Source organism: Felis catus, chromosome C1, assembly GCF_018350175.1.
Source record: "Felis catus isolate Fca126 chromosome C1, F.catus_Fca126_mat1.0, whole genome shotgun sequence".
Classification (NCBI taxonomy): domain Eukaryota; kingdom Metazoa; phylum Chordata; class Mammalia; order Carnivora; family Felidae; genus Felis; species Felis catus.
In genome coordinates, this window is record NC_058375.1 from 107053786 (window position 1) to 107125874 (window position 72089).

Consider the following 72089-nt stretch of genomic DNA (forward strand, 5'->3'; position numbering starts at 1 on the left):
TTGGAGCAGACACACAGGACTTTGCAGGTAGGGACTGATTTTCTTGGTGTGCATCCAGTGTGCTATGGTCTCAATATTTATGTCTCCCCCTGCTGGAAGCCCAGCTATCCCAGCCCGAGTGGCAGGACCCGGGCTTTAGACGGTTTGGTGACTGCAGGGCGGCGGCCCACTGACAGTGAAGCTTCTTGTACTCCCACTTTTAGGTAATTTGGCCTTATTAAAGTACCTGGGGTATTGTCTGTTGGGGAATTGCCCTCGGCAGGCCCCCTGGGAAAAGAACCATTAGGGAAGAAAATAAGTTTCCGCAAGAAATTGTGCAGCCTTACGTTTAGCCCTTGCCATCCCCTAAGGAGACTCCACTTGCAGGAAGGATAGCCTTATACATTTGCCAGCAAAGAGGGCCTGTAAAGGAGAGACATAAGGATTTTGAAAGCCTCACTCCCGGCAACTAAGAAGTGTATCTCTGGGCACAGGTGACTTCAACCCCTAGGCCCACCTGGCCCCCGGAGGCATTCCAGATGATGACTGAACCTAGTTAGTTCAGTCTACCTAGTTAAGGTACAGAATGTTTCATTAGTTCCTAGGTGCCTTGTCTCTCTGAGAATGTATGAGGCATGAGTTTCTAAGGTTTTTTCAGCCCCTTTCTGGCACCTCGGACCAAGGCAAACACATTGTTCTTCTGGCCTCATGTGGTTAGGAGGTCATGTCCCTGTAACTGTTCCACTTGAGGTGTTAGGAAATGGAGGGCCTTTCACAAGAACAGCAAAGCAAATGCTTTGTAGATTATAGATAAACACAGATGCATAATGGAATAATGTAAGAAATTGATCTATAATCAAAGGGTATGCAGGAAAGTTAGGGGAAAATCACCATGTTATTTCTTAAAGGTTGTTTATAAATAGGAACATTTTCAAAATTAGGTAATGTTAGAAAAACATAGATGACATATGCTACAAGGAAATCACTAGCATATATAATGCCACGTTTACTGGAATAAATCGGCCAGTTCAACACACTGCTGTTGTCTGTGTCCATTTTTATTTTTTGCTTTTATTTTAGCTTTTTATTTTAGTTTTTATTTTAGTTTTTTATTTTAGTTTTGTTTTATTTTCACTTTTTCGCTGATGCTGTTCATCCTTCGGGAACCCTGGACCTGCTGGAGCTGAACTCCAGCATCCCCTAAATTCATATTTTGAAGTCCTAACCCCAAGGGTGATGGTGTTAGGTGGTGGGGCATTTGGGAGGTGATGAAGTCCCATGGGATTAGTGCCCTTATAAAAGAGACCCCATATCTTCATCCATGTGAGGTTGCAGAAAAAAATGGCCATCTAGAAAGTGGGTGCCCACCAGACAGTCTGTTGGTGCCTTGGCCTTGCACTTCCCAGCCTCAAGAACTATGAGAAACCAATTTCTGTTGCTAGCATTTTGTTACAGTTGGCCAAATGGACAAGCTGGATTCTCATCTGGTGTGTGCTGGGCACCAGCATAGGTGGGATAAACTCAGCCTTGGCAAAATCTGAGGCATGAAGATGTTGAATTCTGTGGGAGTTAACAAGGGCATCTAGTGACAATGGGCCCCTCAGCAGAGCCAACAATAGTAGAGGGAGAAAGACAAGTCATTAATGGAAAAAGTTTAGTGGGGGCCCTGCCTACTATTGTTGCATCACAAACCACCTCAAACTTTAGTGGTGTGAAACAACTACTGCAGTTTTCTAACAGTTTTGTGGGTCAAGAATTCAGGAAGGGGTCAGCTGGGCAATTCTTTTTTGAGTCTTTCAAGTATTTATAGTTAGATATCGACTGGAACTGTGGCCACCTGAAGGTTTGACTGGGCTGGACACCCAAGAAGGCTCACTCAGATGGCTGGCTATTGATTCTGGCTGTCAGCTGGGGGATCTACAGCTGGCACCTATACATGGCCTCTCTGACATTATAGGGTTGTCCTGAGACTTCTTACAAGATACCTGGTGTCCCCCAGGGACACCTCCCAGGGAGAGCCTTCCAAGAGCACCAGATGAGATCTGCATGACCTTTTGTCATGCAGAAGTCACATGGCATCATTTCTACCATATTTGGTAGGTTAAAGCAATCACAAGCCTGCTTAGATTCAAAAGGGGAGAATACAGTCCCCATCTCTCAATGAGATACATGTCAAAGAATTTTGGGAAAAGTTAAAAAAAACTATCATATGGGGGTATTGAACACTATCCTTCTTCATCCTCTCTCCAGTTCACATTACTTATTACTGGAGCCCCAGTGTAAACTTGTGTTCCCACAGTGTTTTTAAATGACTCAGCTTTGGCCATGGTTGTAATATATTCAAGCTTTGAAGAGGATGGCTGGTCCTGTAGCTCTGATGTACCTAGAATGTCCAGAATCATTATTGCAATCATAACGTCTTGTCAAAGATATCAAAGGTTTTTACCTATGTCACATTAAATTATTATTTCATCCTAGGAAACTAAAATAAAGTACAGTGAGAAAATATTACAAAACTAATATATATCTACCAGAAACACTAGTAAAATATCAGCCACTTCTATTACCAATCACATCATTATTATTTCCACCAATTGTTATTCAAATCTCGTCTTCCTTTTCCCCCAAAGCTTTCTGGCCAATAGGACATGAGCATCCCTATCTCTGACCCACTCCCATGACTCTTTGATCAATAGCACAAACAACATAGTTAGATTTGTGAGTCTTGTCACTTTGGCAAGTGTAGACTGCTAATCTCTGGCTCTGCTTTTAATTCCAACATCTCTGGTTCATTTTGCCTGTAGTCGTGGTTTTAGCTTTTTTTTTTTTTCCTCAGATGTTTCTAGCTTTATCTTCCTATTTAAAAGAGAAGAGGAAGGATGGGATTTTTTACTCCAATGTCTATGTTCTTAGTTAGCACATTGTCCTGCCTCCCATTATCTTAGTTTCCTCCCCTTTCAGATTCAACTTCCCTCAGATGGCAGCTTTATTTCCTCCTTCTTCCAAGAAACTTCCTGCCCAGGCATTCCTGGCTCTTGGGTCCCCTGTGTCCTTTTAAACAACCTTAACGGGACTACCACAGGACATCTCAGCTTCTGCCTCCTACTCAAAAGCCATTTTGAAGGCCAAAGACCTCACCCACCACCCACAAGTGAGACCAGTTACAACGTCTGGACACCTCACTCCTGTCAGGGCAACGGGAAATTGATACCAAAGGCTATGACATAAGTCCTCTGGAATTCCTACACACTTACATTATAGCAGGTATCATTCTAGCTCATAATAACTTTGTTACTCATCACTCTGCACTATGCCTGCTGCACTGTAAGATTCTCAAGAATGGGAACTGTTGTATACATTTCTGAAATGTGCACTCAATTCATGTTTGAATGAATGAATGAATGAAAAACTAGCCTTCAAAAGTCCTGAGGGTCAGGGCCAGATATTTTTGGGCCATGGAGGGACTTCCCTGCTATCAGAAAAACATCTGGCCATCTAATGAGGAAATGTTGAAGGCCTGGACCTAAAGATCTGCTACTCAGATTATAACTTATCACTGTCACCACTCTCCATGTCTCAGCACCTTTTTTCCTGCCTAAATCAAAGGAGTAAGGAAGAAAATTTTGGGATTGATCAGTAATCATCTTGAGCCAGTTCATTTCTGCCTGAGACCCTTTCTATTTCCCTGCTGCCTGTAGATGACCTAAACTGTGGGCTGAGGGTCATAGGGTCCGGATCTGCAATAGTGGTAAAGGGGCAACAGGACAGGGTTTATAGTGATTTTTACATTTATACTCCTGTATCAATGTGAGGTAATGGATTACTTTATTCTTTATTTCCTCCAGTATTACTGGACTGAGAAGTCCTGTCAGGATAAATCAATAGCAGTGTCAGCCTGTCCCAACTGCCTAACCTCAAATATCCTTTAGAAGTCTGGCTCTACCTCTCTTTCTGATTCCAGTTCTAGGGGAAGCTGCTCCCTGAGCCACTATGAGACCCACAAATGCTAGTGGCAGTACCATAAGAGCATTGTGGAGGCCACAGCTGCTGCTGTGGCCCTGCAGGGGGAGGGGCTATTCTCCTGGGTCATGAGGACCACAGAGCATCAGAGTTGGAGGAAACAAGGAAGCACATGCCTGTCCCAGTCTGGAGCTTCTCTTCCTCTTCCTCTCTGCCACATCTGGGGTTGAGCTTTCACAATGGCATCCTTAAGGGTCTGAACTGGCCCATGAAGCTCATTCCTTTTGCTCTCCAGAGGTCTGTGTTGTTATCCCAACTTATGCCACTGTCTCAGGCCTTGTGGAATCATAAAGATTCTCCACTTGAGCACTATCTGACTGTGGACTGCATTTGTACCTGTCCACTACCCACCTTCCCCTTCCCAGACAACCTGGGTTTTTCCCTTCTCTTCTGCTGCCCAGAGAACAGCCCTATGCTGCATGTGATGGGGACCATAGGACCAGAGGAGGGTGAAGAAGTAGGTTTTCCTCCATTCAAAGGGAGTCTTTGGAAACTGAGTCAGGAATCAGGAATCATCATGGAATCATCAGGAATCATCATGGAAGTAGGCCTTGTGTGTTTTGACCCTGATATGAGCAGGACCCTGCAGTCATGGGACATCTTTGCTGCCCCCACTTCCTCCTCTTCTTCACAGTGCTCCTCCCCATCGACCCAGGCTCTCCATCATGCATCTGCCAGGCCCACACCCTTAGAACCCCTCCCTTGGCAGGCTTTTCCCCTGTCCTCCATTTCAAATTCTTCACTTTTTATACACTGCAACCTCTCCTTTCTTGGTCTTCATTTGATGGGTGGCTTAATGCTCTCCTCCACCATCCACTTTGGTCTTATTCTTCTTTGCCCACTTCTGATTCCCTGTCCCTCTCACCCCATCATTCAGTCAGGGACCTCAGAACCATGTTCTTATAGGAACTCGGTGAGCAGACCCTGGGCCTCCCAACATCACATTAGATCTCACCTCATTTCACACAGGAAAACTCCAGGCTTTCACCAATCTGTCTTCACCAATACCTCTGCCTAACCCCCTTCTATGTAATGCACAAACCCCCAAAGGTTCTTGTGAGCTGGGGAGATGGGTATGAATGGCTATGTTTCTGTTCCTGAGACAGGAGGAGGCCTGTTGGGGCAACGACTTGGACATGTTAGACAAAGGTTGCAATGCTAATGAGAAGCTTTGTTTTTTCACAGGGACATAAAGGAGAGGGGAAGCTTTGACCTCCTGGAGACCTCCCTCTGGAGGTCTGGAGATACACCCTCTGGGGGAATACTCTGAAATCCAAGGAGTATCTCAGCCAGAGAGAGGGGACAGGAAGAAGATGCACCCCCTCAGGTGGCTTTCAGTCATTTTGGAATTTTTTCCCCCCAAATGCTTTTACTTAATCTCATGACCAGGGTCAGCAGCCGCCCCCAGAGCCATGGCCACACCCGGAACCCCCGGACTGCAGCCCACCGCCACAGGAGTCACAGGAGTCGGAGCTGTGGCGCCGGCATCCGCGGGATCCGTGGCGCTTGCGGTGACCCAGGCAGCAGCCACCTCTGGAGCTGCTGGCCACAGCCGCCCTCGGAGACTGGAGCACAGTTGGCGGGGGCTGGGGGCGAGCACTGTGCTGGGCTTTTCGGGGGGCACTTGGGAGGGGGCCGGCACTGCTGCTGGCTCTGCCCGCAGGACATTGCGGCGGGAGGGCAGGGAGCCTGAGCAAACCACAACCCAAACCAAGTGTGTGTCAGTGCAGAGGCTTCGGGCCTTGTTTCCTCGTTCATCTGTGGATCCTTCTTCTCTGGTCCACTATTCCCCAAGCCGAGAGCAGGCGGGCACCGGAAACTCTCTGGAGTAGCGCGGGGGGCTGGGGTATGCTGTCCTGCCCCATGCTCTGTGCAGGAGTCTCCCCGACCTGCACATCCTCTCTCCCCCACGACGCCCCCAAAAAGGGCCTGTCCCGCAGACTCAGTGAACAGCGCCCCCCTGTGGGCATTCGGTGCGCACTGCAACACTGCCCGTCCTCTCTGCACCTGTCTGAGGGTGTAAACCACCCAGGGGTGAGCAGGCGGGGAGGAAGCGTCTGGAAAGACAAGGAAGGAGAGGCCCTGAGGTCAAATGAGTCACAGAGCCCCTCTCAGGGTTTGTGGACGCTTCCTTCTCATAAGCCCGGTTCCCATCAGCTGCCCGCCGTGGGTCTCTTCGCCCACCTCCATCCTGTCTTCCGGCTCCCCTCTCTTTGCTGAAGCACAGACACATCTGCTCAACCCCATCAGCTCAGGCTGCCCCCAGCTGGACATTTACTGATTCTGTGGAAACAGAAGAAGGCTCCGCCTCAGGCAGTTGTGGACCAAGGAGCCCAGGACTTGAGCCCTCCTATGCTGAGCGTTATGACCAGCGGCACAAGTGTATGTGTCCTTCTTCTGAACCCAGGACTAAGCTTTCCACATTTTCCACGGATTTTGAGGAATGACAAAAAGGAAGCAGGAAATCTCGGTAACAGTCCAGTTACCCTTGGCTTAGTCCCACTAGCTGCCATTCTGCTTTTATTTATACATTCGGCTCACATGGCCTGCCCTCAGGATATATCCTTGTGGGCACTGGTAATATGGAGACAAACAGAGCTGCCCTTGGCTAGCTCAGTGTCTCAGAAAGACAGAATGGACCACTGGACAATTATGTAGAGCTTATGTTCTCACTGACATAGCACAGGTGTGTGCAAAGGCATCAGGCCCAGGGCCACTTTGGGGGTCAATCCCCCACTGCTCTGTAGAGTCCCTCAGAGGGTGAACTTTTAGGGGTGTTAATTAAGCTGAACTTACTGGATCTTGGGGAGCAAGTTGGTAAGAAGTGGAAGAATGGAGCTGGGACCATGGCTTTTGACACAGAGACTTTAAGAGAACCTGTGGCATCTGGAATGCAGTGGGGGAGAGGGGGGATGTGGGGGTGGGGGAGAGTGGAAGAGAAGCAGTGCAGGGTAAGTCTCCTTGCAGGAGCAAGATGATGTAAAAATGTGACCTTCATCTGTGGGGCTAACGGAAATCACAATTAATGGAAAACACAAAGGACATCTGTTTGCAGCTATCTGTGGGATGTGTGAGGCTGAATCTAATTCTACGTGTTATATTGGTAATCGATGAAGATTTTGTTAAATTAGTTGATAATGATGAGGTCGATGGAGCTGTATGCATTTTACTTAATGAATAGCTTTGGTAATCCTTGAGGTTTGTATATGGTGAATTCATGTAAACTGAATTTTATTTTCCATTTGGTTTAAATTAAATTAATATTTGTGATAACTTCATATTGAATCTTTCTGTAATAATATAATAAAATATGTTATAGCTTCCCAAGGAAAACCACTGTCATGAATCAAAAAGAACTATTTATTATACTAGACGTTTTCAAAGAAAATCATCACAATTAAGATGGTGTTAAATTTCTAATAATCATGAGCTTAAATTATACTGTGATCTTAAACATAACATTATTTTGGTCAGAGTAAATGGAAGACCGTAGAATAACATACTTCTCCTTTGGCACAAAATACAACTAAGAGGATGTTAGTTCCTTCTTCCCGTTTGCCTCTTGCTCTCTTTTGAACAATTGCCATACTATGCGTTCATTCAAATATTCTGTGGAATTGAAAACAGGGAATTGGGATTCAGATGGGGAGCTGGTGAGAGGCTGGGGCAAGCAAGCACGTTTTGAGGAACACACTCCTGCCTGCAGAATGGGGTCCCCAGGGTACTAGGTCCTGATTTACCCTCAGAGCTAGGTTGGAAGCAACACTACCTTTATATTATTAAGAGCTCACACCCACTCATTCCATCCTCCCATGGAGATACTATCATGAAAAGAGACAATTACAAAGGATGAAAATAAGCCCTTGTGGAATGCCAGACTAAGTGATGTGGCTCAGGAGAGGAGGGAGTGGAAGGAAACTTAGCTCTATTTGTACCACCACCCTCACTTTCCCAGTGGAGCTGGACATGAGAATATGGCAGAGGGAGGAGGGCAGCCTGAGGAAAAGGGTACCATTAGGGAACCCTGGGCCTTCTGCCAGCCCAGTTCTGTTTCCCTGTCTTCCATTACACAAGACTGAGATTTGACCTGAGCCATCACCTGCTTTCTGTTCTGGAATTCTTTCTCACTCATTCATCCCCATGCTTCTTTATTGAAAAACCACTTGTTGGGCATCAGCTGTAGGCCAGTCACTACACTCAGCATCAAAGATCCACCAGTGAAAGAGAGAGATACAGCCTCTGCCCTCAGAGAGCTTGGTAGCTAACCAATAGGACAGGCATCAAACACAACAGTGATGAATGTTCCTAAAGGGAAAATTCAGCTCTTTTTTGGGGAAAAGGGGTCAACTTAATCTAGAGCTCAGAGAACTCCAGGAGTTGACATTGACTTTTTTTCATCACCTGTGTTTTTTAGGAACAAGCATTTTTGGTCCAAACTTAGGTGATCTTGTGTCCTTGCCAGGCAAGAATCAGGGTGTGATACAAATCACAGGAATTGGTCAAGAGCTAAAACATCTTAGAGACACTAGGTGGAGTTCTTATGAAATGCAATGGATTTTTTTTCTTTTCTTTTCTTCCAAGATTTTATTTAAATTCAAGTTAGTTGATCACTTCTTTGGCTAAGATCAAGTATAAATTCAAGTTAGTTGACATATAGCAAGTATTGGTTTCAGGAGTAGAATTTAGTGATTCATCACGTACATATAACACTCAGTGCTCATCACAAGTACCCTCCTTAATGTCCAAGACCCATTTAGCCTCCCCCCCGACCCAACTCCCCTCCATGAACCCTCAATTTGTTCTTGATAGTTAAAAGTCTCTTATGGTTTGCCTCCCTCTATGTTTTTATGTTATTTTTCCTTCCCTTCCCCTATGTTCATTTGCTTTATTTCTAAAATTGCACATATGAGTGAAATCATATGGTATTTTTTTCTCTGACTGACTTACTTCACTGAGAATAATACCCTCTAGTTCAATCCATGTCAGTGAAAATGGAAAGATTTCATTATTTTTAATGTTTATTTATTTTTGAGAGAGAGAGAGAGAGAGAGAGAGAGAGAGAGAGAGAGAGAGAGAGCACAAACAGGGCAGGGGCAGAGAGAAGGGACAGAGGATCCAAATCAGGCTCTGTGCTGACAGCAGCTAACTTGATGTGGGGCTCAAACTCATGAACCGTGACATTATGACCTGAGCTGAAGTTGGATGCTCAACTGACTGAGCCACCCAGGTGCCCCAAGATTTCATCATTTTTGATGACTAATACTTCTTTGCATATATATATTTGTATATATGTATACATATATACATATATGTGTGTATGTATATGTGTGTGTGTGTGTGTGTGTGTGTGTGTGTGTGTGTATGTATATATATATATAATTCCACATTCTTTACCCATTCATCAGTCAGTGGACTTCTGGGCTCTTTCCATAATTTGGCTATTGTTGGTATAAACATCGGGGTGCATATGTCCCTTTGAATCAGCATTTTTTTTTAATTTTTTTTTCAACGTTTATTTATTTTTGGGACAGAGAGAGACAGAGCATGAACGGGGGAGGGGCAGAGAGAGAGGGAGACACAGAATCGGAAACAGGCTCCAGGCTCTGAGCCATCAGCCCAGAGCCCGACGCGGGGCTCGAACTCACGGACCACAAGATCGTGACCTGGCTGAAGTCGGACGCTTAACCGACTGCGCCACCCAGGCGCCCCTGAATCAGCATTTTTGTAGCCTTTGGATAAATACCTAGTAGTGCAATTGCTGGGTCATAGGGTAGTTCTATTTTTAACTTTTTGAAGAACCCCCATACTGTTCTCCAGAGTGGCTGTACCAGTTTGCATTCTCTCCAACAGCGCAAGAGGCTTCCGCTTTCTCCACATCCTCGCCAACATCTGTTGTTTCCTGACTTGTTAATTTTACCCATTCTGACAGGTGTAAGGTGATATCTTATCATAGTTTTGATTTGTATTTCCCTGATGATGAGTGATGTTGAGAATAGTTTCATGTGTTTGTTAACCTTCTGGATGTCTTCTTTGGTGAAATGCAATGGATTTCTTTCTTTTAAAAAATGTTTATCTATATTGCGAGACAGTGAAAGAGCGAGTGGGGGAGAGGGGCAGAGAGAAGAGAGAGAATCCCAAGCAGGCCCCTTGCTGTCAGCACAGAGTCCCACCTGGGGCTTTATCTCATGGACCATGAGATCATGACCAGAATGGAAACCAAGAGTCTGACACTTAACCGACGGAACCGCCCAAGTGCAACCACATGGATTTCTGAGTTGCTTTCTAAATCCTGCCATTGGCTCCCTACATTAATGCTTTTATGACAGTTGCCTTAAATCTCTTCATTCTGGTGCAGAGGAGTCATAATCCCCACTTTAGAGCTCAGAGAGGCAGATGGTCAGACACAGAGAGGCAGATGTCCTGGGCTGACAGAAGAGTGACTCCTCAACTCCAGCATGAAAGCAACTCAGGTGCAAATCATGTAGTGGAGCATTCATCCCTAGTCGTCCTAACACTCTGGAGTCCTATGGGTTGAACCTGGGTTAGCTGATTGAAACTTTGGAAAATTTCATCATCTGGTTCTGCCACGTGGTGTAATAGGAAAATGCAGGACAGAGTTGCAGACTTTTTATGCTCCTTCCAGACACCAAGTTGTCTTTATTAAAAGGAATATTGAATTACAGGTAAAGAGCAAGCCATCATAGATTTAATTCCAGGAAGTGCACCTTGACCAAAACGGGTCAATGACAAACTGATCAACCAACCAAGGACTGCACATACTATCATATGTGAAACATTTTTTCTTTAGTCAATCAGTTAATCCCTTCCTAGTTCAAGTCTACCCCATCACCAAGACCGACTGTATCCTGTGAAATGCAGTTAGATCATTTATAGAGAAGATGGAATGAGGGAGCCTTGAAATGCTGTCTTGACTTCCAATTTGTGCATGCTTTTCCCTGGGTTCCTCTCTGGGTCCTAATTAGCCCCTTTGGTAGATAAGGACTGGCCCTTTCCTACTGAATATGCTGCTGATTCATTCTGACAAGCTCTAACAGGGTTTTGAAGGCACAGATACTATTTTATGAAGATCTTGGTTAGATCCCCAAAGATGAAAACAACAGGAACCACAATGCCTCTCCTTCCACAGACACCAGTACAGGCAGAGCCCCACGGGACTCACAGTGCAGTGGTAGGACTGGCCCTGCCACCCTCACTGCCTCCCCTCCCGCCCCAACATTCTAACATATATAAAGGGGAGACTAGGAATAAGGGAAAACTGTCACATAGAAGCTCATCATCTTGGGAGAAAGGTCTGTGGCATTTTTCTTCTCCTCCCTATGGGGTATGGGAGGAGGATGCTCTCCACATACAGCCACGCAAAGAGGCTCCAAAAGGACCATTCACTGTGGTTAGAGATGTCTGCAAGAAAGAGATGAACATCTTAATCCTTCTTTAGGCTATCACGTTGTATCTGTTGCCTGTTCCTATGGTGCTGGGATGAAAGGATTGGACAGTTTAGAGACAATTGGCAGCTGAGGCCAGCCTATATATTTACTGTTTGATGGGGCAGGTGGACATAGGGGGTGGCAGCCAGGATTGAGCTGTGCTCTGCTCAGGAGGGTTGTCTAAGGACAAAGGGATGCCTGCAACAGATCAACACAGAACCCATGCCATCATGCTGTTGGGAGATCCCAGCAGGTCACATGCCTCCTACGAGGTGTTGTTTGGTGGCACGACCAGTTAACAGGGCATATTTCACCCTCTCCCTACTCTCAACCCTTTGTCTGCCTTTACATAATTTATATGGGAAGAGACAAACCTATGCAGACCTGGAGGGGAGGATCTTAAAGTTTAAAATTGTGTTAAATTGGACTGGGCTGGGCTCTTTGTTTTGTTTTGTTTTGTTTTGTTTTGTTTTGTTTAATGTATACTTACAAGTGAATGGAATGGCATGGAATGAGCCTCCCAGTGATTGGAAAGGATGATTCATTTTAGCAGGGGAGAAGGCAGCATTTGAGAAAAAGTAAAGATGTTTCATGTTTGTGTAGCACTGAGCTCAGACCCTTCACTTTTGTATCAAGCATTTCTGGGGTCCTCCTCCACATCAAAAGATGAAGGATACATTGCTTAACCAGGACCATGTCTCCCAAGAATTGGTGCTGTGAAATCAATGTGTGTCTGTGTGTTTGTGTGTGTGTGTGTGTGTGTGTGTGTGTGTGTGTGGTGTGCACATGAGTGCAGGCACACATGTGTTTTTATCAAGAAGGTTGGGAAATGTTACACATATCAATGAAAACTTTGTGTTCCCAAATGTTCCCCTTCCCCCTACCTTCTCAATTCCTAGAGGCCACTAATGAATGAAGTAGAGTCAGATTTTCATGTTTTTCTGGTCTTGAACTGGCTTCCATACTTAGAAAATGGCAGAGCCATTTCTGCAGTGGTGAAGGTGTGGAAAGTACCCTTGAATACGGTGAGTGGAGATGTAAGAACCTAAGAGGCAAGGCATACCCAGAAAAAGAAGTTTTGTAATTTCACATATTCATATGTAGCCTCTGAATGGGGTCTGGGAAGCAGGGATTGAGCAGTTCTAAGGTACAGAGAAAATGATATATTTTGGAAGATCAGAGTAGGTGAGACTTTTGGCGATAAACAGATGTCTTCCCCATGAGCAATGCAATCTGCTCAGCCCTGAAAAGTTGAGGAGGATGGGTGGGGGAAAGCTTCAGGCAAGGCAAGTCACTTGCCTCTTGACTTTGGGTTCATCTAATGCTGTTCCTCTAAGTCATCAGGTCCCAGATTAGCAGTAGTCCCTGGACCCGTGGCAGCAGCCAGAGTCCTCAGCTACTGACCACTGCACTGCCACGGAAATAGGAGTTCTGGTGGCTATGGTAGGATTGCAGGTAGGTCCACTCAAGCAGATGCCACACCCAGAGCTGGAGCTATGGCAGGAAGATGCTACAGATAAGGTGTTTGAAGGGCATTTGGGAGCACTTGGAGGTGTTCAGTACAGCCAGCAGTTTCACTGGCAGCATATCTCAGCAGGACTAATTCAGATGCATCAGATAATAATCAAGCTTTTTTTTTTATGAAGTTTAACCACATTATGTGGTTAACATATGGATAAAATAAACAAGAATATGAAAGAAAACTCTACCCAGGGTACCTTCTTTAAGAAGATTCCTTCTTTTTTTTTAATTGTTTTTTACATTTATTTATTTTTTGAGAGACATAGAGAGACAGAGCACAAGTTGGGGAGGGGCAGAGAGAGAAGGAGACACAGAATCTGAAGCAGGTTCCAGGCTCTGAGCTGTTAGCACAGAACCTGACATGGGACTCAAACTCACAAACCGTGAGATCATGACCTGAGCCGAAGTCAGATGCTTAACCGACTGAGCCACCCAGGCGCCCCAGAAGATCTCTTCTCTAGGCAAATACAGATAGATGTGAATGTGTGTATATATATAAATAAATCTCCATAGATCTATACAGCCTCAGTTAGACTCCCAGCTCCTTGCAGAAACTCAGCCATTAGATGTTTAAGAGTGTCTGGGATGCTTCAAGGGTTTCATTCCAAGGCTGGTGCCTTTCTGTTTGAACTTCACTCTAATGCCCATTCTTTCCCCTTTTGTCTTGCTCCTTCATTCCCACCTCTTCTTCTTAGGCTTGTGAGTCCTGCTACAGAAAGGCTTCCCTGGTTTCAGATAAGACCTCCTTCCTGTGAAGTCAGATCAGAGGAAGAGCTTGCGACAAGGGCACTTTTCCTGGGATATCTGAGCTCTGAGGTGTGGTGTGGCTCTCAGAGGTGCAGGTGGGTGCTCTTACACAAGCAGGGAGGGGGAGAGCCATTCCTGGCATTCTCCTACCTCCTCACTCATCCTTCCCAAGGTGGCTGCATGGGAGCTCCCAAGTGGCCTTTCCAGTGCCTGTGGATGAGGAAAAGGTTCATCAGGGCACATCCTTTACTGAGGCTGGGTCCCCACTGGAGCCTGGGGATCCCCATGGAGCCAATCATTGGATTAGAAATTTGGGGGCTCCAGGTCTCAGTGTGTCTGTCCTTTCTTAGGAAATATCTAGTCATACCCTCTCCTTTAACCCATTTGAAAGAGGGCAGGAGAAAGGAAGATCAGTTGGTGGCAGTGGGCCTGAGAGAGCAGAGTATATTAAGAGAGACTTTGTAGAAGGTACATGTAAAACTTAGTGACTCACTGCCTGTGAAAGGTGAAGAATGTGAGTTAATCAGGAATGATGCCATCCGTGACCAGTCTGATGGCTGGGGTAACAGAATTATCATGAGTGAGATCAAGAAGGAAGGTGGAGAGCTCATTTTACAGATTTTTGAGCTTGAGATCACAGTAGGATTCTGAGGTAGATATATGCCCAGGATGTTTGGAGAGATGAGCCTGGAATCTGGCAACTTTCTAGGCAAGAGAGACTAGAGGGAAACTTCTGAAATGTACTCTATTTTCTTCCTCCTCTCCCCCTTCCCCCTTCACCTCTGCCATCTTTAAAAAAAATTTTAATGTTTATTTATTTTTTTAGAGACAGAGAGACATAGAGCACAACTAGGCAAAGAGCAGAGAGAGAAACACACACATAATTTGAAGCAGGCTCTAGGTTCTGAGCTGTCAGGACAGAGCCTGACGCAGAGCTCAGACCCACAAATCGTGAGATCATGAGCCAAAGTCAGATGCTTAACAGACTGAGCCACCCAGGCGCCACTTCCTCTGTCATCTTCTTTTTCCTTTCTCTTTCTTTTCTCTTTCTTTCTTTCTTTCTTTCTTTCTTTCTTTCTTTCTTTCTTTCTTTCCTTCTTTTGTTTCATTGCCCTACTCACCAAGAACATATTTGATCCCATATTTGATCCCATGGCTCTGTTAGAGTCAGTAGATAGCACCCATATTTCTATTGTCACAAGATCTCCAATTAGCTAGAAGTGGTGGGTGGGCACAAAAAATATATATAATTATAAACCACTGATGTCAAAATCCATGGACGATGTGTCCACTGTATTAACAGCACAATGTTCTTAGTGGTTCCCAGCTTGTGGTACAACTGTGAGTATCCCTGGACATGATGTACTAGAGACTTTTAATTTCCCTTTCTGAGCACATATACCCCCTACACATCCTCCACATATACACCCCCACATACTAACCCCTCTGTTATTCTGCTACAAATGCTTCTGTAACACAGTGAAGACACCATGGATGACATCACCAAGGCTATTTCCAGTGTCCCAACAACCTCACTGGAAAGTGACTCAGAGCTGTTCAGTCTTCAAACCCATGCACAGGTTGTGTATGTGTGTTATAAGATAGTTTTCAAAAATCCACAGAACTAGGAACAACTTAGGGGCAGGGGACATGTTATCTATCACCTTTGAATTCCTAAGCAATGATGGACTGATCATATGAACATGTTTAATTAACCTTTGCTAAATTAAACTAAAAGATCTGAGAGACAGGGATCATGTCTGAGAACACATTCAATGAGAAGTTGAAAACCAGAAAGATAGATCCAGAGAAGCCAAGGGTTTTGGCTAGGTGCTGGAGTTCCTATGAGTACTCCTACCCTTCTCATGTGCTCTGCTATGCTTCTATTTCCTGTATTTCCATCATGTCCACATAGCACTTGAGTCTCATCAGATATTTTGGCCTCAGGACTGAAGATGCTCTCTTGACCTTGGAAGAGCTTCCGCCTTACCCTGTGCCTAGAATAGAATCAGGGATCTAGCAGGGAATATCCTGTTCTAGCTACAGGCATGGGGCCAGGAAGCAGCATCTGAAGTAATCATGGGGATATTCATGGGGTCTCAGTAGCAGTCAGAGTGCAAGGAGACTGAAATCTAATTTAGGACTCTGGGAAAGGAGCAGGGAGGCAATATAGTACCAGAACCCCTCAGAAAAGGGGCAGATTCTTGGAAATGTCCAGTCCCCACTTCTTCAGGATTCCCTCACATAAACACAAGTGCTTTGTCCTTTGTTCCCAGTCCTTTGTTCAGATCTCTTGGAAAGACTTCTTAAGGATTATATTCAATGAGAAGATAAGTGTTAGAGAAAAAGTTTGAATTTTGCTGACTGAATGTTCTTTCAGTCACTGAATGTTTTCAGTCACTGAATGTTCTTAAACCATGTGAAAGAGTCTATGGGATGGAATCACACTTATGAGAACATCAGGGATCTGCAACTGATGTTCGTAGTGGTTGAGCCAGTTTCAGATAATGGCACAGGGAGGTGAAGGTGGGCAAGAGTAGCAGAGATGAAAGATGGGGCCAAGAGCTGAGTGGGATCTGGGGCAAACATGAAAGAAGTCTCTGTGAGTTTCTGCAACTGACTTCCAGCAGATTGCCTAACTTCTTTGTGCCTCAGTTTCCTTATCAGTAAAATGGGGGTCAAACTGGTAGTGTGGAATATAAGTGCTTTATAATGATAAAATAAACAAGGCAGTGAGATGGGTTCCAAAATGTACATTTGGATCATAGACTCTGAAGAAGTACTGCTTGATGTCCATGGGTTCCATGCTCTCAAGGATCAGTGGAGAGTCATCCCAGAGTAAGTCTTCATCTTACCTGAGCTCCCAGGAAAACGTCAGTATGAACAGATGGACCTGAGCTTATATATCTTAGACTGGCTTCACTCTCTTTGCTCTTGACTGGTTACTTAATCCCAGAGATGTCCAGCAAAGCAGTGTTACTTTCCTCTCCAGTACAAATTAAGTCTAGCAACAGAAATACAGTTATGGAAAAGAGTCATTTGTTACAGAAGCAATTTCCAATTGGAGAGAAGTTATGAAAATATTCCATAATGCATAAAAAATATTAGGTACTTCAGAAATCATTGAAGTTTGAAGTCAATATAAGTTACATGGCAAAACTGTCATTTGTAAACTTACCTAACTTATAAATTTATTCACTCAAAACCTATTGTAGATAAAAGAAAATATATAAAATTTATTTTTATTTTATTTTTTTATTTTATTCATTTATTTTGAGAGGGGGGAAGGGGCAGAGAGAGGGAGAGAGAGAATCCCGAGCAGGCTCTTAATTGTCCATGCAGATCTTGATGCAGGACTCAAACTCATAAACCATGAGATCACGACCTGAATAAATTTAAAGTTTATTTAAGTAAAAAAAACAAACAAATGCCAGGAGGGAGGCAGACCCACCGGAGGGATGGATCCACAGAAGCACAGCGTTGGGTGTTTGCGTGGTGCAAGCATGTTCTGTGACAGGAACTGGTTCCCTTTGGGATTTCGGCTGGGGGATGGGAGAGGGAGATAGCGCTTGCCAGCTCCTTTGTTCCCCCTCCGAGCTGAGCTCTGTCTTCCAGTGCTGAAAAACTCTCCCTCCCCGTGTCCTCTCACCCTCCCCGCTCTCCGAGAGCAGAGCTGTTCACCTTTAACATTCCAGACGTTAAGTCCCGCTGGTGGCTGCCAGAACTCCTGCAGTCCAGCCCCTCCGCTTTTGCAAGCCAGACTTGGGGCTCTGCCTTGCTGCGCGGGCTGTCCTTCCACCGCCCGGCTCCCTCCCGCCAGTCCGTGTAGCGTGCACCGCGTCTCTGCCCTTCCTACCCTCTTCTGTGGGCCTCTTGTCTATGCTTGGCTCTGGAGAGTCCGTTGTGCTAGTTTTCTGGCGGCTTTCTGGGTTATTTAGGCAGGTGTGGCTGGATCTAAGTGATCAGCAGGACGAGGTAAGCCCAACGCCCTCCTATTCCACCATCTTCCCTGAATTTCTCCACGATATATTTCTCTATTTACTTAAATCTTCAGTGCCTTTCAAATTTTATTAAAAAATATCTTGCAAGTCTTCAAATTTTGAGGTTAGATTTATTTTAAAATACTTGATATTTTTAACAATAACATAACAGGAACTTTAAAAAAGTTTCCCTGCTTATTGTCGGATTTTTATATATTCATTTTATGTACAGACAATAAATTCTATCTTAATAGTATATCTATGTATTTGCTTGATTTTTCTACATACACAATAAGATCATCTAAAGTAATGAAAGTTGTGTTTTGTTGTTTCTAATCCTTATGTGTTTTATTTTTTCCCCTAACTTTAATGCTTAGTTTGAATTGAAAAACAGAATAAAAACAGAAAAAAGAATAAAGAAAAAAAAGAAAACAGAATGAAGAAAAACAGAATAAAGAAAACTTCATTTACTAGATTAAAAAAATTATTTAGAGTTTTTAATAATTAGAACTGTTTGATAGTGCCATAAAAACAAATACCAGACCAATGCATCAGTGAAACAAAATATAGCATGAGAGCAGACCCACGAATATACGGGAAGTTAATATATGACAAAGTTGGTATTTGAAAATGGAAGCCCTTAGTAGTCACCAAAAGAGATTTTAGATACTTTAAACACCTAAATGAAAAATCAAAACTGAAAGTTTATGGAATAAAACATCCAAGAATACCTTTACAACCTTGGAGTAATGTGGGCTATTAAAAACAAGACACAAAAGAAAACACTATTAAGTAAAAGGCTAATAAATGTACCTACATTCAAAATTTTTCTCTGCTTTCAACTATTTTTTAAAAGGCTGAAACATCAGCAATACATTAAAAGAAAATATTTCTAGCACACATTGTAATCAAAGAAATAAATTCAGAATATAGAAATAACTCATATAAGTTAATATAAAAATTATCCTAAGAAAACTAGACAAGTGTATGGGTGAGACTTTTACAAAAGAGGAAAATCATGTAGCAAATATATGTGTAAAATGACATGCCAAACCTCTTAGGTATTTGGAGGACTACAAGTTAAATAAATAGCTTGATATCATTTTTGCCCTTCATTTTGGCAAATATTAGAAACAATGGTTTTATGATATTAAACACCGAGCCTGAGAAAGAGCTATCTGTATAGACCATGGTGGGAGTGTTGTTAATTAACAGGAATGTCATATAGTCACAGATAAATTTTCCATAACTATTCCAACAAAAAAAATGACATATTCTCTATCTCAACAGTTTTAAATTTTGATGTCTTAACTACTCAAACACTTGTGTATGCACATGAGGACACTTATGAGATGTCGGTCTATGGCAGCATTTGTAGTTAAGGAAAAATCAGGAACAGTCTAAATGTCTGACATGAAGAGAAGAGATACACAAACACTGACATAGTATTCAAGGATTCGGAGGTGAGGGCAGGAGAAAGACTGGGTGTCATTGCAGTTATGACCTTCAATGAACATGCCCTTCTCCACCACCAGGTGGCAGCATCTGTGGAAGTAAGAGCAGGTTTGGCTGACTAAGATTTTGTCACTGCTGTTACCAACATCACCATCATCATCACCATCAGTAGCTATAGCATCAACAAACTTGTAAGTTAATATCTAATTTGCATAACTTGCTACCCTGTAATCACTATAAAAATTCTTTCATTCCACTGTTATTTATCTGTTAAACAAGTATGCACTGGGTACCTCCTATGAGACAGGCATTGTGATTGAATATGAAGCTTTTAGACCAGTGGGGAAGACAGCACGTCAACAATTCCAATACAAATCATGTACATGAGCACTTTATGAGGAATTCTAAGTAGTCTGAGGTCATAGAAGGTCTAACAGGAGCTGGACACCCAGGTCCACTTACAGCGACTTCTCTGGAGTGAGAACAGACTGCTTTTTTGCCCCAGTGTTACTTAGGTTTTCTTGAGATGCTTTTGTGATGAGAGCTCCTTTATTTATCTGTCTCTTGCACATATGTATGGTATAAGCTCTGGCATGTCTGCATTTGTAGTGTACTCTGTTTTTATGTTTGTATATAGGTCTGTGCTAAAAATTTAGTTTGGCTTCTAGTAACAGAAACCTGAAAATCGCAGTGCTTACATAAACTAAAGGATTAATTTTATTTCACATGCTGAACATCTAGAGAGATGTAGTCCAGAGATGTTTGGTAGCTCCATGGTGTCATCAGAGCTCTGGGTTCCTTTTCCTTTCCTCCTTCCTCCTCCATCTTTAGTTCTGGCTTCTATCTGTAAAATTGCTAGAGCACCAGTGTGATGGGGCTCCACCTGTGATGTCTGGGCTAAGACTCAGGCAGGAAGAAGAAAAGAGGCATGGCAAAGGGTGTCCACCAGCTTGATGAATCCTTTTACTGAATTTTCTTAAAGTTCTACCTTTGGACATTTTCATATTTTTTGTCAATTATAGATACGGCCAAATCAGTAGTTTTCCCCTTCAAAAGTGTCCCACAACACCCCCAAAATGCAATGCATGCCCCTTTCAAAGCCACATCCTTAGAAACTCCTAAGGCGATTGCTAAATCGACTTTTCTACCCTTACCCTAGGACACTGGCATGTCCTCATGTCTGGATTCATGGAGGCATCATAGGTATGAGTTTCCTCACTTTTTGTGATGAAGGTCACAGGTGTTACTCTGTCAGATGCAGTGCAGCGCACCCAGAATACTGCTTCTAAATGTCCAGTTGTCCCACTGTTTTTACTAGAAAGTCATACCATGATCAAAACTATTTAGTTGCCTCCAATATTCATTTTCTCCTCTTCCTTAATTTTAGAACCTCTATATTATCAAAAAGAACCACGAGCCTGGTGTAGGGAGGAGGCAAACTCTGAACAAGGAGTGGTCAGCATCACTGTTTCCTCCTCTCTCTTCCTTCACCATCCTGATTACCAGGCACAGACCACTGGCAGCCTTCAGAAATTGCAGAAGGGAGTAGACTCTTAGAGCCCCAGAAGATGGTCAAGCAGAGCAAGTAGAGTGGGGACCATAGAGGAGCTGAGAGATAGAACAGCCTAGAAACTGTGGAGTCCCAAAGCATATACTGAACTGGGTCCTTTGGCAGAGACATTTTTCCTAGAAGCAAGATAAGGGACCAGGACACCTCTGATTTCTTAGCATAAAAATAATCTGAGAAAAAAGCTCCTGATTCTAGGCTCTAGGAATCTCCTGAGCGCTCTATGGAACTCTGACCTGAGGAAACAGTGTGACTTTCTAGAATTCAACGTACAATGCTGATTTGAAGAATTCTGACATCTCCACAGCACTTTCGAATGTCAGAAGGCATTCTATCTACAAGATAGGGACAAAGTGTGAATCAAGGAATTTATAGATTCAGAACAGCCATCCTTCAACTAGAAAGACAACATAACTCTGCTATGTTGCAAGACTGCAGTGATTTTGGCTTGATGAGCTCTTCCTGAGGAAGTAACTAGATGACCTCTAGCCTGTTAAGTGATGTCAGAGGAAGCTCCAGAAAATATACTGAGGAAGAGTTGTCAGATCAAAGACACAATAAAAAATGGGGGTAATAAAATTTCATAAAATAATGTGCCTGACTTAGGACCAATATGTCACCATTTTGTAAGAATACATGCAAGCAAATTCGCCTGGAAAAAAATTTTTTAATTTATATTGGCTCAAAAAGAAAAATTCAGCTCTTTGCTCTATTCAAGAAATGCATCTAAAACCAAGTAATTCAGAAAGTGGAAAATAAAGGGCCAGAAGAATGTACATGAGGTAAATGTAAACAGTAAGAAAGTAACAGTTGTCATCTTGATGGGATTTTGGAGTGGTGGTAAGGGTCCTAAGCTGACAGCCAAGAAAAAAAAATTCTTGAGACATTTTTGGTGCAAAAAGGTGATTTTTTTAAAGCATGGGGACAGGACCCATGGGCAGGAAGAGCTGTGCTGGGATTGTGAAGAAAGACTGGTTATATACTTTGGAGTTATAGACAAAAGAGAGGTCTCCAGAGGGACTTTGATGTGCTAACGACAACTCCTAAAATACCTGAGGCCTGCTATTGTCAAGCTAAGGTGGTTTTCTTCTAGTAAGGTATTAACATTAGGACTGTGGGGGGGGGCGGTTCCTAGAGAAATGTTATACTCTGTATTTGCAAGTATTTGTCAGTGGGCCGCAGGTTATAAGGAAATTTAACTATACCTACTGATGAGGGAGAATAAGGCAAGCTGAGGATAAAATACAAGCTAGCACCCCCTCCCCCATGTGGGATGTGTGTGATATTCCTCAGGCACTCCTGGCTGCCCAAGGACAAAGGAAAGGAAAGGAAACAATTGGTTAACTGATAGAGATCACAGCCATACAGGACATGGGTCTCCATCAGTTTACAAATATCTTAGTAAATGATAAGAAAAAGGCAATCTTATCAGAAGCTTAATCTCCAGAAATCTACAGACTCAGTTTCCTGGAGCCCCTAATATCACCCTCCCCTCCATAGTGATGTGGGGAACAAAGACAAGAAGGAAATGGCAGGTAAAAGTAAATTTCTTTATAACCTGCAGCCCATTGACAGATACTTGAAGCAACATTTCTCCAGGAACCCCCTACTGTCATACTGTTAATACGTTATTAGAGGGAAATCAACCTTAGGTTGACCATAGCAAGGCCTCAGGTATCTTAGGAGTCCTCTTTAGCACATCAAAGTCCCTCTGGAGGCCTCCCTTCTGGCTTTACCTCTCCCAACTCTAGTATATAACCAGTCTTTCTTCACAACCCTAGTGCAGCTCTTTCTGCCCACGGGTCCTGTTGCTGTACTTTAATGAAATCACCTTTTTGCACAAATAAACGTCTCAAGAATTTTTTCCTTGGCTGTCAGCTATGGACCAATGAAAGGGCGGGCCTACGCCAGCCGACTCCATCTTGTTCTGTGTCCTTCACCTTGACCACACCTCCTCCCCTTGACTCCATCTTGTTCTGTGTCCTTCACCTTGGCCACACCTCCTCCCCTTGACTCCATCTTGTTCTGTGTCCTTCACCTTGACCACACCTCCTCCCTTGACTCCATCTTGTTCTGTGTCCTTCACCTTGACCACACCTCCTCCCCTCGAGTAAACCCTCCCTCACCTGCCGGACCCTTCCCCAGGACCCCTCCCCAGCCAATCGGCTGAGGCCATAGCCATTACCTCACCAACTGCCCCCAGGCCCCAATAAAACCTTTGTCCTTTTGAAACTCGCTCTCTTTCCCTGGTATCTCACCGCTGCGTCGGTGCAGGTAGGGGATTGAGCTCGAGCTAGCTCGAATAAAGGCTCTTTGCTTTTGCATCGGACTCGGCTCCCTAGTGGTCTTTGGGGATCACGAATTCTGGGCATAACACCACCACCACTCCAAAACCTCATCACTAAGATATATGTGAACTGATGGAGACTTCTGTCCTGCACGACTGTGATCTCTATCAGTTAACCATTTGTTTCCCCCTTTCCTTTGTCCTTGGGCAGCCAGAAGAGCCTGAGGAATGTCACACACATCCCTTGGGGGTGGACGTGTTGTAGCTTGTGCTTTGTCCTCAGCTTTTCTTCTACTCCCTCATCAATCTATTTGATGATGTAAAATTCCAGTTTCAAAGTGTTTTAAAGACATTTTGTTTTGCTAAGGGAAATTATTAACATTGAAAATATTATAACTATATACACCAATTACTATACAGAACCTTGTATGGGACAGAAATTACAGGGTACATGAGGAATAAAGAGCACCCACTAAAGAAAGATAGAAAGAATCTAAACTTACACTCAATAAGGCAGATCTAATAAATGTACTGAACACTTGACCTGACAGTTGAGAATGCAGCTAATCTTCAAATGTCCACAAAGCTTTCATGCAAAAAAGACTGTTGTAAGTCTGCGAAGATCATCTTTAGAAAATCCCGTATTATAAAGAATACAGATACTGTTCTCTGACTACAATGAAATAAATCAGTGAATATTTAGAAAATAAGAACACTAGGGGCGCCTGGGTGACTCAGTCGGTTAAGCGTCTGACTTCAACTCAGGTCACGATCTCGCGGTCCGTGAATTCGAGCCCCGCGTCAGGCTCTGGGCTGATGACTCGGAGCCTGGAGCCTGCTTCGGATTCTGTGTCTCCCTCTCTCTCTGCCTCTCCCCCGTTCATGCTCTGTCTCTCTCTGTCTCAAAAATAAATAAACATTAAAAAAAAATAAAAAAAAAAGAAAATAAGAAAACTAAGAGACACTTACACTTGTAAGTTAAAAAAAAATCATGCCTTAAATACATATAATTCAGGCCAAAATCCAGAATGGAACTGGGGAAAATCTAGAAATTCCTACATTAGATTCAGAAAAAAATATGCTCACTATCTCCAATGCCTTTCAACATTGTATTTAAGATATTAGCCAATGAAATTATACAAGAGAAAACAATTAGAGACATTAGAATTTGAAAGAATAAGGTAAGATTAACTCTATTTGCAAATGAAGTAATGATATAGCCAGAATACCCTTAGAAGTCAATGGTACTGCTACCAAAAAACAAAAAGAGTTAGCAAAACAGCAGGTTGTGAAATCAACATAAAATGAATAACCTTCAGGGAAGCCTGGGTGGCTCAGTTAAGCATCTGTCCATCCCTTGATTTCAGCTCAGGTCATGATCTCACAGTTCCCCAAGTTCTAGCTATCAGCCTGGAACCTGCTTATGATTCTCTCACTCTGCCCCTCCTCTGTGCTCATGAAAGAGCGGACCTACGCCGGCTGATTCCATCGTGTTCTGTGTCTTCCATCTTGAGTGACTATGTCCCCGACATGGCCCCCTTTCCAGGAAAACTGCAGAAACCTCAAACCTCCTCCCCTTGAATAACCTCCTGCTCACCCATTCAAACTTCCTGATCAAAACACGCCCGGCAACCTGCATAACGGGACTCCAACCCTTCCCCAGCCAATCGTCTGAGGCCACGACCCTTCTCCAGCCAGTTGGCTAAGGCCACAGCCATTACCTCACCAACTGCCCCTAGACCCCTATAAAAACCTTTGTGCTTTTGAAACTCGCTGGCTCTCTCTGGCATCTCACCGCTGCATCAGTGCAGGTAGGGGATTGAGCTTGAGCTAGCTCAAATAAAGGCTCTTTGCTTTTGCATTGGACTCAGCTCCGTGGTGGTCTTTGGGGATCGTGAATTCTGGGCATAACACTCACTCTCTCTCTTTCTCAAAATACATATATCAACTCCAAATGAAAATGAATAGTCTGCATGCAAAGAAAAGCAAGGTAGAAACTGAGGAAGGTAGGAAACTAGTTAAGTAAGTAGCTCAAGGTCACCCAGCTGTTGCATGGTAGGGACTCCAACCCAAGCAGTCTTGTTTCAAGGTCTGGTCACCTAATCATTATTATCTGACATTTTTTTCCCTTTTGGAGTATGGTCGTCTAGAAAAGGTAGTTGAATCCCAGAGTATCTGGAAACAGAACTACAGTCTCACCAGCTGTGATCCAGTATACTTGGAAGAGTCGTAAGAGTGACTTTCAACATGAAAATTCATACGCTGGTACCCAGTATGTCACTTCCAAGGGCTCTAACAACAGCAAAGGCCAAGTGCTCTGAGGCAAATCTGAGGGGGAAGAGTAGGTGAGGCACCCAGGCTGGGGTTCTCAGAAAGCAATTATAAAAGGCTGATTCACTGTGGCATTTGGGCATGATAAGGGTCTCCCTGGAGACAGCTACCCCGACCTAGCCTTATGGATAAGGGAAAATTGTGACAGTGTGGAGCTACCCCCAACCCCCAAACACACACACTGGCCACTGATGCAGGAGGGAGGTCCTGAACCTCCTCTCAGAGGGAAGGAACACCATTCAGAGAATCTGGCTGAAAATAATGAGCAGAGGGGGAGGAAGGACAGGGGATGAAGGGAGATAAACCTGCAGAGGACCTACCCCAAAAGTCTCGGGGTCTAAATTTAACTGCCTTTAGGGGCGCCTGGGTGGCGCAGTCGGTTAAGCGTCCGACTTCAGCCAGGTCACGATCTCGCGGTCTGTGAGTTCGAGCCCCGCGTCGGGCTCTGGGCTGATGGCTCGGAGCCTGGAGCCTGTTTCTGATTCTGTGTATCCCTCTCTCTCTGCCCTTCCCCCGTTCATGCTCTGTCTCTCTCTGTCCCAAAAATAAATAAACGTTGAAAAAAAAAATTAAAAAAAAAAAAGAAAAAAAAAAGAAATTTAACTGCCTTTAGCCTTTCTTGTTTTCTGGTGTTGGAGAAGTAAATAAAGTACGCCAAAGATGGCCAACAGGGCTAAAACAAACTCTGGTCTCTAGCTAGAGACCCCCTCCTCCGGGTTCTTCTTCTTTTGTTTGCTGTGCGCATGAAAACCTCCACAGATACGGAGGCTGTCAGCTATAAATTACCCTCCTCACTTGCATTCTGGGCTCAGACCTTTGGAGAAACAGTCTCCTCTGAGCCTGCCGTGTAAAATAAATCTCCAATCCACCAAGATCTCAGAGTGCCACTTGGTTTTTCTGCCAGCATTCCAGCCTGGTTCCATATCACACTTGGTTCTCTGACTGGGAAACCCAACCGCGCTGGCCCATTGTTGCCACCGGTTTGGGAAAACAGCGAGGCGGTGACTAGTGAGAGATGGCAAGGGAGAAGGCACGCCCTGCCTGAATTTCAGCCGTCTCCTTCTCAGTTGCCTCTGGCTGGCCCAGCTCAATTGTTCCTGCACAGACTCAAAGAGACCTGGTAGGTGAGGACCTGGACCCGATCTTGGAACCGGTAAGGCCAGGCCCCAAAGAAGTCAGGCCCACCCAAAAGGGTGGAAGGGGGACCGGATCAATTCCTGGAGGCCTTAACAGGTCTCACAGGTAGAGAATTTTGTGGGAGGGAATGTAATAGACTCGTGTGTGTGTGTGTGTGTGTGTGTGTGTGTGTGTGAATGTGCTACTCAGCCAGGCTTGCCAGTTGATTTCAAGTTTGTGCCTCCACGGACAGTCACTCTTAAGGTCCCCAAAAGTCTATGGAGTCTGAATGGGCTGTCCTGTGTTGTGGTGAGCGTATAAGGTCTAGGGCAGTATCGGATCAGATTCTGATCGCATGTCACAAAGCTGAGTCCCTTATGGCCAAACCTCACCTAAAGTTACCCTTGGGAACACAACTAGAAGAGTATCTGATTGGTCCTCTCATCCGAGGGGATACCGTCCCTTTGTCTTTGTGACACCAAACAGGAGAAAGAAATTAATAATGGGATCAAAACAGTGTAAGCCTATGATTTTAGAGGTCATGCTCAAAAATTTTAAAAAGGGATTTTCAGGAGATTATGGGGTGAAAATGACACTCAAGAAGTTAAGGACCTTTTGTGAACTAGAATGGCCCATATTCAATGTAAGATGGCCCCCAGAAGGGACATTAGATGCTCAAATAGTGCAGCAGGTTTGGCTAATAGTCACAGGGAACCCAGGCCACTCTGATCAATTTCCATACATTGACTCCTGGCCTGAAATTGTCCAAAATCCCCCCCGCCTTGGGTGTGATTCATCGTTAGCAAACAGAGCCAGGCAAAGGTTTTAGCCACTTTATCCGGAGGCTCACCCAGGAAGCCAAAGAAGCAACGCACCACTCCTCTAATATTTAAAGGAGATGCACAGGAAGATATTGTCTTTCCACCTCCTTATGACTCACCAAGCTCCCTCCCCACTGCCCCTGAGCTTGAAACTCCTCCCCCATCTGTCTCGCCACCAAGACCACAGTCACCACCGCGGTCTGTGCTGCAGCCGGCGCCACAGTTGCCACTGCAGTCACTGCCACCACAGCCATTTCTGCCACAGTTGCCACCACAGTAGTCGCCACTGCCACAGTAGCTATTGCCACAGTCACCACCACAGTCGGTGCCGCCACTGCCACTGTGGTCACTGCCGCCGCAGTCACCACAGTAGTGGTGATGAACGGTACCTCTCTATACGGAAGAAATATAACCTTAAAGAGTAATGCAACCCTATGTTCAACCCCTGGGGTGTTGTATCTATGTTCTAATTCAGCCTACCGATGCTTAGAGGCCAACTGGACTCAGATATGTTATTCTGTCTTCCTAACCCCAGAGATATCAGTATACACTGAAGATCAGCACCTAACAGCCTTTAGCCCCAAGTCCCAGGCTAAATAGGCAGTCCTGCTACCTGTTCTGATAGTGACAGGAATAGGAACCGGAATAGGGGGCATAGATTCATCCATTGGACTATACCATAGACTATCTCAAGAGCTAAATGAAGACATGGAACAGGTGGCAGATTCTCTGGTAACCTTACAAAGCGAAATAAACTCTCTGGTGGCAGTGACCCTCCAAAATAGGCAAGCCCTCGACTTCCTCACTTCAGAAAAAGGAGGGAATTGCATATTTCTGGGGGAGGAATGTTGCTATTTCATAAACCAGTCAGGAATAGTTACAACTAAGGTTAAGGAACTCAAGGAAAAAATTCAATGTAGACAACAGGAAAGTATCAATCAGTGGAAAGGATGGGATCTCACAGATTGGGCATCCTGGCTACCTGCCCTGGTGGGGCCCTCCTCTCCATAATTTTACTTGTATCCATTGACCCCTGTATACTGAATGCCATGGTACGTTTTATTGAAAACGCTGTTGCTTGCCAAACTACTGCACATATCTTAGCCTTCTGAAAGTACCAACCTGTAAAACTGAAAGGTGATGCCTACTAAAAGTTTTTTTTTTTTAAATGCATCAAAGGGGGGAATGTTGGAGAAGTGGATAAAGTACACCAAAGATGGCTGACTGGACTAAAACAAACTCTGGTCTCTAGCTTAGAGACCCCTCCTCCGGTTTCTTCTTCCTTTGTTTGCTGTGCGTGTGAAAACTCCCACAGATATGGAGGCTGTTGGCTATAAATTACCCTCCCCACTTGCATTCTGGGCTCAGACCTTTGAGAAACAGTCTCCTCTGAGCCCGCTGGTGTTAAATAAATCTCCAATCCACCATGATCTCCAAGTGCCATTTGGTTTTTCCGCCAGCGTTTCAGCCTGGTTCTGTAACACTGAGAACATGTACTGCAATATTTTCATGGTTGGGGACCCCTCAACTCTAAATAACTGAGTTTTACTGTTTACCCAGTGATGTGATGTAACGTGGGGGTTCAGGAGCAGTGAAGAAAGAATTCTTGAGACATCTTGGTCCAAAAAGGTGGTTTTATTAAAGCATGGGGACAGGATCTGTGCTCAGAAAGGACTGCACTGTAACTGTGAGGAGCAATTCATTATATACTTTTTAGTTGTGGGGTTTAGGGATAGCATAAGTCTCTAAGGAATTTGGACACAAGGGTTCCACGGCCTTGAGGGGCTAGTGCTGTTAAGATAAGGTCATTTACTACTGTACAGCAAAACCTTAGTCATGAGACCCTTCAGATATGTATATATATATATATATATATATATATATATATATATATATCGGGGAGCATATGTTTGAAGGATGACTGTCAAAAAATAACTTGTGGGGGTAGAGATAAGGGAATTTTACCAAAGGATTTTCATATGTTAAAGACTTAGAGGATCCTGGAGGTCTGGCTAATGTCAAGCTAAGTTTGCTTTTTGCCTTTAGCAAAACCTTAACAATAAGATAGTTGTAAGTTCCTTGAGGATGGTCACTCTGCTTGCCCCAAATATTTATAAATGGGCTGCAAGTTGTAAAGAAATTTAATTTTTCCTACATTTCTTTAGTCTTTGTTCTCCACATCAGCCAATACATATATATCATTTCCAATTATATTATGATAGTTTTGAGCCTTAATTTACAATAACCCACTGGCAGTCATGGCTCTGTCTTCTTATTATATAATACTTTGTCCTTGAACAACTATACATCTGCTTTATGTTTTCAGATGACCCAGATAAGAACTGCCAGTCACATACCATGCCTTGTGATACTAGATATAAGATTATGGTGACCTGAGCAAACAGAACATGGTCCCAAGGCTCAGTCATTGGGATTCTATCTTGAGAAATGCCCAGTCAGGAACCCTGACTCTAGCTTTGGGCAACTGGAGACCATAGTCTTAGGGCAGCTGGATGGAGGACTTTAGGAGACAGAGCAAGGAGCAGGTGAATGTCAGGGATAACCCAGCACACAGAGCAGTTGTGTGATGCTGCCATCTGCCTCACCCAGGGCCATAGCTCACCTCAGAGCCTACATCTGGCTCTCCTATAAAAGATGTCCTGATACCTGCCCACTGTCCTGATACCTGCAAACAACACTGCCCAGGGTGAATGTTTTTGGAAGCCCTGGGTAGATTTTGGGCAGGAATGGAGACATAACTGGTGAGTTTTCAGAGGAGGAATGGGTGGAGCCATCATACAGCCATGAGAAGGTGATATTTGAGGAAACATATGAAATGAATTTGTTTTATTTGTATCTAAAATACAATCAACTTTTTAACATAGGAATATAGAAGTGCAATGTTTCTTTTTTTTTAATTTTTAAGTATTTGTTTAGTTTTGAGAGAGAGAGCATGAGTGGGGAAGGGGCAGAGAGAGAGGGAGACACAGAATCCGAAGCAGGCTTCAGCCTCCTGAGCTGTCAGCATGGGGCCCAACATGGGGCTTAGACTCATGAACAGTGAGATCAGGACCTGAGCCAAAGTTGGACACTTAACTACTGAGCCACACAGGTGCTCCGAGAAATGCCATGTTTCTTGATGACACTTGTCAGGAGCCTCATCTGGAACTGGCACTTTTCCTGGATGGGGAAGAGTAGCTGTACTTAAGTCTATGTCAGCTTTGCTCTGGGACTCACTTCCTAAAGGCGCGTCTCTGAAGAGTGCCCTTTTCTACCCAGGTACAGGGTCCTCATGCAAGTCTGGAAAGGCTGGTGCCACTCTCTCTTAATTCCCTCCAGACACAGAATTCATCTGGGAAGTGGAATGAAAGAACATTGTCTTTAGTGCATAGATCAACATAAAACTTATTGAAATTGCAGGATGACTTCTTAAATGTTTTCTAAGGTTAACTCATTTTTAGGCGAAAAGATGTAAAAGTGGGGTGTAACACTACTTAGATTAGCTTAGTGCACATGAAAATATTTTGTATTCTTTCTCAGTATTGGACTTCTGCTCTATTGATGTCCTGCCAACAGAACCAGCAGCAATACCAACCCCTCCAAAGCGTTCCTCACCCCAGTGCCCAGCCTCATGTCACCCTCCAGTCTCTTCCTACAGTGGCTTCATATCTGGGGGTGGCAGTAGCTGTCTGGGTCACTACAGGCCCCGTCTCTTCTTTCAGAGCCGGCACTATGAATGTGAGTCCTTGGAGGCTCCAGCTGCTGCCAGGGCTCTGTGGGTTGCTGCTGACTAGCGACCTTGGGGACCACTGAAGAGCAAAGAAGGAAAAGCCAGATATTCCTGGGCCTTCCCAGGCCAGATGCTTTTTTCTCTTTGTTGATCTTTTTACCCTCTACCTCCTGGGTTCATCATGCTTTATGTAGACTAAAGAGGTTTTCCAGCTGGAATTCTCAGTGGATTTATAATCCCCAAAGTTTAGTATGGAACCAGACTTGCTCTTGATCTTTTAACCTTATTCAACAATAAAGTTCAAATTGTATGATCAGAGTTGTGTTTTATTCCATTTTATTGAAGCCCCTTCTCAGAGCTGGGATCCTCAGAAACTGTTATAATGAGATCTTTAATTTTGTGTACCTCTTCCATTGCCATGTGAAGCAAATGCGAGATCCATTCAATCTTCAAGTCAGAGCTACTTCAGATGATGGCAGCAAAAGCAGGGATGCATCTGTTGGGGCAGAGGGTTCAGACCAGGAGTGGATAGACCCAGACACAGTAGCAGAGTCTTCAAGGTATCACCTCCTATATCATGACCACTTCTTATTTAATCAACATTTTATTTTTCTACCCTTGTTCTAGAGATGGTTTGTGTGTTTATGATTGTAAATAACACAAAGCTTAACATCTTAAAATTCTGAAGTTTTGTTTGAATTTTAGAATATTTTCTAAGATTCAATGTCCCAATTTAGAATTCATTATAAAGATTTTATAACAGAACTATGTAAGAGGGTGGTTTTAATGGCTCTAACACAGAATTGGAGAGTATCTCTTTAAAATAATCAATGATGGGTATAAAATTATATTTTATTGTTTTCATTTGTATTTCTTTATTTGGGAGAGTCAACGTTTTTCCAAATATTTATTGTTTCTTTGAATTCTCTATTTTGTGAATTAAAAAAACATGTTTATTCATTTTTTAAATTTATTTTTGAGAGAAAAAGAGACACAGAGCATGAACAGGGGAGGAGCAGAGAGAGAGGGAGACACAGAATCCAAAGCAGGCGCTAGGCTCTGAGCTGTCAGCACAGAGCTGGATGCAGGGCTTGAACTCACAAACCGCGATATCATGACCTGAGCCAAAGCCAGATGCTTACCTGACTGAGCCACCCAGGCACCCCAATGTTTGTTGATTTTTGAGAGAGACAGAAAGAGAGAAAGAGCCAGCGAGCACGTGCAAGTGGGGGAGGGGCAGAAAGAGAGGATCTGAAGCAGGCTCTGAGATGACAGTGGGAGCTCAAAGCAGGGCTCACCCACGAATGAGATTATGACTGGAGCTGAAGTCAGCCGCTCAACTGAGTGAGCCACTCAGGTGCCCCTCTATTTTGTGAATTTTTAAATAACTATTACCAGTTTATCTCTAAGCTCTTATATTTTCTTATTGCTCACATGTGATTTTGAAATTCATTAAGTTACATAATGTAGTCATTTGTGTCTCTAACAAATGCTACAAATTTGATTGGTTATTTTATTAATTATATAAATTGCTCTTCCCTTAGAAGAGAATGGCATGATTCTTCATAATTCAACTCTTTTGTAGGTGACTTTCTAGGTTCATTCATATGAGTCCTGAATAATTTTTATTCAGGTGATTTAAATATTTCATGGTTAGTGGCTTTACATAAAGGGCGACTTGAGCTCATAGACTGAACCCAGGGTTTGCCTATTTATAGCATGTGGCCAATTGACAGAATTTTCTTACTAATTCTAACAATATTCAGATCAATTATTTTATTTTACTTTGATGATAGTTTTGTGTCATTCTTTCTTTTACATATATATCATATACATGTTTCTATACTATTTAATTTGTTAAAATTTCAGCAAACTAATTTATAACGGTAATTGGCACATTATGATTTTTGCTTATGTGAAACAAATTGTGTTCATCATCTCACAGATAATCTTATTTCTCAGAATTTTCTAAGATCTTTTTTTGAGATCTAATATTGAATTTTATTAAGTATTTTTTAGAATTTGTTGAGACAGTTATGTACATACTTTTCTGAATAACATTTGAGGTCTTTGGAAGACTGATTCTTTGAGTTTGGAAGGAGGACAGCTGAAGAAACTGAGGTGTGGAGAGGTGACGTCACTGTTGCAAAGTCACAAGTGAAGGTGGTAGTAAGGCCAGAAATTGGACTCTGCTCCCACACTTGGAACTATGGCTCCCTGCTACGGATAAAGGGAACAAAATTACTTAAAAATTATTGGGTTACAAGTTAGTTAGGGCCTGTGCCTACATTTTACCTTTTCAACCTTATCTTCCTCATCTGGTCCATCAAAAACATCAACATAAGTCTTAGAGATCTCACTGCTGCCCCTAAGTCCATCCTGTTAGGAGACTCTGCCTCTTTTTTTTTTTTCCAAAAAAAATTTTAAGCTTATTTATTTTTGACAGAGATACAGAGCTTGAACAAGGGAGGAGCAGAGAGAGAGGGAGACACAGAATCTGAAGCAGGCTTCAGGCTCTGAGCTGTCAGCACAGAGCCTGATGCGTGGCTCGAACCCATGAACCATGAGATCATGACCTCAGCTGAAGTCCAGTGCCTAACTGACTGAGCCACCCAGGCACCTCTGAGATTCTGCCTCTTGATTCTGCATCTTTCCCAAGATCTTGAACCTCTGAAACAAACATGGTGGTCACACTCTTGCAAGTGGTCACACTCTTGAGCCTTCCTATTATTTTTTTCTGCTTATTAGTCACTTTGCTTATGATGCTTACTTGTGCAGACATTAGTGAATACTAAAGGTTAAAGGTACACACTTTTAGTCATGAAATAAATAAGTCATATGGGTGAAAAGTACGGCATAGGGAATATAGTCAATAATAGTGTAATAATGTTGTATAGTGACAGACAGTGACTACACTAGTGGTGAGCATAGCATAACGTATAGACATGGTAAATCACTGTACTGTATGCCAGAGAGTATTGTAAAATTGAGTGACAGAAGGCCATTCCTAGAGTGATGCTTGCCAGGAAACTCTTTCCCACCCTACCCAGCACATGCATTCTGAGTTTGTTGCCCAAGTTACACAAAGGCAGTTAGTTCCTGGTCCTTGCAGGGAAGGAATGCAAGCTTGGAACTGAATCATCTTTGTCCTTGGTATCACATTCATCATCAAAACACTAGTATCAACCTTGTCATCATCAGGCACCTATTTTTCATGATAGATGTTTCTAGAGGTACTTTGTGAGAAGGTACTTTGTGAGAGGTATTTTGTTTATTTGTACATAAACAAATGTATCTTATGAAAATACATGGAAAGAGTTGGCTATCAAGAGGAACTTTCCATAATTGGGAGCATTCAACACTAAATTTTCTCATCTTAGGTGTCTGTGGTCTGAGATAGAAGAAAGGGTTATGTTTTTGTGTCATTTTTTAGTTTGTTTTTCTAATTATGGGAAGAACTCTTTCCGTATCCTAATTTTCTTGTATGTTAAGAAAACTCATGCGTTTCCTTAATGGTTACCATGGTGCATGTGTGCCTATGTCTCTGTGTGTGTGAGTGAGTGTGTGTGTGTGTGTGTGTGTGTGTCCATGTATGTGAACAAGAGAAAGAGAGAGACATATTGGAGGAGAAAGAGGGAGGGAAAGAGAGAGAGAGAGAGATCGGAGGAAAGGAGAGGAGGGAGGGAGACTTTCTGAGAAGGGTTATAACTTAGTGGAAACATAGACAGGGCTACCAGACTTCTCATTGTTGTCTCCATGGGGGGACTCCATGGGACAGAGCAGAGTCATGACACAACTCTCAACAAGAATCAAGACGTGCCCATACATAAGACCATTTTATATCTCCACCTCCCTAGGCTGACCCAAGTACAAGTACAAATATGCTAACCTCCAAGATCCAATCTGAAGGATTCTTAGAGAAGCAGCTCTGTAAAAGATTTTTGGTGCCTTGATTGAAGGCTTTATTCCCACACACAGATTCATGGACTTGACCCAATGAAAAGAGTAATGTTTACTCCAGGGGAGTGGATTGAGCCCTGGGAAGTGGTATCTTGGTAAATGTTTAAGTAGTGGGATTTCTGGGAAAAAAAAAAAGGAATGTGAATTGGTGCCAATTTCAAAGATGCAAATATTTCCACCATGGCAGATTTCAAGCTACCAAACTGAGAGCACTGAATGCAGAGTTGGGAAGGGATGCACACATTGGCTGTCCAGCCCATTACTGGACTGCGACACTAGACCAAACATTACTGAACCTGTTGGGAAGAAAAGCCTCATGGCACCTGGTAAACCTTGCGTAGAAGCTACTGGATCCCAATGTGGAGGTGGATCTAGGCCAAAGGGATATTTCTTAAAGATAGACAAGGGTGAGTTTAAGACAGAGGTTGAAAGACAGGCATTCATAACCTCCTTAGAAAAGGAATTTTAAAGACCACGGTGCTAGCATACTCTATCTAGCAGCAATTTGGTCTCCACAAACCTGAACCAGAGCCAAGGGGAAGAGTATGATTTACAGAATGCCACATATATATTTGTTCCCCCAAAGCCCTGCCTGAGGCTGCCTGAGGTTGGGAGTTCCCACTTCTAGCTCAGTGTGGAAAGAACCAATGGGCTACGGAATGTCAGGAAGAACCTGCACATGCTTTGCTTGTGCAAGAGCCACGTCCTGCTCCTTCCAGAAGCATGGCTCACCTGAAGCCCAGCCCTGGAGCCCATATAAAAGGTGTCCCTGCTGCTGGCACCTCATCTGCTCAGCTTCCTCAGGGACATGATTGCGGTTGTCTGAGACCAGGGTGAGTGTTTCTATGAGACCCCGGGGGGCACTGGGCAGTGTGGAGATGGAGGTGGAATGCCATTCTGGGAGAGGGGCAGACTGGAGCGTGGAGTGGAACAGAACAGTGGGCATGGACAGAAAATCAGGACTGATGCTCTGGACCAAGCAGGAACCACTTAGGAGGGCTAGTGGTCAGAGGGGGAGGTGATATATGTGGTCAGAGACAGAGATGATATATGACCAAGAACTATACAGTCTTGCAGTGAGTGGCCTGCTAACACTGAGCCCATTGCTCTGAAGGAAGCTTTTCCCTGACTGTGCAGATCCCCAATTTATACTGTGTGTGTGTGTGTGTGTGTGTGTACACATATATACATACACACAGACACAGACACATACACACACATCTATGACATATATATATCTCAATATATATGGACTCAATATGTCTTTGAAAGGACGTGAGATATCCATTCTAGTATTTCATTCTAGCATTTGGATATTGCTTGATGTATGAATTCAGCTGCTGTTCTTAATCACTTAAGAATCAAGAACTGTGGAGGCGCCTGGGTGACTCAGTTGGTTAAGTGTCCAACTTTGGCTCAGGTCATGATCTCACACCTCGTTAGTTTGAACCCTGCGTCGGGCTCTGTGCTGACAGCTCGGAGCCTGGATGCTGCTTCAAATTCTGTGTCTCCTTCTCTCTGACCCTCCCCTGCTTACACACACTCTCTCTCTCTCTCTCTCTCTCTCTCTCTCTCTCTCTTTTTCTCCCTCTCTAAAAAATAAATAAACATTAAAAAAATTAAAAAAAAAGAATCAAGAACTGTAGACCACTCTAAAAAAGTAAAGTAGTAGTTTCAATGAGGTTGGTAAGTCTATTCACACAGGCTGCTACACATAAGTTTACAAACACTTATATCTTCATGAATGAAGATGTTACTTGAAATACACACTAAACCTAGTATAGGTTCAATGAGTTAACAACAGAGCTATTACCATATGCTTCAACACCTATGTTTACATACACTTAGATCTTTTTTTTAAAGTTTTTATTTAAATTCCAGTTAGCATAGTGTTATATTAATTTCAGGTGTACAATATAGTGATTCAATACTTCCATACATCACCTGATGCTCATCACAACAAGTGCACTCTTAATCCCCATCACCTATTTCACCCATCCCCCCCACCCCTCTCCCGTCTGGTAACATCAGTTTGTTTTCTATAGCTAAGAGTCTTTTTCTTGGTTTGCCTCTCTCTTTATTCCCACCCCCCTTTTTTTTCCTCATTCTATTTCTTAAATTCCACATATGAATGAAATCATAGGGTATTTGTCTTTTTTTTTAATTTTTTAAATGTTTATTTATTTTTTGAGACAGAGAGAGACAGAGCATGAATGGGGGAGGGTCAGAGAGAGAGGGAGACACAGAATCCAAAACAGGCTCCAGGCTCCCAGCTGTCGGCACAGAGCCTGACACAGGGCTTGAACTCACGAACTGCGAGATCATGACCTGAGCAGAAGTCAGACGCTCAACCGACTGAGCCACCCAGGCGCCCATTTGTCTTTTTATCACTGACTTATTTCACTTAGGATTATACTCTCTGGCTCCATCCATGTTGTTGGAAATGTCAAGATTTCATGCTTTTTATGGCGGAGTGATAGTCTATATATATATATATATATATATATATATATATATATATATACACATATATATATACACCGCAGCCCAAGTGTCCATTGACTGATGAATGGATAACGAAGATGTGCACATATTTTAGATATCCTTCCCCAACCCTGCGGAAGGATTTCAAAAGAGGGAGAAATTTAATGCCTCTGAAGGTTAATTCTGGGTATGTTTCTGTTTTCTCATTCAGGTTGGCTGAAATCCCACCAAGATGTCCTGTCAGCAGAACCAGCAGCAGTGCCAACCCCCTCCCAAATGCCTGCAAAAGTGTCCCACCCCTAAATGTCCCCCTAAATGTCCACCCAAGTGCCCCCCAGTCTCTTCCGGCTGTGGCTCCAGCTCTGGGGGCGGAGGCTGCTGTAGCTCTGGGGGTGGTGGCTGCTGTCTGAGCCACCACAGGCAACGCAGGTCCCACCGCCACAGACACCAGAGCTCTAAATGCTGTAGCAGTGGCAGCAGCCAACAGGCTGAAGGATCTGACTGCTGCTCTGGGGGCTGCTGCTGACCTTAACCAAAAGGAACACTGAGGAACAGCGTTGCAAGCATTAAAAGACAAAAGACCTACTGCAGCTTGGTGTTTTTGTCCCCTTTTCTCTCTTGTCTTACCCACCTGGGATTTGCTGATGATTTGCTGCTCAGAAGCCATCAACTTTATGCTTTGGGTTTGCGCTCTTTTTGGCCTCATGTGAATATCAATTTTACTCAGGTTGTTGAAAAATATCCTAAAGATGTGCTTTGCAACTGTAAATTTACCTTCAAGTCCCAATTTTATTGGTGGTTTTTATTCCATTTTTTTCTTTTTCTTACCTAAATCCTTGTCCTCCCTGGTTAGAAAGACAGACTTACCGCTTTTACTAGACTAGAAAAAACCAACCAATTAAACTTTAATGAACTGATATTTAATGTATGTTTATCTTCAAGAAAATCTAAACTTCTGCAATATTCATGTGAAGTCAGTAAATTAGGATGGACTAGAATTCCCAGAGGAATCTAACTTAAAAAAAGATTAGGAGGGAGTAGGGCAAATGAGGAGATGTGGGTCAAAGAGTACAAACTTCTGGTTAGAAGATGATAAATTCTGGGGATCTGATGTACCACATAGTGATTATAGATAACAGTACTTACTGTACTCTACACTTGAAAGTTGGCAAGAGTAGATCTTAAATGTTCTTGGCACAAAAAAAGAGATGGCAATTATGGACGTTAAATTTATACAATGTTACAATGTCAATTATATCTCAATAAAGCTGGAAAAACATTGGTGATGAAAAATAGCCATGCTACTCAAGTGATTTGGACAGAAGATCCTATTAAGTAAAAAATGTAATTGTTGCTTCATGCATACCTCCTAAGGACAATCTCTCTCCGTCTCTCTCTGTCTCTCTCTGTCTCTCTCTCTCTCTCTCCTACTTGCTCACTGTTTTTAAGAGAATTGAGATAACAGAATAGTCCCAGCTCCAGTTGGGAACTGATGGAGAAAGCTTGCTGATCATCTTTGAAAGTGCTCTCTTTATGCTGTGTTGTGAACATACAGAAGTTTGGTTAAATAAAGTATGATTAAAACCCAGACTTTTTAATTTTTCAGTTTTTTTTTTAAATTTTAGTGTTTAGAAGACTATTTATAGAGACCCAAGCATCAGGATTGGAATGAAGTTCTTTCCTTCTCTTTTCCATATGCTGCCCTAGAGATAGGAAGCTCCTTGTTTCTGAGCTCTACTGATTTGGGCTCTCTCTCAGAAGCCTTGTATATGATAGATTAGATATTGCAGACCCATCCTAGCCTTGTAGTCATGTGGAGAGCTCAAATGAATTCACTGAGAGGAAACAATGAAGAGCTGAGGTGGGCATCAATAGGGCTCCCTTAAGCTTTTTGAGAAACCCTTTTTGAAATAAGCCTGATTTGTTATTGTTCTTGTATTCACCACCATTTGAGATTGCATATCTATTTCCCTCATTTTTTAAATGCCTCTTCCCTTCTCCCTGGAGAAGATTGCACTGTGTAATTTATATTATAAAAGTTTCAGGATGTCAGTGTCCAGTCATGAGAACAGAGACTACTACGGCTATTTGAAATAGAGAGGAGTTTAATGCAGAGAGCTTGTTATAAGAGTATTGGAGGGGCTAAAGAAGTAAGAAGGGCACCTGGGGTTACCCAGAGATATGGAAGCATCAAAGCCATGGCAGCAGTGCCAGACTCCTACCTGTCATCCTGTGACTTGCCAAATAGCTGTGTTTGCTCAGGAGGGCCCTGGAAACAAAAGCATTTTGTTTTCAGGGAGCCTCAAATCAGCAGGGCTATGTAACAAGGAGCTTCATGTCTCTAAAATGGAGTGTGAGGAGGAGAAGGGTAGAACTTCATTCTAATCCTGGTCTGAGAAAAGGGTAGAAGACAGTGGTAGAAATGACCAGGGACTGCGGTGATGAGATCTCAGACTTTTTGGGATGCAATTCATCTGACTTAGAAGAAAGCTCCTATTTCTTACCCTGCCTATCTGCTTTCAGGCTTTTTTTGCCCAGGATTGAATGCAATTGTGAGTATTCCATATAGTTGATGTGGGATAATGGACATCAATCCTAGCAAAACTAACCCACATTCAATTAATACTTGCTCATATGCTAGACACATGATTTATTTCATGTTAATATTTGTCTGGAGTATTTATTCAAAAATATATATATAAGGTGCCTACTATGTTCCAAGAACAGTTTTAAGATCTAAGAATATAGATGTGAACAAAACATAAAATTTTCTCCCTCACTTAATTTATTCTAATAAAGAAACAGATGACAAACAAAATGAATAAGGAAAAATATGTTATTTGCTCATCCAACAGGTATATTTTGAGGGCACCAAGTGCTTGAGAAAAGCACTGTGGATAGAGCAGTGAACCAAAGGGGTGAAGATACCTGATAGAGTTTACAATCTAATGTGAGAAAATGGAAAACATGTACATACTTAAAATATGTCATGTGTTAAATGGTTGCAAACTCTATGGGGAAAAACAAAGCTTGGAAGAGGGATAGGGTCTGCCAGGTAGGTGATGGTTATGCTTTTAAACAGGGTCACTAGCAACGGCCTTCCCAAGGTCATAACTGGGCAAAGACTGAAGGAAGTGAGCAAGTTAGCCACATGGGTGTCTGGGAGAACATTTTGGGGAAAGAAAAAAAAGAACAAAGTTCCCTGAAGCAGGAGGTGCCTGTAACATCAGATGAACTGCAAGGAGACCATTGTATCAAGGGATTGAGTAGGGGACAGTGTGGGACATGAAGTTAGAAAGTAAGGGTGGGGGGTCATGGGTCCAGTCTGTGTATCCCTTTGACAGTGATTGTAAAGACTTAGGCTTTGACCTTGAACAGAGTGAGAAGTCATTAGAATGCATTTAGCAGAAGAGTTGCATGATCTGACTATTGGTATCTCTGTTTTACAGATGAAGAAGCTGAGATCCAGAAAAGTTCAGTAGATTGCCTAAGATTATGTAACCAGGCTGTGAGGAGAACCGTGTACTCTCTGGCATAAGTTTGTAGGAATGAAGTTGGTCCTTTGTGTGTTGGTCTTAGGGTGGGGGTGGGGGATTGGGATAAAGGACAAAACATGCTATTTTCACTGGAAGGATGGATGGAGTGGTTGAGGTAGGGGGGGCTCCAATAGGGAATATGATTCAGTGGATTATATTTGCAGTAATGTATTAAGGAAGCAGAGAACTTCCTTGTATCCTAAAATGCAAAGATGAGGCCATTTCTACTAAAAATTTCAAGGGATGGTCCTTAAACTCTGAACTTAAACAGCTCTACAAAGTGGTAGATAAACCCAAGAGACTGGTTACATTTTGTGTGTTATAAGAGAATAAAATAAGGGAAAGGCTGACAGAAGTTCAAGGAAACCAACCCCAGTGGGTCATTCTAGGAGAAAGAGGGATATACGGGCACCAGTGTTCCCTGGCCTCTGTAATCAAGAGGGTTCTGGTGCTGTCTTACCCTGTGTTTCTGACCCAGACATAACCCAGGCTTTGATCCAGGTGGGGCTCGGTTCTCAAATTTCAATGACCCACATGTGCACACAGTGGGAATCCTGTGTGACCCTCCTCTACATACATGAAAACAGTCTCTGCTCCATAAAGGATGTTCCTTTGAGGACTTTCACTGGATCCTCTTGTGGTAGTTTTGGTGGGGTTGGGGGATAGGGAAGGAGGCAAGGATGAGGTCAGGTGAGGGTGTTCCCTAAAAAGCCTACTCAGTGGCCATGTGTTGTAAGGGAATGTATCCTGGATGGAATTCAGAAATTGCTGTCTAAAGTCTGCTCCTACTTGGATGTGTAGCCTTGATCAAATTTCTTCCCTTCTCTGTGGGCTTCAGTCCCAATATAGGGGCCAGTTTCTATGCCTGTAATGGCCCTACCCTTGCCAGTCCTCCATTCTGTGGTTCTATGATACAATCTCCTGATAATATAAGAGGAATCTCATATTGTCACTGGAATAATAGTTCAGGGGATCTCTGGCAAAAGTCTCAGAGTTGAGCCTGGAGCAGAGAGGTACAGAGACATGGGATCTAAGGGAGGGGACCTCTGTATTGTCTTCTCAGACACAGAAGTGAGATTTCTCTTGCACAATTCTTGTGCCCTCCATCTCCTATTTCTGTGGCTTCTCACTTCCTCTTACTTCTCTTCCACACAAAAAAAGAGGGGCCCAGATTTTGCCCTTGAGTTCCTGCAGTCCCTGATCAAGGAAAACACCCAGGATGTGAGGAGGCCCATGGCCTGTCTTCAAGGAGCAACATGTCAAATTGGGTACTTGCCCCTCCAATTTACTGGTCAGAGTTGGGTTACCACTGAGTTGAAATCTTGATTTGGTTCATGCACTTATGGGTACAACTTCAAAGATGTAATTCATGTCAGGATTCCTTGATGCTGGTGCTATAAAGGACCTTAAGATCATCTAGTATACAGTTTCTGACTATCCAGATAGTAAGTCTGGAAATGAACTAACCAGTGGACTGCAGAGAGCTTTTAAAGACCGAAGGTTTTCTTAAGGAGAGCAGCCCATTAAGCCTCAGATATTAAGACTCAGATATTGCCTTGTGTTATGGCAGGAGCCAGACTCCATGACATGTTTTAGTCCCCTCCATCTCAGAGATGCCATGATTCTGAATTTGTGATCCTGTTATTCTGTGAATTCATGATTCTCTCTACCTATTACCCTGTGAGTCTACCAGACTATTATTGCATGAATCCACAGGTCTCTGCTTCTATGGGCTTATGTCCAAAGAGATTAGTGGTGTCTTCTGAGGATAACCCTGTGACTCATCCTGGCACTTGTACCTGTCATCTGACTTCTCCACACCTTGCCTTTCCAGCCTATAAAATGCGTGGGGCACAACCCACACAACTGTTTTGGTGGCACATGGAAACAGTATCCTCATCAGAGATGTTCGTGCTGACTGAAGATGTCAAACCCATTACTGACAGCCTGACCCTATGGATAGGAAGTGAGCCAATCAGAGCTGAGAGATATCATGACGTGCACAGAGTAGCTAATAGCAGGATGGGCATTCGCTGCATGGAGGAAGGAGGTTGGTTTAGGCTGTACTGTAAAGCATCCTCATTCACTCAGTCATTCATCCATTGGTCCAGTTAGTGTTCCCAGGTACTGTGCTAGAGCCAGGTGATATACAATGAGCGCGTCCACAGTTACCAATGCACAGAAATTATAGTCTAGTGGGAATAACTGCAGAGGCAGTTAGGATATGAACACATTTCCTTTGTAGAACAAGCTCCTATAATCATAGAATATCATAGCTAAGAGGGGCTTTATTAACTATAACTTCATTAACAACTGCCTAGAGATAGCAAGGCACAGTGGAGCCACACTGTGCGTCAATGGCAGAATCAGAACTAGGGCTGAGTTATTTGTGCCTTGAACAGTTTCTGTTTTGTTGACATGCCCTAAAGTGGTTGGCCTTCTAGGGCATTTTCTTCCCTGTAGAGAGGGGCTGTCCCATCCTACATCTGATATAGAGGGCTTCTTAATGACCATGTCTGTTGACTAAAAGGTATGGTTCCTAAAACTTCATGTATTTCAATGCTAAAAACAACATGTGGCAGAAAAAAAAGTGGAATAAACCTGGGTTCAAAATTATGGATCTACCACTTCTTGCTATGTGAGCTTGGGAAAGTTTGGCTCTTTATTTATTTAACACAGTCTTATGGAGACTAAATGTGATGAGCTACCCTCTGTGACATGTACAGCTTCAATAAAAGATAATCCTTGTCCCATTTCCATCATAAAACATCAGGCCTGGGTGTCAGCTGAGGTGGGACAGAGGAGGACAGGCAATGGAGCAGCCTTAAACCACTTCCCTCCCCTCTTCCCTGATCCCCTTCAGGACAGGGACTGGTGGGCTTCACACACAAATCTATGGAGTGCTACAGGCCCACCCAATGTGGGGAAGCAGGAAACTTTCCAAGCCTGGGGCTGAATCTCCCCCTTGCTTCCTCCAAATTGTTCAGGGGCAGACCCTGCAAGATTTGGCTTGCATCAAGGAAGTGTCTGTGGACTAATGGGGGTTTGTTTTCTTTGTTTACGAAACTGGGGAGCTTTAAGGCTTATGGGTCCTGGGTAAATTGAGATCCATTATGGAAAAATGCAGAGGCAGCTGTTCCCTTAGAGGCAGTGGGACCATGGTGGGGCCTACATTGGCTGATATGAGGGAGTGGCAGTTTGCAACCAGGACTTGGCTCAGGATCAAGATACCTTTCTGCATTGGGCAACCTGACATGGTTCAGTGGGAAGAGCATGGGCTCTGAAACTAGACAGACTTGGGTTTAAATGATACTCCATTGCCTATCAATGGGACAACCTTGGTGAAATAGGCCTCTGGGTCTCAGTTTCATTGTCAAAATATGGCTAACATAGCCTACCTCACAGGATGTGCTTAATGCATATTATCCCCATGTCTCTTGCTGTATTTACTACATTGAAGAAAGGGAAAGAGGCAGATATTCAGGGACAGTGCTACATCCAGAAATAAAAAGCAACATGTTATAGTGATAAAGACCATGGCCTATGAAAGCAAACTGCCTGCGTGTGAATTTGAGCTTCTTACCTAATTGCTTTGTGACAATGGATAACTTCCTTAATCTTTCAGGAACTGTTTGGCACATAAGGAACATTCAGTTAAATGTTAGATTCCTCTATTATTGTTATCACACAGTGTTCATTTGGCTAGAATTCCCACTGTACTGGGTTCTTGGGGATCTAGGCTTGATAGTGAGGTCCAGGAAGGTGAGGATGGGGAGGCCGTGAGGCACAAGCTGAGGATTGGGGGTCATAAGGGCATGAGAAGCTGAGGAGAGACATCCCAGATATAGAACCTGAGGTCTGAGATCATTAAGTTCCTACCCAGTTTCCCAAATAAACTTAGAATAACCTGCCAGTCCATGGAATTAACCTGGAGTTCTTGGGCAGGGAGGCGGGGGCTGCTGCCATATGGAGGCAAAGACCACCAGGCTCAGCAACCCAAACCAGCAGGATTCACCATGGAGGCCCTTGGAAAGAACACACTGTTTTGGCTGGGAAGAAGCAGTGTAGCTTTGGGCACAGTGTATGAAACACTGAGAAGCTGACAGCATCTTGGACAAGTCCTTAAAGACTCAAGTGACCTAGAAATGGCTTCGTAGGTACAGATCTCACAGGTATCTCATCTCTCATAACTTCTAGGAAAAGAAGACTGACTTGTTTCATGAAGAAGGCCACAGGAATCATTTATCTCATGTTCTGGAAAATTCAGTGTCAAGCAGAGACACGCCCTGCCTCTGAGTGAAGAGCCAGGCATACTGGGGAAGAATCTCACTAATGCCGTGCCAGTCCTGGTCCTCGTGATCTCTCCTGCTTCATTTAGATGCCATTAAATTGCCTCATTGCCACCCTATAAAAGGCCTCTCCAACAGCCAACTCCTTAGATCCCTGGCTTCTTCCTGTCTTGCTCCTGTCAGCGAAGAGGGTAAGTCTGTGCCTGGGATTAGGGACACAGCAGGAAGGAGAGATGGCTCTGGGGTAGGATGAGGGTGGTCAGGACTTGTCATGAGGGCGGCCACTGAAGGAGCTGGGGCAGAGCTGGTGGGAGCTGGAGGCTGGAGTGTGATGGGGAGAGGCAGCTAAGCTGAGTGGTGGGTCCTGCGTGAAAGGTATTCTCCAGAGAAATGCCGTCCTCTCTCCCTCTGTGTGCAGTCATGTGTTTTTCTCCTGGGTCCTTTTATGGAGTGAAGTGGTAGTCCGGCTCACTCAAAGAGCAAATGGTGGAAACTCGCTCAAACTCCAGCCTCATCAGGCTCTGCGGGGCTCAGCTTGAGACTCACACTGGCTCAGGGGCCACTGATAAGAATTTGCCTTTCCTGGGGCTGCCTGGCCTGGCAGGAGGGAATAGGGAAGCCAGTCTTGAGAGAACTGGTGGTAAGGGAAAATCACCCGGGCAAGAATTACCCAAGAAGAATCTATAATGCAGTCACCAAAGTGAGTAAGAGAGGGGGCTTGGAGAATTGGGTAGAAACATACATCACTCCTCCCACCTCTTCATTTTCCACTGTGGAAACTGAGGCACACAGCCAGGCACAGGCAAAAAGCTAAACAAGATGCTTGGCTCTCAGTCCAGTGTGTGTTAGGTCTGGGTGCTTGTGACCTTCTCTTTTTGAGAAGCCTTTTTGGCTTCCACTTACAGACCCTTCTATTCAAAGGGGATTCCCTGGGAACCTTCCTAGTTTTGATGAGACCTTTCTTTTCAGATTTTGCAAAGCCACAGGAAGATGTGTGACCAGCAGAAGCAGCCACAGTTCCCCCCATCTTGCGTGAAAGGCTCAGGATTAGGAGCTGTGCAGAGTACTAAAGGTACCTCTGTGAAAGGCCCAGCTCCATCCCAGACTCAAACCTGCATGAAATGCCCAGCTCCATGCCAGACTCAAACCTATGTGAAACGTGTAACTCCTTGCCCAACCCAAACCTATGTGAAATACCAAGTGCCATGCCAGACTCAAACTTATGTGAAATATGCAGCTCCTTGCCAGACATATGTGAAGTGCCCAACTCCGTGTCAGACAACCTATGTGAAGTGCCCAGCTCTGTGCCAGACGTATGTGAAGTGCCCAGCTCCATGCCAGACAACCTATGTGAAGTGCCCAGCCCCCTGTCAGACCCAGACGTGCTATGTACAGGGCCCTTCTTCTGGCCAGACCTACTACGTTCAGGCTCCCACAAGTGGCTTGGCCATGTCGTGCTGCACCCCTGACCCATCCTCTGCTCCCAGTTCCACCAGCTACTGCTGCCTGGCTCCCCGGACCTTCGGGGTGAGTCCCCTGAGACGCTGGATCCAACGGCCCCAGGACTGCAACTCAGGATCATCTGGCTGCTGTGAAGATTCTGGGTGCTGTAGCTCTGGGTGCTGTGGCTCCGGGTGCTGTAGCTCCGGGTGCTATGGTTCTGGGTGCTGCTGTTTGGGAATTATCCCTATGAGGTCCCGAGGTCCTGCATGCTGTGATCATGAGGATGACTGCTGCTGTTAAATACAGAATGGCCCTGCTCTACCTTCCGGAACCTTCACCAGCCTCTGGACCCCTCCCTGTATTCCTGGTGATGTAGAATCTCACTGCTTCACCGTGCACTGTGCTTCTTTATCAAGGCAGCCTGCCAGAGTTAGCGCACCCCCAAACTTTGGCAAGAATAAAGCTCTGAATGCAATTCACAGTGACATCCTGTGTATTTAGTCCATATTTATGCTCTTCTATCAGAAAGTCTTCCTCTTGCTTCTCAACAAAGGGAAAGGTCTGTACAGATATGAACAAGCCTACCAAGCTGCTGCAATCCCAGCCTGGGATCCTGAGTATTCTAGAATTCTGCTAATAAACTTCCCTGTGCAAGTTAGCTGGAGATTTGGGGGTTGGGGGGGTGCCTCTTTCCTGCCCTCTGTTGAGGAGAGGATCTGGCCATGCTGAGGCCCTTATGGCAGCATGATTGCTATATGTAAACTCAGGGTTCAGTTTTCTGGATATTGAAAGCCTGTGAAATCAGATCTGCTCAGGAGCCTCATGATGATGCCCCTGCTTCTGTGCGAGTGGCTCTATGGATTCCATTTTCTTATCTGATGTGCTTGCCCTCCTGCAGCCACAGGGTCAAGATCTGAGGGAAAGGGTGAGGACTCCCCTGAAGCCATGTTGGCCTGGGAAACACCCCTGGTAGTGAGGGAGACGTTGTCAAGAGGAAGGAGAGCCTTTTGGCATAAGCATCTGGGTCTCGGTCCAGACACCCTTCCTCATGAGCACTTCTTCCATTACTTTGTTGACTTTGGGGGGTTGGAGTAAACTTTTATAACTAGAGATCGTAAACCCACACATTAAAAAATAGGTAGGGGGTTAGTGCTGTTCAAAGCAGCTTCACAAGTCCTGGTGCATGAGCAGAAGAGGCAGCATGTTTGGTGAGTATGTAAATGAACATTCCAACAAGAGCTGGGGACCTTGGGTTTGTTTCTAAGCAACCTCTGTTGGGTTGCTCTGGACCACTGGCATAAAGTCATCTGGACAACTGTGCTGCCTTTGAACATCTAAGTCACCCATGGTCTCCCAAATCATAACCCATCCCTCAGCCAAACCCACTGCAGCCCAGTCACTGAGCCCAGTGGTCTCCTCTTACAGCACTGAGTGGCTCCTGCAGTGTTGGAGGTCCCTGAGCTGCTCCTTCAGCAATGAACGTGGGAATGCAATGCTTTGTATTTATTAATTAACAATAAGGTAAGTAGAATGAGCTTATGTATACATTTGAATAGTACATTTGATGCCTGAACCATGCAGGGGTTAGGGGCCTTGATCCCCCACACCATCAAAATTCCACACTTTTGACTCACCAGAAAGGTAACTACTAGTAGCCTTCTGTTGACCAGAAGCCTTACCGATAACATAAACAGTCAATTAACACATCTTTTGTATATTATGTGTATTCTATCTTGTATTCTCATAATAAAGTCAGCTAGAGAAAAGAAAGTGTTATTAAGAACATCATAAGATAGAGAAAATACATTTATTTATTATATTGTATTTATTGAAAAAAATCCACATATAATGGGACCTATGAAGTTCAAACCCATGTTGTTCACGGGTCAGCTGCACGACATTTATAGATAAAAATTAAGTTACTTTTTAACTTCTAATTCCACACTCTTTTCTAAGGATGCCTACACTGAGTTTGGATTAAGTCTTTGTCTAGCGCCCAGTGGTCCAATGTATGCAGACAATGGGTGGCATCCTAAAAGCCTAGCCCAACACTTATCATAGGGAATCCATTTCATAACTCATATTTCTAAAACTCCTACTTTCTCTCCTCTTGAATTATCCCATATCCTGAGCACAGATGCTCAAGATTCCCTCACTGAACACCCCCAAATACTCTCTAACATCCAGACAGTGTGGTTTCTTTTGTCTCTTTCTCCCTTGCCACCCCCTTCCCCACCCCCGAATCATGTTTTATCCTGGTGATACAGCCTGAGTCTCTCTGGCTGCTTTGTTACTTTTCTCTATTCTTTACCAGATCCTGGGATTCTCCTTTCCAGAGAAACTGACCCAGGAACAAAAACCTCTCCCTTGCCCCCCAACGCTTTCTATTGTTTTTATACAGGGAAAAGGGAAGAGACTATAAAGCGTAAAAGGCAAACACAAAATTCTCTTGGTAGGGAGAGTGAGTAGAAGAAATGTAGATGAAAATAAACGCATGCATTAATAAATCTGAACCCAATACATATCCTGAAGATCTCCCCTTTTTGTAATGTAGAATCACAGTATGTGATTGCTCTGTGATCATCTGTTTTCATTTAATAGTGAATATTCATCATCAGTTTTTGTTAGTGCATATAATTATATCTTTTACTTCTTGTGGCTTGTTTTCTGACATTTCTGATGTGTGGCTAGTCAGTGATTTATTTAACCATCCCCTTGTTGCCCTTTATGATACACGGCAAAGCCTTGGATTGTTGAGTGTTCTGCAAGACGAGCAAACATTTCTAATAAATTTTAACTTGATAAACGAGTGATGTCTTGCAATATGAGTGACACTGAGCATCACATGATCACAACTGAGCCAAGGGTTCTTCTCTCTCTCTCTCTCTTTTGTTGTGGGATTGTGGGTGGCCGTCTCCCATGCTCAGATGCTTGGTCTCAGGCAGTGGTGTTTAGAAGAAATCAGTGATTTTTTCAGATCATTGGAAGGTGCCTACAACTGGCACTAGTATATTTTTTGTTACTTCAAAGCACCTATGGATAGTCCTTTGCTTTTCCATACATGAGTAAGCTTAGGAATGCTTTGCTTCATTCTAGGTCAGGCTGCCTGCAGACATAGATCCTTTCTTCTGCTGCCTTATTGCTAGTTACATTAAATACAGTATATGATAAGAGTGTATTAATACTGTACTGTAGTCAACATCCATTAGTGATACTGAAAGTTGTCCTACATGATAACCTTCCTCTCTCTTGTCTCCCTCACACCAGTCACAAAGATTTTCAATGGTAAGTTTAGGTTAATTTTTTAATTTTTCCTTATTATTTTGTATTTTATTACCATATTGTAATCACTTTTAAATGAATTTTTTGGATTGTGGAACAAATCATCTGAGCTTCCATTATTTCTTATGGGGAAATTCACTTTGATATACAATGTTTTGGACTACAAGCATGTTTCCGGAATGAATTATGTTTGCGAGCCAAGGTTTTACTGTATATTTTCATTTCTCTTTCTTTTTTTATTTCCTTCTCCTACTTTTGGTCTCTCTCTGTTTGTGTCTCTATCATTATTATGAGTTGCTGCTAAGGTCTTTGTAAATATTTTTGAGGTTTTATATTGAAATATAACACACAGAAAAGTACACAAATTTTAAGTTCATCACTTAATGAACACATCTATGTAACTACCACCTAGACCCCAGAAAGTTAACATCATGTTGAAAGCAAATAAATCAAGGTTCTTGATCCCCATGGAGCAGGGGATTAAATTTGGAAGCATAAGGTGGGGTAGAACAGAAATATTCTTCTATAACTCCAGAAGCTTTGGGAGAGCCCTGCTGTGTGTCATGTAGGAAAGAGCATATATGGAGAAGCAGCCAATGGAATCTAGGCTTTCAAGACACCCAGAGTGTGCCTCCAGGAGCACCTCCCAGTGAACCCCAACACCTGGTGCTGGAGACTCCTCTCCCCTTACACAGACCTCAGGGGACTGAGTAGCCAGATGCCAGGACTTGAGAATTCCCTCTGAGCCTGGCCAGTCTGGAAGGTCTAGAAGTAACTTCTATGTCTGATTTTCATTCATTTACATAATAAATAGTTATTGAACACCTATTTTGTTCCAGGCACCATCTCTACTGGGTTGGTTTACAGCAGAGAGGGAGAATAAATGATTTAAAAAATCCAGTAAATAAATATAAAGGTGCACAGCTATAAAGGATACTGGGTGTCCTGACTTCTTGTAATATGCCAGTTTTCCCTGGCCAGGGAGATCAGAAAGGACTTTTCTGAGAAAGTGCAGCTCCATCTCAAGGTTGAGTAGGAGTTAATCACAGAGAAGCAAGGGAAGGCTTCTCCAGGCAGAGGCAAGAGCACAGCCAAGGACTCTGTGGGAGGAGGGGGCCTGGCAGGAGGGAGGAGCTGAAGGGAGAGAGTGTGCAGTGAGACAGAAGGGCAGGAGGGCCTGATGGGAGCTGCTGAAGGTGAGGATCGATGGTGTCACTGGAGATATCCACCAGGTCAAAGGGAACACTTGAGAGATTTCAAGGGGGCAGGTGACAGATACCATATTATTTGTGCCTGTTAAAATTGATTTTTCTCTGCAAAAAGAAATTCATATTTTTAGAGCATCTAAAGGATCATCTAAAACAACTGCCCAGTAATATTAATTGACCTGGTTTTCTCCTACCCTGTCCTGTGTAGCTCATACACCTGGCTCTGGGCTTAGCTTGTACAGCTGTCATATGAAAGCTCAGGCTGCTCTGTGAGTAAGGGAGCCTTCAAGTGCCAGCATCAGGTGGTCTTTGCCTACAGCACAAGTACCTTCACATTGCATGATGCTGGAGTTCTCATCTCTAAAACTGATGAGTTAGAAAAGCACAGAATATTCAGTTTCAGGACATTTTAAGGCTAATCAAAAGTTCTACTGGTTTTTTTTAAAGTTAAAAAAAATCTCAATATGCCATTTCTCATGTAAAAGAATCCAGATTTCCTGACTACTGGTCTTTCTACACTATCTATAAAGGACTCATTGGGAATGATTAAAGAGAATGGCAAGTCCAGAGCATGGAAGCCATCCCTGGAACACTGGGGACAGTGTCTTTGGATGGGCTGAGGAGCCACTCTCTTGGGCTCTACCATGAGTCTGCTTTCCTACAATTTTTTTTGGAAAAGAAAAAAATTCTGAGTCAAATTCTAACCCCACTTCCCTGTGTAGGATGTTTTTTAATGATGTTTCCTCTCTCAGGAAAATGCCTCCTCCAAAATTATCCACGAGTAAGGCTAATACATACAGATAGACCTCATAACATTTCTAAAAATTAAGAAATAAACATATAGTCATATACATCTAAGTTTTTTACCTTAAAATACCTTATACATATATTGTATATGTATGTATAGCTTATATGATTTTTTTGATGTCTGAAGGGAAGGACAGAGGGAATTGTCTTTTATTTATTGAGGGTTTACTATGTGCTGGGTACTGTGCTGGTCACTTTACATGAGATGACTCTCTTATTTGAGCAAGGAGATGACTGATCTAAACTGCATGGCAGGTGTAGGGGGAACAACAGCCAGTGTTGTCCTAAGATTGGGACTTTTGAGTCAGAGGGGCCTATGTGATCAGACAAGTTGTTGGATCTCTCCACTCAGAGGGATGGTGTCTCATAAAACTACCTGAAATAGTGCCCAGTACATGCTAGGTCCACAGTCCATGAAGCTTTTGTCCTGTTTCTGGTTGGAGGGGCTCTGTATATAGACCTGAAAGGCTACTTAGAGAGTAAGAGAGTGGCAATCATATCAGATGAAGACTATTAAGAGATTCTCATGGTTTGAAATTTAATAGTTCTAAAGTAAAATGCAATGAGAGAATGTTTTTTATTTATGGATCTGATTATGAAAAGGTGTAATCTGATGATTCAAATGACTACTGTCTACCAACTTCTTCCACCTCTGTTCTCATGCCAGATCTGAAACAGTTCTTTCTCTAACACTGAATAAGCCCCTTCACCCTATAAAATGAAGAAGTTGATGGGGCGCCTGGGTGGCACAGTCGGTTAAGCGTCCGACTTCAGCCAGGTCAGGATCTCGCGGTCCGTGAGTTCAAGCCCCGCGTCGGGCTCTGGGCTGATGGCTCAGAGCCTGGAGCCTGTTTCCGATTCTGTGTCTCCCTCTCTCTCTGCCCCTCCCCCGTTCATGCTCTGTCTCTCTCTGTCCCAAAAATAAATAAACGTTGAAAAAAAATTTTTTTAAATAAAATGAAGAAGTTGGGTGACACAATCACCAATGGCTGTTTCTAGCCCTGACCGTCTGTACTTCCAATTCTTTGACTCTTCCTCAAAGTTCAAACAAAGTAACTTTCCAAGAAAATGGAAATGGGGTAGAGGTTTGATAGCTAACTGGCAGCATCCCTTAAAGGGCATAAGGAGTGGGGCACCCAGATAACAGCTCTTTCCCTGGGACTTGATGCTTGACAACAAGGGAGAATCTAGGCCAACTCTTCAGACAGAAGTTAGCTAGGGAAAATGTCACAATATGTCATTCCTTGTCACTGGTGTAAGCATCTCCACCCTGTTGATGGTTGCTGATGGCACGATTAGCAAGTTAGCTGTGTGGAACAGGTGGGTGATGCAGCAGACTGGGCCACAGTGAGGGGAGGGGGTGGAATAGTATGTGTGGCTCCAAAGGGCTGAGAAAATTAGACAGTGACTAATATTCTCAGAGATCCTTGTGGTCAGCCCTCGTGTCTGATCCACATGCACGTTCTGCTGCGACTAGACAGAAGCTGTACAGGAGATGAGAACTAGGTCCTATCTGTTTGATGTCCCCAGAGTCTAGCACAGGGTGGTACTCAATATTTTCTTATCAAATAAAGAAATGAATATTCCTCATTTATGTGTCTATCCTATGGGAACTTCCTATATTTTTTAATCCAGTCTGATTATCCCCAGGGAACAGTAGAGAAGACTCAGAGGCATAGTTTCCATGTATTTCTCAGACAGAAAAAAGTCAAGCTAAATACTATCAACTGTTCATTGAACCTGTTTCAGTGTTAAACACTCCATATATCTCACCTCTGGCCACGAGGCTCAGACTGCGCTACCTCAGCTCTTCACCCTACCCTGCTCCTAGATCACTTTACTACTAACTCTACATCACATATTTGTTTATTGTTTTGCCTTCCTACTAGATTGCTCTTCCAACCTCCTCAAAGGACTGAAGATACACCCCCAAATAGAAGAATCCACTATGAATCTATCACACAGCTGTGGGTTGGTGCACACTTTCCCTAAGAAGTTATATATATATATATATATATATATATATATATATATACACACACATATATATATACACATATATATACACATATATATATATAGTCAACTTGGCTTCCATACAACACTCAGTGCTCACCCTACAAGTGTCCTCCTCAACGCCAATCACCCACTTTCCCCTCAGTTTGTTCTCTGTATTTAAGAGTCTTTTATGGTTTGCCTCCCTCCCTCTCTGTAACTTTTTTCCCCTTCCCCTCCCCCATGGTCTTCTGTTAAGTTTCTCAAGATCCACATATGAGTGAAAACATATGGTATCTGTCTTTCTCTGACTGACTTATTTCACTTAGCATAGTACCCTCCAGTTCCATCCACGTTACTGCAAATGGCCAGATTTCATTCTTTCTCATTCCCTAAGAAGTCTTTATTTTCAAACTTTATCAGATCTTAAGAACTTAAAATCTCTTTACAGAGTTTAAAAAGGGCTACAGAATTCTGTGTGGTATCCTGAATGGAAAGTTTTTTCCCCCATCTTTATTGAAGTATCATTGACAAATATTGTATATATTTAAGGTGTACTACACAACTTTGATATACATATATATTATGAAATGTTTACCACAATCAATCTAATTAACATATCCATGACATCACACACTTACGTGTGTGTGTGTGTGTGTGTGTGTGTGTGTGTGTGTGTGTTTCTGGGTAGGCACATGTAAGATCTACTCCTTCAATAAATTTCAAGTACACAATACAGTATTATTAACTGTAGTCACCATGCTGTACATTATAGTCCCCGATCTTACTCATCTTATGATTGAAAGTTTGTACCCTTATCCAACATCTCCCATTTCTCACATCCCCACAGCCCCTGGTAATCATCATTCTATTCTGTTTTTATGAGTCCAACTTTTTTAGGTTCCACATACAAGTGAAATCGCATGTAGGGTGCCTGGGTGGCTCAGTTGCTTAAGCGTCCTCCTTCGGCTCAGGTCATGATCTCCCTATTTGTGGGTTTGAGCCCCACATTGGGCTCTGTGCTGACATCTCAGAGCCTGGAGCCTGCTTTGGATTCTGTGTCTCCCTCTCTCTCTGTCCTTCCCCTACTCATACTGTCTCTCTCTGTCTCTCAGTAGGTGAATAAATGTTTAAAAAAATTGGAGAAGTGAAATTACATGTTGTTTGTTTTTCTACATTTGGCTTATTTCACTCAGCATAATATCCTGCAAGTCACCTATGTTGTAAATGGCAGGACTTCCTTCTTTTTAAGACTGAATAATATTCCATTGTGTATATATGCCACATTTTTTTTTTACCCATTCATCCATTGACAGAGAAATGGGTTGTTTCTGTATCTTGGCTATTGTGAATAATTAAGTCACTTCTTAGACTTACTGCCCACACTAGCAGGTCAGAAAGAATTTTTTGTTGTTGTTTCCCTCCACTTATTTCCTATTTCTTGGCGAATTTCTGCCCATGAATGAAGATGTCTTTTGAAAAGAAATCTGTGTTCTTTGTTTCTGTGTAGAGCTACCTGACCATGCCTTCTCAATGAGGACAGCTCCCATTTCTGGAATAGGGAGAAGGTAAAAATGTTGCCCTGTGCCCATACCTCAATCTCCTCCATTGTCATGCCCATGCCTTGATAGAAATTCACATTCTTGCAGGTGTCTGAAAAAGAATCATGGCTTCTTCATGGTTCAGAGTGGGGTAAGGAGAGAAACCCTGAACCTTCCTTTAAAACATTACTGACATATTTTAAGAAGGCTAAGTTAGTCCTCCTTATGTCGGAGAAACCAAATTCACTTATTATAACTATAAAGTTTCATCAGAATTGTATTTTAAAATCACTCTTTTTAAAGAACTATTGTACTTTTAATTGGGAGTTTGGCAAATATATTTGAGGAGGAAACAAATCCTTAATACTATAAGAAATAATGGGAAATATTCAGATTAACATAAGTTCATTTTATACCATCCTTCCCCTGCTTGCACCCACTGAATCATGGACATGAAACCACCACTAATATCAATCCCACTGTAATTTTTATTAGTTATAACTCTCATAAAAGCAAGTTTAATTTTTCCAGTTCATAAGAATCATGTCCTTCTCTAAATTCTCACATTAAAATCATTAATTCAATCAGAGAGTACTATGTGGTCCTCTAGTTATATGTTAAAAGCAAAGAGTTGTGGACCTCTTAACTCATCTCATCTCATCTCATCTCATCTCATCTCATCTCATCTCAACACCCCTTTTGCATTGTTTTCATATTATCATCCCTCTAATCCTGTAGAAGCTTTTCATTCCCAGATCCCTCTTACTTTGCCCATCTTTATGCCTCACTGTTACATGCTGCAGTTATGGATATAGATAGATCTCTGCTCTTTTACAACCACTGTTCCCATCTCCTCCTTGGCTCATTTGTGTTGCTCAGACTCGACTTCCAGACATTTATACTTTTGTTTCTCAGATAATAGCCTCATCTGGAATAGTCTCTGTCTGCCTCGTGTTGAAGCTGGTGGAGCACTTGTCTGTTGGACCTTCTAGATAGTAATTTTATAAGACCATCTGTGAAGATAAGGGTGGTTTCCGAATCTCTCTGAATCCACCCTGTTACTTGGTACAATACTTTGCATGCAGAATGGATTTCATAAATGAGAGAGGATGAGACACACCTAACCCTCATTCTTCTGCCATCTTTATCTTCAGAAGTATCCACCTATAACCTCAGGTGAGTCCAACAAAGAAAACAGAACAACAAGACTTCTATATCAATTCTCTGTAATTAGGAAATCTTGCCAGGCAGAATGATGACTGTTAAAATACCAAAACATAGGAAATGACCATATCAATTAGAATAGTAGTAAGAGTGGTTAGAGAAGTAGCTGCCACTTTTTTAGGTCCAGTGGCATGTGTTGTGTTCAGTGCTTCATAGGCAATATCTCATGTGATGCTTACAGATGAGCAGGACAATGATCACTATTCTGCAGACCATGATACTAGTTTAGAAGATATAAGTAACTTGCTGAAGACAGAATAGATTGCCAATGGAGAAGTAGCCATGATAACTTCAGTATTTTTGAATCCAAGACTTTCCTTAATAATACCTTCTATTTAGAGTGCCTTCTTTGCTGTCAATCCTCTGCCCTTCTAATGTCAGCTCCAGACTCTCTTGGCTGGGAGTATGCTTAGGGTCAGTACATTATACTTCCATTGATTATCATTGGCTTTTGAACAACTCTTTCTTCAAAATCATGGTGCAAAATCAAGGTCTCCCCTCTTTGAAATGCTGTAGTTCTTTGAATCAACACCACATCTCAGCCATTGTGATATTATGGCATCTATATTTGGGTACTCTGTATAACATTCAAAAGTGGTTTCTTCATTCTGTTTTTTTCCTACTTCATCACTTATCAGTCTCTTAAACTTCATGAAATAGTGATCTCCACTTCTTCTATCCTTACTCCTTTCCAAAATTATTATAAAGCCATTTCAGCCCTCACCATTGAAACTGCTATTTCCAAAGTCACCAGTGCCCTTAATATTGTCAAATCTACTGGATTTCATCTCTATAGCATTTTATGATGTGAATAACCTCTCTTTTTTTGAAAGTTTTCTTTCCATTTTTTCCAAAATGCCATGATTTTCTCTCAATTATTCCACCTTAGGTATCTCAATTTTCTCTCTTGGACTCCTACACTTTACAACTCCATTATTTACCCATTACGAGTTGAAATATGCCCAAGTCTCTGTGTCTATTTCTATCTTTTGTAGGGGAGGAAAAATTCTCTACCCTTGAAGGTTTTCTAGCCTAAGACCTAAAGATTCACAGGAGGAAAAAAAGTGTATTACATGAACATGGAGGCCCAATAATGAAATTGAGACCCAAAGAAATGACGAAGGAAGGCATTTTTAAATAATTTTTAAACAAAGAGACAATAAATCTGTGAGGAATTGACAAGAAAAAGAAACACATGTTTGGGAGTTTTAACTTTTAAGGAATTCTAAATATAATCCAGGCTGAGATAGTAGATTAGAAAAAAAAAACCAACAAGGTTTTTTTCTACAGCTTTCTTGGCTTTAAGGTCATTATTCCTGGTGAGAGGGATGTCTTTTTACTTCTTAGTACAGGAAGGGTACCTTTCATATGGGAGTTTTATTGCCTGCTTTGAGGGGCACAGAGGAGGCTCTGGATCCTTGTATTGGCTGTTTCTTAAGTAACTTTTGTTTAAAATAATCTATATGCCAAAGTGGCTCATTTCAGGGTGGCCTACTCTTGGCCCCCACAATAAATTGTATCCTCTTTTTTTTTCTCAGCAAGGGTGCTGTCCTAAAGCAACCCTATACACCTGCACACCTTCAGATGGTATTTAATTACCAAGAAACCAATCCAGTCTGTGAGGTGGTGTCTTCTGTATATGCCTATTAAACGCCAGCAAGACTCTATTAGAAGACTTCTCTGTTCTCCAAAAAAATACCCTGACTTTGATGTGAGCTCATTAAAATTAGTGATAGTTCCTTATTCACAGCAGTTAAACCCTGTGTTTGCTGATTAGTAGATGTTCAAACAATGTCAAATTAAAGAAATCCACTTATGTCTTATTTTATTTCTCAATTCTATATGCCTACCTACCGAATGCAATAGCTCAACAATACAGTGACTGTAATTCCCAAGCTCTCATCTTCACCTTTCAAGCAAGAAGTCTGCTAGAACTTCCAAGCTCAAAACAGTGTTTGTCTCAGATAATGAGATGTCCTATGCATCTTACAGCCTCAGATGGCAGCGTGTCCTCTCTGTGTGCCCACTGCTCCTCAGCAGCTATCAGACCCCTCCAAGAGCTTTTCTTTCATGGCCTCTGCAGACTCCTCCTGGTTCACACTTTGCCCATATGATCCCACAGAGCTATGTTTTCAAATAATGCATTTCTCAGGAACTAGTACCCAGTATTAGTGGTGTCTATCAAGAAAAAAAATGAGCATTTATTTGGGGATCTAGGTATTGCAATATGGGAGACACAGAGATGACCAAAATTGAAAGTACTCTGAATTGCTAATTGCCAGCAGGAGTGCAAGTTTATAAAGGTAAAACCACAAGATTATGTAAGTTGTTTTGAAAGAACTATGATTGGCGCTGGCAGAGTTAAACTGACCATCTATTACCAGATTGACTATTTAGCTAACAGATGTTACATTATCTCCATTTCAGTTGGCCATAGAAGGATGTGTTCTAGGAGGGGGTCCAGTTGCAACTGACAAAGCCCAAAGTTCATGGTCTTCTGAGAAGGCCAAGCATAGGTCCTACTTCCTCAATATCCCTCCCACCCTATTTTGAATGACCCTTAGCAATGATTGCTTCATTCTGGAATCTTCTTTCACAGTGGAAGTAGTTCTACACTTCCCTGGCCATCTGTCTTGCTACAAGGGATTCTGAATCAGCCTCAGTGACTTATAAACACCTGCCTTCCTCTCTCCTGGTGTTTAGTATTGTGTCAGATACTATACCACACACATGGAACACAGAGGAGTCTTAAAACATGTCCCTGCTTTCAGTGGGGTCCAAGTTTAAGCAAGCATCTGGAAAAACTGGGTAACTTCCCTTAGATAAGAGATACAGGAACCTGAACACAGATGAAAACCTCTTGAACATGACTCACAGTCACTGCTTCAGAGTCATCCTTAAAGACTACATGCTCCTGAAGGCCATTTGTCACCTTCCTGTCACTGGTATCTTGTAAAATTCTGGGCCCAAGAAAGAAATGCATATTTATTGACTTACTGAAGGAGTAATGTGTGAAGGGTGAATGGCTGGTCTGCAGCAGACTGGGGGCAGATATCCTGCAGCCTCTGGCTTCTGGAATTCCTCTCAACCCTGCATGCATAGAGATCCAGGAGCCCCAGGACCAGGAACATGAGCAGCACCTCATCCCAGGTGTGAAAGTTGAGTGTTTGGCAGAGGGAGTTTCCAGGAGCAGGACTGCAGGAAGCAGGGGGTGAGGAAGGAGTAATGGTTGGCAGCAAGGACACTGATGGCAACAGAAATCATGTGAGGGTTTCTGCAACTTGCAGATCTCTTGTCACATCCTGCCCTGACTTCTCCTGGTCAGGTGAGTACATGGTGAAAAACAGGCTACAGGTTGGGAATATTCTAGGTTAGGGAGAGAAGGGCAACAAGAAGATGACACCATGGGCTGTAGAGTAGAGGAAGAGGAGAAGGAAGACAGAGCAGTGGAAACAATGTTGACTAAGTGGACTTCTCTCTTGTCCTCTAACAAGAGGTGTTGTTGTAGATGACAAGAATCCACCCAAAATGTTAAGGATGACTAATCCTTCACAGTAAGGATTCTGAATTATGGCCAGCAATGTTTTCAAGTGGTTCTGAGACCTTATTCAGGGGTGATTGTAGGGCCCAGGTAGGAAGATGGTTGGTATATCTGGGAAAGAACAGAAAAGAAGAGAGAGAGCTTTAATTGTAGTTAGTTTCACTTCCCATCCATTTCCAGATTCTGCTTATAGATCTTGCTCATAAAGTAGTTTGTCTTGGGTGAGGACTCAGTGAAGGCCAGGATAAAGGACACATCTGCTTGTCACCTGTATGCTGATGGTTGGATGCATTTCTCCCTAGGTTACTGACTTTCTCCCAAAATGTCTTGCCAGCCAAGCCAGCAGCAGTTCCAGTCTCCTCACAAGTGTCCCTCAATTGCCTACCCCAGTGCCCAGCCCCATGTCTCCCTCCAGTCTCTCCTTTTTGTGGCCCCAGCTTTGAGGGTGGTGGCTGTTGCCTGAGCCACCATATATGCTACAGGTCCCACTACCACAGACACCAGAACTCTGGTTGCTGTGGCAGTGGCAATGGCCAACAGTCTGGAAACCCAGCTGCTGCCACAGGTCTGTGGTTCTGGCTGCCGCTGGCCTTACCATGAGGACTTCCAACAATCAGAATCAGAGGAACTGCCCCCAGCCTGTTGCTCCTTCCTGCTTTCCTGTCCTCTGTGTCCTGCAGACTGAGCTGCTGAAATCTTCCAATGGAAACTTCTATATTTTTCCCTAAATATTTTCCAGTTTCTTCCCATCTGAGTCACAAAATAATAAACCCACTGAGCCTATCTGGCATCTCAATTTATTTTTATTTTTATTTTTTTGCCAGCAGTACTCCACAGATCAATGTTAGCAACTGGGCAGGACCCAGCCCTGCTCTGCCTGGGGACTGAAGCCTGCTCAGGAGTGTGGGTCACCTGGTCAGTCTCTATTCACAGGAGGTCCCTGGAAAGACCTCTGTTGACCTTTCCTGCCACAGAGAGGACAAGTTTAGGCTTCCAGTTGCCAATAGAGGGTACATTTACGTTTTCTCCAGTTTTATACCTGTTTCTCCACTATATTCTTAATGAATAATAATAATAATGATAATGTTTCTAACTCTTCATATTAAGTGACCAATTAAATAGTGCTAGTACCATAGCAACAGCAAAAGCCTGGAAGCAAGCTAAATGCAGATCAGATAGAAGGTGGATGAGTCATTGTTACATAGACAAAGCAAAATATATAATTTTTGTCTGTTGTATATATGGTTGGAAATAAACTATAGAAAATGGAAAATGAAGTATAGATAAAACCTTTTTTTTGAAATAAATATTTTGGTGGGGAGCAGCACAGTGGGGTATGTGGGACAGGAACACGTGGTTATAGGAACTAAGTTATTGTTAAATTCTACCTTTAATTTGGGTTGGTTCCCTAGTCTTTTTATATTATTAAATGAATGAATGAATGAGTGAATGAATGAACAAATGAACGAAGAAACAAACAGATGGACAGGTCAGCAAACTAAATAATGAAGAGGAGGGCAGTGTGTCTGATTTCTCCATTTCTATACATCTAAAGTCTTGTGTTGCCCGAACGTGTGTCACATTCATTAACTTACATAATGTTCTAATTTGATTCTTGATTCCCCAACAATTTTATAAATTAGGAAACTGAGGTCCAGAAAAGTTAAATAATTTATCCACAGTCACACAATAAGAACAAAGCCAGCTCCTCGGCAGTGTCTGAGCCTTTCACTCCTGTTCTCTTCTTTTTCTCGTCACTTCTCCTGGGCAGTCTTATCTTCTTCTGTGGCTTCAGTTAACACTGTCACTCTGATGGCTAAGATGCCCTTCTCAGAGAGCCCTTCATTGACCCCTGAATCTAAAATAGCTCCTTTGTCTTCATTTCACATATCACCAACAACTGGCTTCTTATGTATTTACTTTTTGTGCCCTCCTCTTCCAACTTTAATATGAACTTCGTGACAGTGTGAACCTTGTTATCATGCCCAGTGCCATCTCTCCAGAATCTAGAATGGATGTATGAAACATGTTTTTTGTCTACATTGCTCCTAGGTCAATGTACAAAGTCCATACATTTTCCTGAGCTTCAGACTGATTCATTTGGGTGCCTTGCCAATTCTACCAATCAAGGGCACTATTCTCATTTCAAATTAAAAATTTACAGTATAAAAATCATTCCATAGTCCTCCATTGATCAAACCTCCTCTCTGTTGATTTCAACTCAGAGAATAGCATCATCATCTGCCCAGTTTAAAACTTGAAGACATCATGAATTGTTGTCCCTTTTGTGTCCCTCCCGCTTCTTGGGTATTCATTGGCCAATAACAGGTGGAAGTTTCACTAAATAAAATGACACTCTGGAAAATGTGTAAGAATGCTTCTTATGATATAATGATTAATTCCATATCAGGTGGTCATTTTAAGTGCTTTATTACATTATTGAAAATAGCCTTTCATTGGTAATACATATGAATTAAAGACCTATGTACTATTTCAATGCAATTCTGATTGTATGATGTTGAAGTAAGTCACTAACTTCTCTCTCTGTGTTCAGTGTAGTCTTCTGCCAGAAACGGCTAACATAATCACATAAATCATAGGGTTGTTGTAACGATTAAATGAGTTACTATGTTCAATTAAATGGCTTAGTACAGGACAATAACTATTTGCTCTTGTGTGACACAAAACCCTCAGGAACACATTTATTTTACAGATTACAGTTCTTCTCCAACCACCATCATGATCAAACTTACCTTCATCATTAATGTTAGAATCATCATCATGATATGGTCACTCCCATCAATGACCTTGGTCCTTCAAACCAACCTCCATAAGTAACTCAGCCCACATTATTCGTTTCTTTCCTGAGTTCCTTTTCTGTCTTTTTTGCAATTAATTCTTCACATTTCACCCTCAGTTGGATACTGTCCTAATGTATCAACAAAAACTTCAAGAAATGGTGGTTATTTCATGTCTGGCCTTTCTTCTTCCTTACAAAGTTGTTTTTTACTTCTTAATTACTTACCTTCAACAATTATTATTATTTACCACTTTATATGACCAATTCATTGACAGAAAGAATAAGTAATGATTTCTACTCACACGTTTCCTTTGAAATCAGTCTCTCTGAGATCACTATTGATGTCCTAACAGCCAAATGGAATGGACTCCCTGGGGCATTTTGCAATGATGATCACCTTCTTTTTAGGACTCTTTCTTTGAATAATGCAATCTTTCCCCCCACCCTTTCTTAGGCTAGTACTGACCATTCTTATGCTATCCATTCTTTTTTCTTGCTGGCTGTCCATCAATGAAGTCTTGGACTCTCTGGTTCTCTTTGATCACCAAAACATGATGACCTCATTCTTGCCATATCATCAACCAGATACCATGTCCCTTTCCAGTCACATTACACACCCTCCCCTAAGCTCTAAGAGCATCCAGGGCTTCTAACAGAAAGGTCATGTGCGCCCTCATCTGTCTTCCACACTGGCTTGTGATGGTCTCCAAGGCCAGAACAATTATTCTTGTATTTTGAACACTTACTAGAGTGCTCCCTCCAATGTACAACATATATCTCTGCCTGGTTAGGTCTACTTGTCTGTAATTTCAGATGCATTAATAGGCAAAGCATGAATTTTCACATCTGAGTATTCCCTACCCTCATATGTGGCCTTGAAATGAAGCCCAGGGGAATCCCCTATGGCCAAGTGACAGAGTTGTCACTTACCTATCACCTCCCCTTCCAATCTCCTATGGACTCACATCACTGTCGCTACCATGATCCCACAATCCTTTATGCTGTCTCCTGGCCACTGATTGGCTGTCCCTTGAGCTCCCTTTTCTGGTCAGTGACCTGAGCTTCATTCCCTTGACTGGCCTGCTCGCATACGTGCACATCCCACTGATTTTTATTCTGGGTTGACCTGTGCTCTAGGTCTAATAATAAAAGTACTATTTCTGAGGCACTGACAGATCCATGGTCAGTCACATTTGACTCAGTGTGTGCCCTCCCTCCTTTCTCCTTTTGGACTTCTCCAGCCCACAGAAAGGAATCCTCACACCCAAGATTCTCCTTAATTCTCTGAGTCAGTGACATTAACTCATTTCTTCCTTACATCTACCCCTTTTGTGATCACTCAGTGGGACTTCTGGGAGGATGGAAAAGAGTAAAGACCAGTACAGATTCCGTCCCAAGTGGGCTCTCCATCTGGAAAAGCAGAGAGACATGCCAATGGATGTGGCACTCTTCTGGGGTAAGAGCTGTTAGGGAGCACACTAGGTTAAAGGGCCCTCCCTCTTAGAGCACATAGTAAATGGCCTTACAGTGCATTGTGTCCAGGTACATCCTTAAGGAACCTGGCTGATCTTTGTGATAACAGCATCTTATAATCTGGCCTCAAAACAGACAATACTATTTGTTGACTTAATGAAGCAGTGAATGCATGAAGGTGGAATGGCCGGCCTGCAGCAGACTGGGTGACGGGTCTGGAAGCCTCTGGCTTCTGGGATTCCTCATGGTCCTGTGCAGACATCCTGGAACCCCTGGGCTGGGAGTATGAGCAACATCACTTCATCCCAGGTATGGAAGTGAGTTCTCGGCTACTGCCACAGCTCTGGAGTCTTGTCCAGAGGAGCAGCCATGAGAGGGCAGGTAACATAGACCTCCTCTTGGAACTTTCCCTCCCTTCCCCTTTTCTTCTGTTCTGGAGTTTGAGATGCTACAATGAGGTCTTCTTTTATTCCTGTGCTCCCCAAAACTCCCCATCCCAGGCACCTTTCTGTGGAACCAGCATTCCACATGGGAGAAAATAAAGTTTCTCCTTCCAGCACCCCTGCTCCTTGTCCTGGCAATCCCTTGGCACCACCTCCCTGCACCCCAGTCCCACCAGTGTGATCAGAGTTTCTCCAGGCAAAGCTTCCCAGTTCAGGTTCTGAACATCCCAACCAGAGCACTGCATTATCCAGATAAGCCTCTAGGACAAAGATCCAGACCAATATAATGACTTCGTCCCTTAATCTGGAAAAGAGAACTTCTTCCCTTCTGTCAGTCTCAGCGTTGGAGACCAGAAGCCAACACATGTGCAGGGTAGTAGCTCTTATGTTTCTTGTGATTTATATTAATTTAAAGAATGTTCATAATATGTATCACATTTTATTTCTATAACATTCTTTGATAAATCAGCAAGAGAAACACAACCAACAGCATCAAGATATGAAAATCCAGAAATTCAGGGGAGCCACAGGAGGGGACATGCGAGGACTGAGACTATGGTGTAAAGCCCCAGTTCTTACTCTTAATTATTTCTGAAGTCACATGACCAGGCCTACATGATTTTATACTCCAAATAATTTTTGCTCATTGCAAATTGTTTCAGAAATGATTATTTTTCCATTAGGTGAGCAGTATGATGTAATAAAAATGGCTGTAATGTTATGCAATAATAATATAATGGTGATAATAATGATAATTGTGTTTATTGAGGACCTATTCATGGCTTGATTCATCACGTACCTTTATGAGAGTTTACAACAGCTATGAGGCAGACTGTTTACATTTTATACATGATGATATTAACCAAGGCTGAGAGAGTCAGTGACCTGCTGCTCCACACAGATGCTTGGAGGGACAGCCACAGGATAAGCCCAAGCATGTCTGCTCCTAGAGACCTTGCCATTTTCCTGGGGTGCTCAGTCTCCTGACCAGTTTTACTTCTTGAGATCCAACAACATAAAGTGTGGATTGTGTCAGAGGGTGCCTAACACTAGCATAGAATCAGCAATCCATTTCCTGGGTTAAGACAAATAATTCCTACACCTGTGTCCCTGCTTCTGCTCCAGCAACCTCCACACCACCCCTTGCAGGGCACCCAGAATCTGATCTTGCCACACTTCTGCTTAGAACTGTGGCTTGCCATCTGAGGATGTACACCTAGTGGCCCCTTCCTCCTGCCCACACTCACTGGCAGCTTTCGGTTCTATGAATGTGCCACCATCCATCTTGTCTTGTCCTCCTTGTTGTCTCTTCCCACATCCTGTTTTCTCATTCTAGCATGTTCTTCATGCTCCAGTGCTCCTTCCTTATCTTTATATCTCAGCCCCATGTTCCCTTACTCAGGAAAGGCTTTCCTGACCTCCCAAAAGCTCTCATGCTCTGTGAACCTCTCCTGTCAAATGCTGATCAGAAATGCCATTGGTCATTTATCTGTGTGGCCCTTTGATTAATGTTTGTCTCTCTATTTGACTAAGAGCTCTCTAAGAACAGGGGCTATGTTCCTTTGTTTGTTTACCTTACCACTGTATTGCCAGTGGGTAGTACAATGCTTTGTACATAGTGAATACCAACTAGCTGAATGAATAAGTGCATGCATGGGAGAATGAATGAATCATCATCACCATCTTTAACACCATCATCTCTTCAATCTGTATTAGTTTTGAAATATCTTTTTTAATTTGTAGTCTATCAGAAATTGAAATTCAACTGGGCATCCTATATTTTTATTTGCTAAATATGGTAACTCTACCACAGACATTGCCTTATTGTGCTGTGTGGCTCACTCAGTTTCATGTTTGGAGGGTCACAGTCCCATTCTCCCACTGGTGAGTATGTGTGGCTTTTTCTCCAGAGAGAAAAGGTGAAGTCTTTGGAAAGCCGTGGCTCTTGGTTCTCTTTTCTTTAAGTGCCTCCTTTCTAGGCCCCTACCCTGTGCTTACTCATCACCCAGCATCGATCAAAGTCCTTACTCATCACCCGGCATTGCAAATGTCTTTATGTGTTTTCTGTATTAGACTGTAAGATCCTCAAGGGCAGAGGCTGTGAGTAGCTGCTCAGAGAGTGTTTGTTGAGTGAATTGATGATGATTATTCTTAATCCAAGTCTAGGAATCCAATAGGTGATACATAAATACTTGTTGAGTGAACCATAGTTAACAAGCTCCACTTCATGAACTAAGATCACATCCTTTTAGCATAGAGTATTTGAGATAATGACTATTAATAAGGAAAATATAAAAGAGCAGTCAGCACCAAGAAGAATACATACACTATTTCTTTGGATTACAGGCCAACTTCTAGTCAGTCTGCAGTGTTCCCAAGATGTTTGGGGAAAATGCCTGACTGAGATTCAAGCAGAGATTGACCCCTGGGGGTATTTTAGGAGGTACCATATGCAACAGGGAGACTGGATGTCAAAGTCTGTGATTCTGTGCTTCATGAATGTGATTTAGATTTTACCAAGATTTAGGGATATATCTCTGTGTGCATGCACATGCACATGTGTGTGTGTGTGTGTTTATATAATATGTATGTATATGTATATGCATACACATATATACATGTACATATATAAGTATAATCTTTATTGAGATACAATTCACATACCATATAGTTCATCCACTTAAAGTGTACAATTTAATGTTTTTAGTACATTCACAGAGTTGTATAACTATCCCTATGATCTAATTTTAGAATATTTCATCATCACAAAATTAAATCCTGTGAAATCATGAAACCATTAGCAGTCACACCCCATTCCCCCAAGCCCTACTTTCTGTTCCCACAGATTTATTTATTCTGAAAATTTTATAGAAATGGAAACATATAGTATGTGGTCTTTTGTGACTGGCTTCTTTCACTTAGTCTAAAGTTTACAAGGTTTTTCCACGTTGTAGCATGTGTCAGAACTTTATTTTTTAATGGTAAATAAATATTCCATTGTGTCAGTATATCACATTGTGTTTACCCATTAATCAGTTGATTGATCCTTGGGTTGTTGCTATGGTGTGGCTATTGTGAATAAGTCAGCTACAACATATTCACATACAAATTTTTGAGTGGATGAATATGTGATATTTTCATTTTGATAGAAGTGGGTTTGGTGGATTACATAGTTAGTCTGTTTCACTTGAGGAATTGCTAAACTGTTTTCCATAGTGGCGGTACCATGTACATTCCCACTTGCAAGGTATTGAGGGTTTCAATTTCTCCATCTCCTCTCCAAAACTTATTGACTATTTTTTTTTATTATAGTCATGCTAGTAGGTATAAAGCGGTATGCCATTGAGTGTTTAATATGCATTTCCTTGATGACCTGTGACTTTGAACATATTTCCATGCACTTTTTGGCAATATGTGTATCTTCTTTGGAGAAAAATCTATTCAGATTCATTGTCCATTTTTGTTTTTTTTTTAATTTTTTTAATTAAAAAAGATTTTTAAATGTTTATTTATTTTTGAGATAGAAGCAGAGCACAAGTTGAGGAGGGGCAGAGAGAGGGAGACACAGAATCCAAAGCAGGTTCCAGGCTCTGAGCTGTCAACACAGAGTCCGATGTGGGGCTTGAACCCACAAACTGCAAGATCATGATCTGAGCTGAAGTCTGATGCTTAATTGCCTGAGCCACCCAGGTCCCCTTCCATTGTCCATTTTTAAATTGTAATATCTTTTTATTATTTAATTGTAAGTGTTCTTTATATATTTTAGGCACAAGTCCATTTTAAGTTGATTTGGAAATATTTTCTCTTATTCTGTGGGTTATCTTTTCACTCTTTTTGAGGTTTAAAAACATTTTTTAAAATTTGAGTATAGTTGACACACAGTGTTATATTAGTTTCAGGCATCCAATATAATGGTTCAATATCATTTCTACACATTATGCTATGCTCACCACCATTATGCTAGCTACCATCTGTCACCATACAACACTGTTACAATACCATTCTCTATATTCTCAATGTTGTACCAATCATCCCTGTGACTTATTCATTCCATAACTGGAAGCCTGTACTTCCCACTTCCTTTCTCCTATTTTGTCCACCCCCTATTTCCTTCTTTCTGACACCCATTCATTTGTTCTCTGTATTTATATGTCTGATTCTGCTTTTTGTTTGTTTATTTGTTTTGTTTTTTAGATACCACATATGAGTGAAATTATATGGTATTTGTCTTTCTCAGTTTGACTTATTTAATTTAGCATAATACCCTCTATGTCCATCCAACGTGTCACAAATGGCAAGATCTCATCTTTTTTTTTTTTTTTAATTTTTTTTTTTCAACGTTTATTTTTTGGGACAGAGAGAGAGCATGAATGGGGGAGGGGCAGAGAGAGAGGGAGACACAGAATCGGAAACAGGCTCCAGGCTCTGAGCCATCAGCCCAGAGCCCGACGGGGGGCTCGAACTCACGGACCACGAGATCGTGACCTGGCTGAAGTCGGACGCTTAACCGACTGCGCCACCCAGGCGCCCCGATCTCATCTTTTTTATGGCTGTGTAATATTCTATTGCATACATACATTCCTTCACATGCACACACACACACACATGCACACACACGTATGTAATTTTTATCCATTCTTCTATCTGTTGACACTTAGGTTGTTCCCATATCTTGGCTATTGTCAATAATGCTGAAATAAACATAGGGATGAATATATCTTTTCAAATTAATGTTTTCATTTCCTATAGGCATCTTTTCACTTTCTTAATGGTATCATTTGCAGCAAAAAGATTTTAATTTTTACGAAGCCAAATTTGACTATTTTTTCTTTTCTTGTTTCTGCTTATGGTGTTGTATCTAAGAAAATATTGACTAATTTACTTCTGTTTTCCACTGAGAATTTTACACTTTTAGCCTTTAGATCTTAATCTATTTTGAATTAATTTTTATGTACAGTATGAAGACTAATATATTTTAATCTTAATTTCACCTGTATACTCCTGTGAACAATATATATGACCCTATTATACAAATTTATCTCATCTTTCTGTATACATATCTAATGTTGACACTATTATCACAGCTTCATATTTATTTATCTCTCTTTCATTGTTCTGCCTCAGTCCATAATTTTATCTCTTTCTCTTTCTCTCTCTCTAACTCTATTTCTATATTTACAATTTGAATCTAATATTAAGACCAAAAGTAACCAAAATTTATCTAGTCCAACTGAAACCCACAGAATTCAAGTGATTTTGCTGGAGGCAAAATCACACAGCTTTTCATGTCTTCTTTGCATTAATAAAAGAGATTTATAATGAATAAAGAAATTTTATAGTAATAAGTTAATCTCAAGATTAAATTTAGACAAAAATATATATAAAATAAGGTATCAAGTATCTAAACTGGAAGGTAGTTTATCTTTGAAACCCACAGCAAACAAATAATGCAAACATAAAAAGTGAATCTATATCTTTATATTCAATTTAATAAGCGAAATCTCATCTTCTTTATAGCTGGTTTATATCTACTGAAGTCTTTCTTCGTGTCCTATCAGGCAACCAACTCTTTTAATTGGCCCCTGAGACTTATTACTAGACTGATTTTCATAACGTCATTCAACAAACATTTAATAGGCACTTTCTAGGAATGTGGCTTTCTGCTAGACACAATCTTCTGCCACCAAGATGCTCATCATCTAGTGAAGAAACCAGACACATCAGTAAAGAAGTGCAGTATTTGTAGGTTCCATAAAAGAAGAATTTTGGGGCCCCAGAGTGGATCATTTTACCTGAGATGATGGCTGTAGTAGAGCTAGGTAAGGCTGAAGGAGACCTTGGAGCTGGGCTAAATGTGATGCAAATCCTAGTGGATATCTGGCACACATGGGTATAGGGGTGGGTGGGGAGAGAGGGGCAAGAGACAGTGTTCTGAGCAGAGTAAAGAATTCTGAGAAAAGGCATTTGACATGAAGCACCAGCCTGCATTGGGAGCACATAACTGAGGAGTAGGATATGGCAAAAGGCTTCTCTGTAACCAAAGACAGATTGGTGTTTGATATATCTTTGCCAGCAAGCCCATTTTATACTTCTTTTAATCACTGGATATTGATAACCTAGTGAAGCTACACTGATTACATTCTACAAGGGTGAGCATCTGATGAAGCAGGACTGTCCACTCACCATGGTGACAACTGTCTGAGTTTTCTATGATTAAAAGAGTAGTTGGTTTAGTTCTGCACTAGACTCAGTGTATTACTGTTTGATCGTATGAGTGTTACAAGATAGTAGCCCTTTCAGAGGCCCAAAATTCTCTTATAAGCAGGAGTCTGACTTGTCTATCTTATTTTTTATCCTTCCTAGGAAACATACATACATTACTATTAACTTAATTGAGGCAACATTATCAAATTTGCAAAATGTTAAAAAGAGTTAAAGTACGTATATAACTCTACTTTGGGTCTCATACCTACTCCCTGGCTTCTACATATTCTCCATTCATGCATTTCCAACTCCAGCCTCTCTCTGTGTCCTTCTACATCTCCATATCTCCTTGTATGTCCATTTGATGTTCCCAATCACCACCCTTCTTGTGCTTGCTTCCTCTCTTATCTTTAATGCCTCTGTTGAGGGTGGTTGCAAACAGAACTGGGGAGCTCTTCTGCTCTGTTTAGTATTAGCTTTTTTTTTTTTGGTTCTCCCTGATGCAGGGAGGTGTCCTTGTTTCTTTACCTATTAAGCAGCCATTTGGTGACAATCTGTGATAGCATTTTTTGCCTTTACCTAGTTGATATATAAGTACTATGTGGTTTAAATATGTATCTGACCCACTGAAACTGGCACCCTTGTGGTAGGGTAAAACTCTGATTACTTCAGTTCTTGAGGGTAGAGGACACTAGATACTAAGAATTCATATGGAAAGACTTGAAGATACCTGAGAGACAAATATTGCCTCCATTTTGGGATGAAATGGCTTCTGGCTCTTATAGTGGTGGGAGGGAACTCAAATGAAAAGAAGAATGTGAATGATACAAAGGAGAAGTTTTATTGAATTGGTTCAAAAA

General features: G+C 42.5%; 1 protein-coding gene, 2 long non-coding RNA genes and 1 pseudogene across 3 annotated transcripts; 3 read left to right on the forward strand and 1 right to left on the reverse strand.

Moving 5' to 3' along the window:
- Positions 1 to 5376: 5376 nt before the first annotated feature.
- LOC109503032 lies at positions 5377 to 5667 on the reverse strand (annotated as a pseudogene).
- Positions 5668 to 17309: 11642 nt separating this feature from the next.
- On the forward strand, positions 17310 to 22718 carry LOC123379067. The gene is made up of 3 exons (XR_006583052.1): positions 17310 to 17687; positions 19228 to 19338; positions 20535 to 22718. It is a non-coding gene; the product is annotated as an uncharacterized LOC123379067 (long non-coding RNA).
- An 11925-nt stretch (positions 22719 to 34643) lies between these two features.
- LOC109503121 lies at positions 34644 to 39031 on the forward strand. The gene is made up of 2 exons (XR_002162019.3): positions 34644 to 35792; positions 37655 to 39031. It is a non-coding gene; the product is annotated as an uncharacterized LOC109503121 (long non-coding RNA).
- Positions 39032 to 45305: 6274 nt separating this feature from the next.
- On the forward strand, positions 45306 to 47196 carry CC1H1orf68 (chromosome C1 C1orf68 homolog). Its single transcript, XM_003990652.3, has 2 exons — positions 45306 to 45459; positions 46238 to 47196. Exon 2 carries the CDS (start codon positions 46259 to 46261, stop codon positions 47009 to 47011), a length of 753 nt encoding a protein of 250 aa, XP_003990701.1. The 5' UTR covers positions 45306 to 45459; positions 46238 to 46258; the 3' UTR covers positions 47012 to 47196.
- The last annotated feature ends 24893 nt before the right edge of the window (positions 47197 to 72089 follow it).

Coding starts and splice junctions, on each gene's coding strand:
- CC1H1orf68 (XM_003990652.3), top strand. CDS start 46,259: ATGTGTGACCAGCAGAAGCAGCCACAGTTCCCCCCATCTTGCGTGAAA.